This window comes from Leptosomus discolor, chromosome 1 (genome assembly GCF_034619465.1).
Source record: "Leptosomus discolor isolate bLepDis1 chromosome 1, bLepDis1.hap2, whole genome shotgun sequence".
NCBI classification, from domain to species: domain Eukaryota; kingdom Metazoa; phylum Chordata; class Aves; order Leptosomiformes; family Leptosomidae; genus Leptosomus; species Leptosomus discolor.
This window is the reverse complement of record NC_141391.1, coordinates 53,493,094-53,565,182: the sequence shown is the minus strand read 5'-3', so window position 1 is coordinate 53,565,182 and position 72,089 is coordinate 53,493,094. Positions and strand designations below refer to the sequence as shown.

Genomic DNA, 72,089 nt, shown 5'->3' with positions numbered 1-72,089 from the left:
ATATACTGTTACAGTGTTACTTGATGATGCACGTATGAGTGAACAGTGAATAGACCAGCCTTTGCAACGACAGGAAGAGAGTCTGTGTGGAACAGTTAAGGTCTACCCACGGGTATGTCTATACTCAAAAGCCATGAATACGTTAGTGATCTAAATAATATCCAATGATCGTTACATTTTAATTTCCTAATGCAAAAGGGGAAGACATGCAAGAAATCAAGAGGAGGAAATACTTGGTAAAAAGAAAGGTCAATTAACACCTACTTTCATTTTCTTTCATGTATATATGAAATCTCTTTAATAAAGCATAAATCTATTCCTCTGTGTGATTTATTTCCTTTTCATACATTATTTTATGAAGATTTTACTCTAAATATGACCTCAGTATCAATAAGAAGCAGCACATTTCTTCCTTTAATATGTTTATTCATTCAACATACCTGATAATCATATTTCACTTTTCCTCTGATTATCATTAATTGAACAGATTGTTCCTTTATGAAGTACTATTACACACCATTTTGTTTGAAATTAAGTATATATCCTAGTATTATTTGTCTTTTTATCACTCTATTCTTTTTTTAATGCCATTCTGACACGTGGTTATTTCAAGTTTTCAAATACCTAAAATTACAGTGCTAAGATAAATTTAAATTCCAATACCCTTATAATGTTATATAAAATCACAAATATGACATGTTATAGATATTTATAAAATTTATAAATTGCACCAAGATACTTACCTGAGACCAAAATAATATATTACATGAAACAGTATTTTAAAATTAAAAGCGATGTATTACAAAAGCAGCATTTTGGTCTTTCCAAAATTCCATCCAATCCCTGAGCATTAACCACATTTCTATAGAATCATAGAATCATAGAAGCATTTAGGTTGGAAAAGATCTTTAAGATCATTGAGTCCAACCGTTAATCTAGCACTGCCAAGTCCACAACTAAACCATGTACCTAAGTGCCACATCTACACGTCTTTTAAACACGTCCAGGGATGGTGACTCCACCACTTCCCTGGGCAATCTGTTTCGATGACTGACAACCCTTTTGGTGAAGAAATTTTTTCTAATATCCGATCTAAACCTCCCCTGGTGCAACTTGAGGCCGTTTCCCCTTTTCCTATCACTTGTTACTTGGGAGACGAGACCGAGACCCACTTCACTACAACCTCCTTTCAGGTAGTTGTAGAGAGCAATAAGGTCTCCCCTGAGGCTTCTTTTCTCCAGACTAAATCCCAGTTTGCTCAGTCGCTCCTCATAAGACCTGTTCTCCAGGCCCTTCACCAGCTTCATTGCCCTTCTCTGGACACTCCAGCACCTCAATGTCTTCCTTGTAGTGAGGGGCCCAAAACTGCACACGGTATTTGAGGTGCAGCTTCACCAGTGCCGAGTACAGGGGGACAATCACTTCCCTCCTTCTGCTGGCCACACTAGTTCTGATACAAATTGGGGTGCTATTGGCTTTTTTGGCCACCTGGGCACACTGCTGTCTCATGTTCAGCCGGCTGTCAACCAGCACCCCTAGGTCCTTTTCTGCCTGGTAACTTTCCAGACACACTTCTCCAAGCCTGTAACGTTGCATGGAGTTGTTGTGACCCAAGTGCACTTGGCCTTGTAGAATGTCATACCGCCTCACACAACTGGCCTCAGCCCATCAATCCAGCTTGTCCAGATTCCTCTGTAGAGCCTTCCTATCTTGGAGCAGATCAACATTCCCACCCAACTAGGTGTTGTCTGCAAACTTACTGAGGGTGCATGCAGTCTCTTCGTCCAGATCATTGGTAAAGGTATTAAACAGAACTGTCCCCTGTACTGAGCCCTGGAGAACACTACTTGTGACGAGCTGCTAACTGGATTGAACTCCATTCACCTACATTCAACTCTTTGGGCTCAGCTGTCCAGCCAATTTTTTACCCAGTCAAGAGTACACCCATCCAAGCCATAAGCAGACAGTTTCTCCAGGAGAACGCTGTATGAGACTGTGTCCAGGTAGACATCCACAGCCTTTCCCTCATCCACTAAGCGGGTCAGCTTATTACAGAAGGAGATCAGGTTAGTTGAGCAGTTACTTATATGAATATACACATATATTTATGTGTGTAAACATATATACAGAGAGAGAGAGATATGCATATTTATGGGAGATTGCTAACTTTCAGCAATGCTAAAGTGCGTTGAAGTTTGAGAAAAGCTGGCCAGTGATTTCAGCAGTTAACAAGATAAGGACTAATACCTGACTTTTTTCTGGTAGTAAAAGAAACTAACTGCTGGACTGATGGACTTCTCTGAAGAACAGCTGTTTGACACACAGAAGAGGTAAATTTTCTTAATCTTTCTGAGCCATTTTCTTAACCTTCTGAGGCTCCTGGAAAAGCCAACAGATCCTTAGAAATCTGGGACTCTGAGTTTATGACCATGTACATTAGAGTGTATATTTAAATAAAACCCGACTGTTTTCCTTTTAGCTGATCAGTTAAGTAATCTTAGATGACAATGCAGGTTATAAAGGAACAAAAAGCTAATGCAAACGTACAAAACCAGCAGCATATGCCAGACACTATTAAGAAAATATCACAGAACTGCCACTGGAGCATTTATTATCAAAGCTAAAGAAAACTGAGTGCAAGAGAATAACTACTGAAAGTGCATGATCCATGCTTTTAAGAGCACCTGACAGTACTAAACTAGAAATGCATTGCTAACACATTCTATTATTAATGAGCATGCAGCCCAGAAAAAGCTTCCTATTGTTGTTCATAAATATGGAGTTTTTTAAATGTGTAACAGACACTTTTGCACTTTGGTATCTGCAGGAGAACGTTACTCTAGGGAGTTATACATGGGATGGATGTACTTATCCACAAGGAAAGGATGATCCTCTTAGCTGCTAACATAACTGTCAGAAACAGTTTCTTCTCATATACAGCAAAATCCTTTAATGACAAATATCTCTGAAACCTGCTGTCTCAAGCTTAAATGCCTGATTCAACACTAAATTTATTCACTCAAAACCTCCCCTCTTCTTCCTGTTGGTAACCCAACTTTTATCCTTACACTAAACGACAGGAGCTGTTTTCCTGAAAACTGAGAGGAAATAAGACTCTTCTTCTTTCAAAGCATCTGTAAATAACATTTAATGGAGCCACTAGTAATATAATTATTACGACTGTTTAATAATAATTGACATTTCTTAATGAGGGAGGGGCACAAGAATTTTAAAAATAAAAATGCTGAGTACCTTTGAGAATTGTCAGGAAATATCGCCGTTCTAGAAAACATTTGCTTGGAAAACATGTCAAGTTATAAAGTCAGTATTTATAACTGAGTTAATATAAAGTGACTCAGACCCAGTTCTTCTCCTACTTCTATCAGTTAGCTTGGTTTGAGTAATGGTAAGAAAGTTATTCCTGATTTGTACCAGAGTGAGAAAATAGCCTTTATATTTCATATCATTTATATTTGTTCATATTCCAACACAGTAGGTAAATCATATTGTACTTTAAGAGAATTAAGTACTTTTGCTGACACATACTTGAGTGCCCCTTCCTACAAAAATCAGCTTCTATGAATTTTTAATGTTAAAATCAGAATCAAATTGAGAATACAAGTAGAATACAACATCTACTGATGAAAGACTGATTATGGCAGCTCTGATTCCTTCAAATGGCTTTTTGTAACTGCCTGGTCTCTGATCGCCTTCTGGCAAAGATGATTGCACCAAGCAGTCTTATTAGCCTTAGTAAATTAGAATTCTTTCTGAAGTACTACTACAAATAGAATCAGTGGGACTACTAGCAGGGTAATGTATCAGCCTGTAGGGGTCAGGTGGCAGAATCTTATCCATAAGACTCTATTTATTTTTCTCCTTTGAATGTCTGATCGTTGTTGGGTGCCATCACATTTATTCAAAGTGTGACTAGAGTTGCATGCTTTTTATTTCAAAAAAGTATGAGGTAAAAAGCAAGTGAAAATAAAAAATCTACAGATTCTAGCTACAGATACAGTAATTTATATAATATACTGGGTTTGCCTTTTGGCATCAAGCTACTCTTTTGCTGAAGATGTTTACTATGATGCTACAAAATAAAATTGTAAGTTTCTTTGTGGTCTTTTGCAGGTCCTGCAGGAGAGAAATTTGCTAAGTTAATTCTTTCCTTCTAAAAAAAGGAAACTGCAAAATACCAACAAATATGATTTAACTATTATGGTCTGAAGCAAGACTTTTTAAAATTAAAAAAAGGGAGTTAATCTATAAGGTGATTTCAAATAAGCATGGGCTAGTGATCATACAGCCACAGCCACTAGAAACACAATGTATTTACTCCATCTATGTTATTTATACATGTAGATGATTGTAATATTAATGATGTAGATTTTACAACACATTAGAAATTTATGTCAAGTCCAGGTTTCCTTTACCATGAAAGTTCTTCTGAATGTTGATAATGTATCTTGCAAAACCAATTGCCTAAAGACAAGTTGAATAAGCACTTGGACAGGGAAAAACTGTCAAACTAATTCAAACTTTCTTTTTTAGTGGAGTTACATATTTAAGTATTTTTTTTAGAAGTGAGAAAACAAATTCTTTTAATCCCTCACTTCCAAGAATGCTATGTTTTTTGCTAATTTAAGAGAACAAAGATAGTATGGGAGACTAGGGTACAAAGGTGAATATTATTTAGAAAATTATTATCAGAATTCAGAAGCATATTTTTTAAAAGAGTGATGTAATAAATGCTTCATGAAGTAAAAGACGCTTTAAGTTTTTTAAAACCTTCCTACAGAAATAGTGATGGCTAATATAGAAACCTCTAAATGCACAGATTAAATGCAGTTCCACTGCTGCTAAAATTCAGGTTCACAGTACATAAAATGCTGATAAGCATGATAGGCTTTATGGATTAAAGTATTTGGTTATGTAGTTTGTCAACAATGTAAGTATTACAGGCATAAACTACTGTAAAAGATGCTTGAAATACTATAAGTATTGTTCAAAGGTAGATTATTAGGCTGCATATCTACTTACGTTTCTTTATAGATTTTACCCTTCTCATGCTGTTGCACATAATTATATAAAGAGCACACACATACGTACTTGCATATACTTTAGCAAACATTGCTGTATACCTTTTCTTCTGTGTCTTTTTTTTTTCAAAGATAAATTCTCAGGATTTATGACATATGTATCACCTGTACTGTGTAGTGCTTGGAGGCTTCATAGCTTTGGAAGTAACAGTTTTGTCGTTTCTGATTACTTCACAATTATATCAGGAAAAAGTAGTATAAAAGCTTCAAAAATCAGCTGTATTTTAGCTATTGATTTTTACTACAAACAATCAGTCAACAATTAATCATAGAATCATAGAACGGTTTGGCTTGGAAGGGACCTTTAAACGTCATCTTGTCCAATGCCCCTGCAGTAAGCAGCGACATCTTTAGCTAGGTCAGGTTGCTCAGAGCACCTTCCAACCTGATCTTGAATGTTTCCAGGGGTGGGGCATCTACCATCTCTCTGAGCACCTGTTCCAGTGTTTTACCACCGCCTTCCTTATTTCTTCCTTGTATCTAGTCTAAATCTATCATCTTTCACTTTAAAACAGTTGCCCCTTTTCCTATCAATACAGGTCCCATTAAAAGATCTGTCCCCATCATTCTTATAAGCCCCCTTTAAGTATTGAAAGGCTGCAATAAGGTCTCCCTGGAGCCTTCTCTTTTTCAGCCTTTCCTCATAGGAGAGGTGTGCCACCCCTCCGATCATTTTCGTGCCCTTCCTCTGGACCTGCTCCAACAAGTCCATGTCTTTCTTGTACTGAGGACTCCAGATCTGGATGCAGTACTTCAGGTGGGGTCTCACCAGAGCAGAGTAGAGGGGCAGAATCACTTCTGTCAAACCGCTGGCCACGGTTCTTTTGATGCAGCCCAGGATACGGTTGGTCTTCTGGGCTGCAAATGCACATTGTCTGCTCATGTCCAGCTTTTCATCCAACAGTACCTCCAAGTCCTTCTGCACAGGTCTGCTTTCAATCCCTTCATTCCTAAGCCTGTATTGCTATCAGGAGTCGCCCCAACCCTGCACTTGGCCTTGTTGAACCTCATGAAGTTCACATGGGCCCACTTCTTGAGCTTTTCGAGGTCTCTCTGGATGCATCTTGTCCCTCAGGCATGTCAGCCATACCACTCAGCTTGGTGTTATCTGCAAACTTGCTGAGGGTGCACTTGATCCCACTGTCTATGTCACTGATGAAGATATTAATCATATTGGTGCCAGTATGGATCCCTTAGGACACCGTTCATAACTGATCTCCATCCTGACATTGAGCCATTGACCACTACTCTCTGGATGCGACCATCCAGCCAATTCCTTATCCACCAAATAGTCCATCCATCTAATCCATATCTTTCCAATTTAGAGAGAAGGGTGTTGTGGGGGACTGTGTAAAAGGCCTTTCAGAAATCCAAATAGATGATGTCCACAGCTCTTCCATTGCCACCGATGTAGTCACTCCATTAAAGCAAGCCACTAGGTTGGTCAGGCAGGACTTGCCCTGGGAGAAGACATGTTGTCTTCATCGTGAATCACCTCCCTGTCCTCCATGTGCCTTAGGACAGCTTCGAAGAGAATCTGTTCCAATGATCTTTCCAGGCACAGAGGGGAGGCTGATGGGTCAGTAATTCCCAGGGTCCTCCTTTCTACCCTTTTAAAAAATGGGTGCAATGTATCCATTTTTCCAGTCATCAGGGACTTCACCTGACTGCCATGGTTTTTCAAATATGATGGTGAGTGTCTTGGCAACTATATCAGCCAGTTCCCTCAGGACTTTGGGATGCATCTCATCAGCTCCCATCGACTTATATATGTTCAGGTTCCTCAGGTGGTCACAAACCAGATCTTCTCTTAGAGTAGGAGGGATTTTGCTCCCCAGTGCCCATCTTGTGGCTCATCCACTCAAGAAGTGTGGGAAGAAAGGTTGCTAGTGAAGACCAAGGCAAAAATTATTTCAGTAACTCAGCCTTGTTACCAGCTTGCCAATCTTGTTCATCACCGGGGGTATGCTTTCTCTGACCTTTGTTTTCTGGCTGACATACCTGTAGAAGCCCTTCTTGTTTTTCTTTGCATCCCTTGCCAAGTTCAGCTCCAGCCATGCCTTGGCCTTCCTGACACCATTCCCCCACAACCAGACAGGGTCCCTATACTCTTCCCAGGGTACCCGTCCCTGCTTCCACTGCCTATGCATTTCCTTCTTGCCCTTTAGTTTGACCAGCAGGTTTTGACTCAGCCATGGCAGTCTCTTGCCTTGCTTCCCTGATTTCTTACATCTCGGGATCAAGAGCTCTTGCACTCTATGGAAAGTGTTCTTAAAGATCTGCCAGCTCTGTTCTGCTCCCTTGTCCCTGAGTGTGGTTTCCCAAGGGATCCCATTGACTAACTCCTTGAACTGCTGAAAGTTTTCTTTCCTAAAATTGAGGGTCCTAACTTTAGTCTTCATCTGCCCCATAACCCTTAGTACTGGAACTCCACCAGTGCATAATCACTGCAACCCAGTCTGCCTCTAATAATCAGTAGCTAAAATACAACTGATTGATTGTTTGTTCATAGTAAAAATTAAACCTATTTTTTGTCCAAAAGAGGATAAATACTGAGCTCCAGTTTCACAATTACTTTTGGTCTGCCTAAGATTGGGTGCTGAACCTACACAACTGTGTCTAATCTGGTTACCACTGTTCTCTGACATAATGAAATCTTCTTATAAAGCTTCACAAGAAGCCACTGGAAATATTCACTACTTGTTATATTCTGGGTTTTTCCTTCTGGGACCTTTCAGCTTAATAATTTGGCACTCTACCTATCAATGGAGACAGACAATTCCAACTAAAATCTTTCTACTTTATCCTACCTCATACTTTGACCATGGATGAAAGGTACTTGCTGCAATATATGATATGGCTTACACAGAGACACCTTTGATAATGTTTATTAAGGTATTTATATTTTTTCCTATTGATTAATATAAAAATTATGAAAATATTTCAGATATTGGAGAGCTTTCTAGAGTGGTATTATCTACCTCCTTAAGGTTTTCTGAAGAAATCAGTCATGTGGCAATTATTCTGTTATTTTATTACTTCAAAAAAATTAAGCACTGATTTTGTATATATTTTGATATTACAATATTAGCATTGATAGAATTGCTTTTGAAAGAGTAGAACAAGATGAATAAAGTCACAGGAAATGGTCTGTTATGTGATACTTCCTGCAAGATACTTCCTCTGTTGTACTGAGGACCCCAGAGCAGGATGCAGTATTCCAGGTGGGGTCTCAAGACAGCGGAGTAGAGGGGGAGAATCACCTCCCTCAACCTGCTAGCCATGCTTCTTTTGATGCAGATCAGGATGTGATTGGCTTTCTGGGTTGCAAGCCCATGTTGACACGCATTATACATAGAGTGTGATTGCAAGGCTTTTGGATTGTGCAATGGCAGTCAGATACATAAAAGATAGTTACTTTGGTATCGAACGTTGAAATATTTAGGAGAAATATGTCTATACATCTAAATAGTAGCTCTACCTGAGTGATGTAGTGGATGAGTAATATGTTTAAAAACAGGTTGTATGAGGATCAGCATACTGAATTGCTCACATTGAACGAAAAGAAACGCTGAGATCAGGAAGATCCTGAAAATGTCTTTTTGCTGTCAAGATTAAAGTTATATCTACAGTAGCAAAATATTTTTCATAGAAATTCTTATTCTTTGGTAGGAATTGATCAGCAAATCAAAACTGGTTTTATAAGGCCTCTGCATTTACTATGTGTTAGTTGATTGTTTGCTTGTTTTTTCTTTGGAATAGATTTGGTTGATGACCTGGGCTGAGCATCATGCGTGTTGTTCAAAGGTATATGGAAGATCAAGCATTTCTGCATTAGATATTGGAGGGCATTTGATGACCACCTGGAACAGAATTTCCAATTAAGTTTTCTCTATAGGAAGATTTTTTTTCCTGGGGAAAACAAAAAGAAAGCAAAAAAGAATAGTTCACCTTCATCAAACCTCATTAAAACTGCTTCAAAAAAACAACTGATGGGTTGCATGTGATAATCACGAGAATTTCTTCAAAAACATGTTTCTGTTCCAAACTACAGTTTAATGTAGATGTGGCCTAAGGCAACTTAGCTTGGCCTAAACCTTTATGTAACAAAGGCAAGTGTTTTTGAGAAATTATTTTCTGAACCTCAGTTCAAAACTGTTATGAACTAATGTTGCCATGGGACTTGAATTCACAATTACTTTTGTGAGTCTGTCCATAAGAACTGGGTTTTTTTTTTAGATATAATTTATTTTATTAATCTGTTTAAGCAATTAAAAATTCAAGTAGCGAAGGTGCTAAATTCTAGGCATGATTTCTGCATCCACTGATAAACCTGCTCTTGGCTTTCATGTGTCAAGATCAAGCTCAAAAATATGCTATGGCTGATAATGAAAAAAAGAGTACCTGGGTACCAACTACTGCTGTGTTATTTTTTCTGTGTTCAGAAATGATGAATTAAGTCAGTTGCAGCATTTAGAAATTTGCTGTGTTATAGTAGTGTAAGATTGCAAGAAGAATATCTTAATTTAAAAAATCTCATTCCATCTGTTGACAAAAATAAGATATTAAATTAAATCTTAGAGAAATTAGGTTTGTATGTTCAATGACCTACAAGGGTGTAGGGCATCATGTGTTAATATAATAATTGATCAATATTTAAGTAATGAAACGTGAGGTTTTGTTTCATCAGAGTTTTCTTACTTTTTAATATTAATAAATAAATTTAAAATTTTAAAAATTACAAAATAGAAGAATTTTAATTGTCCCTGCAGCAGGGTTTTGACAGGAATGCAATAGAAAACTTACAGGAATGCTATAGAAACTTACATCTTTAAAATGTTCCATACTAACTAAGGCTGTGGGTATGCAATATTAAAATATTCTTTCTTTACTTGGAAATTGTAAATGGAGAAAAATGGTAGTATTTTGTCTTGCCTCCAAGAAGGTGTTTATCTGAATAAATAATGATTTGATGCTATGCATATGCCAAGTACGAGTTTAATCCGAATTCACTTTCAGTTTCTAATTAGACATCTGTTGAAGTTCATAACAGGAAATCTAATAGAGTTGTGTTGTAATTTGTCAAAGTGATTAATGATTCACAGTGTTAAAGAGTCTGTAAATGGAGCTCTTATGTGAATCATTTTACAAGTTGAAATTAAGCTCTTTTGCTTTTATGAAGAATGTTTCAAACTTGTATTATTACCAGCAATTACAACAGCAAAACACTCCAAAAGAGAAAAGATCAAATGATAAAGCTATTTTTTTTTGCCATCATTCCCTAATTGGAAAACTTATGCTCAAAGTAACTGCCAAAACTAATGAAAACCATATTTTCTCTCTTTTTCTCTCTCTCTTTTTGACATTCCAAGATTTTAATGAAAGTATGCGGGGAATTCTTAACAGTACATTTTCCAAGTTGATGGGAAAATCTGTGAAATAACATTCATTATTTTCGGTACTATTTAATGAGTCACACAAAAAATTCTCTTGTATTGAACTTACTCATTTTGACGATTGCAAGTGCAGCACCTGTAATATTTGCTATAGTCATCCACAGTTCTTCAGAAAGTCAGCAGAAAGTCAATATGGCAATTAAGTATCACAGCTGAGTTGAGCAATTTTTTTTATTGCTCTCAAGTTTGAAGTATTTTTCATTGTTTGGTAAATCTGTGTCTTACTTTGCTTCAGGTTTGATCTTTTAAAAACATTCTGGACAATAAGGACAGAACATTTCCTTTGCCAAAATAAATAAGCAATTAAATAAATAAAAATATCTTACATGTCAGAGAAGTTACCATGGGTGTTGTGAGCCCAGTGACTAAACAATAATTTATTGGGTGAAAAAAATTATGGCAATCTGTTTTCACGCTTTGCAGAGGAAGTCACTCATGTTCTGTTATGTGAAATTCCCTTCACACCTCTTAGAAGGCAGATGGCATACAAGATTTTCTCCTGCTGCTCTAGAAAAAAATGTGTTTTTCCAACAGCGTGTAGTTTGTGTGTGGCAATACCTTCTCTTACAAAGTAGATGGATGGTACAAAGTACTACAATTCTGCCCACGGTTCTTGTGTACCTTCAAAGCGTTTTTAAGAGGCAGTGACCTTTAGAACTTGCAGTATTGCATCTTTTTCTATAATGGGAATTGTTCCTTATTAGCAAAAGAACAGAACAATTCACAATTGGAAACAATTGTAAAAGTACATGGTGAATCAGAGAGAACACAATGTACAAGGTCAAAATTCCATCTGGTTTGTTGAAGTAAGCTCAGTGGTGTTCAGCATGAGATCAACAAGTTCCATTCCCTATTGATTGTGCTTTGAAAGGTGTCATATTTAAAATATTTTGTAAAACTATATGGCCTTGTGAAGGTTCATATATGCTTTCCAACATACTTGACTTAAAATAAGCTAGAAAACATGATGTTTAGAGACTACAGATACGTTTTTTTTTTTTTTTTTTTAATGGAAAGGAAAATAAAAAAAGATTAATCCAATGCCAAAAGAAAAAAAAATAATTGTACTTTATTAACACTAAGGAACATCTGAAATCCTCTACCTGCCTGCAAATCATAAAGAATTATTTGAAAGCATTGTATGAAAATTGCAATACTTCCACAGTTAATAAATATAATTATGTGCAATATAGGAAAAAATTCTATATAATGTCTTAAAATTCACTCCAGAGAATAACAATATATTTGAGCACTTAAATACATGGAAATTTCATTTTGGAAAAAAATATAGACATCCTACTTGGTAGAATATTTCAAACTTTAATTTATTGCCAAAAAAAATCCCAACTTTAATTCTTATTTTTAATTATTTAAACCCTGATTCTGATACTACTCTGAACACCTGCTATCTCTCCCTAAGTTATATTTTTAGCATGAAACAGATGTTGAGAAATTTTCTTTACCTTTACAAATTATTGGAAACTTAATCTACCAGTAAGCACGGAAATTTTAATTATTTTCTTCACAGCAGATCTCTGAGTTAAACCACAATTTTTTCTATTCAGTTAGCAAAATCACATACTTTAAAACATTTTAAGAATTAAAAACAAACAAGACAAACTAACAAAATCCACCGCTTACAACTCAAAGCAAACCTGAAGTAGATAGTTGAAACTGTTCTGAGAAAACAAAAAAGAAAGACATTCCTGCACTTTGGACATTGTGAATAGAATTCCGTAATCCAGCAAGTAGAATTAAGGTGGTACCTAACCTGCACACTTTAGCATACTTAGTTATCAACAATGCTTTCTGATATAACCAGACTCGACAGTAGTATTAATATATTGACTTTATTTTTGTACAATACGTACTTCTTGCATACTGTATTACAGGTGGTTATGTACTTATACAGTTAAACTTGTGCAACAGCTCATAGGTACTTAAGTGAAATCAAACAACTTAAAAGATTTAATTGCATGAATGGATTCATTAACTGACAAATCTCATGTTAACCATGACCAAGTAATCCCGCTGAACATTTACCCCTGAAAAGGGAATGTGAAACTTAATTTGGATGTACTAAACTAACTAGCACTGTTATTCCCTGGATAAATTCAGGATGAATTGCCAAGGCTCTCTGGAATGCAACTATACTAAGCTGAAAGGGCAAAACTAAACTGTTTGCATGATTTGTGACATCAGGGGAAAGTAATCCCCCTTTGAAAATAGTATCTGGAAAATTTTGACAAAACTAACTTATGGATCATATTCTCACAGGAATATTTACCACTTTATTTAGAAAATGAGCAAATCAGAGTTGAAGCTACTACAGGTAGCCCATGATGAAGTAGTAGCAATTTGTTATATCTTATTCTTTTACAAAGAGAGCTGTGTCTACTGTACCTGTGTCTAGACTGTCAAATTGTGGTGGTTTGGTCCTGGCCAGATGCCAGGTACCCACCAAAGCCACTCTATCACTCTCACCCCCTCAGCTGGACAGGGGAGAGAAAGTATAACAACAGGCACGTGGGTCAGATAAAGACAGTTTAATGAAGCAAAAGCCGCACGCGCAGAAGCAAAAGAAAAACAAAAGATCTTATTCTCTACTTCCCATCAGTAGGCGATGTCCAGCCACTTTCTGGGAAGTAAGGCTCTGGTATGCGTAGCGGTTGCTCTAGACAACAAAGGCAAAATGAATGTCCCCCCCTTCTTCCTGTTTTCCCCAGCTTATGTTGCTAAGCAGACGTCATGTGGTATGGAATATTCCTTTAGTCAGTCTGGGTCAGCTGTCCTGGCTATATCCCCTCCCAAGTTTTTACCCACCCCCAGCCTACTGGGGAAATGTTGGGGAAACAGCCTTGATGCTGTGTGAGCCCTACTCAGTAGTAGTCAAAACACTGGTGTGTTATGTAGCTACCACTGCACAGCACGGTGAGGGCTGCATCTCAGGCAGACCCATTACACAAATTTTTATCTGAGGGGCTGATAGCCACAAGCCACTGCTGTGTTTTCTGCAGAAATTCCTTATTAGGTCGAGCACACTGCCTTTCCATCAGACACAGATGATGTCCAAGTATTTTTAGGGCTATTAAAAGTGTGTGGCTCTTTTTTAAGCAAATACACTTCCAGATCTGCATGTGGTTCTTGAATCTAATATTAATTTTCTGTAACATTAGTCAAGTTATATTGTCTCTTTCTATCTGCAGGTTAGTATAATCCTACTTTCTTTTTCCATGTGAAAAGTATAAGCCATTCAAGTAAGGGATGGTCTTCTGATTTTTATGGATGACCTGTTAGATTGTACTGAGATAAAAATTAATAACAACTACTTTAAAAATTATCAGAATAAAGTCACATGTTAGAAAGACCTGGACTTGAGGATGGAAGGTGTCCTGGGTTACAGTGTAAAATGTGCCAAAAGGAAAAAAAAAATATTCTATTACCATCTTCAGGAGCTGTTGAGACCAGGTGGGGCGGTGCTCCCTGCCTCCCCACTCTGGACTATCTCCTGTTAATAGGCACAACAATGCCTTATCGCCTGACCCATCGATAACTCGCTCCTGGGCTATCTCCTGTTAGTGGCCCATCAAGGAACTGCCTCACGACTCCCCATCCCATTGTGAGATGCTCCGCCCGGGGAGGGGCGGGGGGAAGGAGCCAAGCAGTCCATGCCAAATAAAAACAGAGATTTTGAACACCCTAGCAGCCTTCTTCCACTGGATTCCCAGAGGAGCTTTTCCCCCCACTGGAGTTCCAGAGGACAAGAGCTACCTACCTACCACTGGACCTTTGGAGGAAGACCAGACTCTTTTACCTGATTGCTGCTTCCACAGAACTACATCCATCACTTCAGGAGGACTGCAGCCAGCATCTTATCGGACTGCTACTGCCACCCTAACAGGGTGTCAGGTTGTGTTCCTGACTCTATCCGTGTAAACCAGTGGGTTGTTTGTTTTTTTTCCCTGCCTTGTGTTATATATATATATATATATATATTAGTAAAGAACTGTTATTCCTATTCCCCATATCTTTGCCTGAAGGCCTGTTAATTTCAAAATTATAATAATTTGGAGGGAAGGGGGTTGCAATTTCCATTTCAAGGAAGGCTCCTGCCTTCCTCCACAGACACCTGTCTTTCAAACCAAGACAGAAGGCTAGCATTAACTATAACAAATTTATAGTTAATGTATAACTATGCTTATATAACTATATATGCTATCAACTATACCAAGACCAACTGAGCATTGATTCCTAGATCAGATGGACTGATATTCACTCCTTATGTCCAGCTCTTGCATCCTGCAAAGCAGTCTGGTGACTTATCATTTAGGATGTCTGGCAGGATATCTGCTCTACAGTTCTTTGACTCTATAGACCTCTTTAGCTCCCAATAGCTACTGTGCTAAATATTTTTTCATTCTGGAAGAAGAAATTTGAGAAAAACAAAGAGGTCTCAGGTCTGTTGCCAAGGAAAGGAACCCTGAGCTCTGAGATGTGAACCTTTAACATGATATCACTAAATACCATGGTGGCGATAGAGCTGTTACACAAAAATGGGCCTCAATATAATTTTGCTTTGTCTGTGCGAATATTATTTGGCATTATTTTCAGTATGAATAGCAACCAAATCACTGATTTATCATAGCTAAATACTTGTAAACCACAACAGAATTGTTGAAATAACAAACTTATAACACAATAAATACACAGGAAACAGAATAAAACATAAGAAAGGAAATAACAGTGCAGTTAAGAAAGCTGCAGAACAAGCAGGAAAGGCAAGATTATCTCCGAGACAGTTTTGGGGAACCAGCTCCTCCAGAGAAAGTTTCAGGCCAAGGACACAGTGACCAGAGGATTTGGGAACTCTGGACTTGGGAACTGACACAGCAGAAACAATTAAAAATCAGTCTGGAAAATATCTGGAGGGGATAAGAGACAACCCGAAAAGTTGCCCAAGCGGAATCAGTAGAAGAGAATCACACTGAAGACCTCAATAGCTAAGAATCAACTACTGCAAAGCATCCTTTCCAGGGCACCTTGACACTCCAGGCAGTACGCCCCTGGATGTTCTGTGCCACAAGCGTGGACTGTCAGGACTAATAGAGGAGTGTTGCAGACAGAAGACTGGGAGAGCTCTGGGATTTGGACATCGCTTATCACAGCCATAACACTAGAAACACTAGACTGCTAGTATTTCTATGACGTTATATTTGTTAGAAGTACCCACTGTCTTTACCATACTTATCTCACAGTTACCTCATTGTTGTAGTGGTCTACTGCTATGATTTATTTAATCATTATAGTTGAATATTGCTAAACGGTAGTTTTATCTACTACAGCTGCGCTTGTTACACAAGCTATTGATAAATTTAAGCTATTAAAAATCATAATATATACCTTCTGCAGTCAAAACTTCTTTTCTTACCAGATAATACTGCTGTAAACTTTTCCCCTGCAAAACTTCTTTCCTTGCTAGATAATACACTGTGAACTCTTCTCCTGCTTACACATTCCATGCACAATACATAAGTGCATCTACATACTTCGTAATACAGAAACATGTTTATGGACACCAATTGCTGTTCATATCTCCTGTGAGAACCTGTTTCTTGATACATGGTCCTATGGTCCTTTGTAAATGTAGGTGACTGAATGTGGAGATGAATCTTACATGTAACTCTTGATCCAGGGGTTGACCCACCTGTTGTGATTGAAGACCTAGTGTCTCTCTATGTGGTAAAAGATGTCTGAAAAAAAGTCACAAGAGGGGGAGGATCACATTACTCACTATAACCCTCCCTTTGAGTCTTTCTGTTTACAAAACTTGAACGGTGTAAAAGTACTCTGCAAACAGGATGTACACCATTTAAGAGCAAAAGCACTGGCGATAAGTCCACCTAGGACTAACCAGCTATTATGCAAAGCATTACTACACTTACCATGCAAGTGTCGCTCCTAATACATCTTTGCTGACCAATGACTTCAATCAGCAGGGTGAGACTGTATTACTGCTTGAAATGGTCTGATCTTCATTGCTCTTTAGTTGTTACTTTCTGATTTTCTGTTCTAATGTAGTTTTTTTCTCATTAGGGTTTTATACCTTTCCATGGCTGTGATTTTTATCTTGAATACTGGAGCTGCTATTACTATCTGAACAGTTATATTTCTGTCTGTGTTTTTGCTTATCCTGAAAGGCTTGACTCACTTATGCTCCCACATATTAACAATTAATTTTCTTATTAAAATTAGCCATGGTCACACAACGGTGCTGCATCAGGTGACTCCATGAATCACAGATGGATGAAATTCCTTGGATGAGAGTTAAATGATGGAGCTTAATGTAGTTGCCAAAATATAGCTCTCTAGTATCATTTGAAGATGGGTAAATTTAGATGCATGCCTGGACACTATCTGCAGTAGAGGTGTCTCATAAATCATGTGTCACATTTGGCAATGACATGTGGATATCTAGGATGCCTTAGAATATTTTAAGAGTTACTAGGCATCTGTGTTTAAGCAATTGAGTTGTGTTCATGATGTCAGATGTTTGCTGTAGGATTTGGCCAGTCCACTGTTAGGAGGTCACAATGAGTCTGTAGTGGAAGCTACTTGTGGAATGTAATTTTTGCTTTATAGAAGGTTTTATACACATGTACTTAGTGTTGCAGCTGTTGCAAATCTGCAGTGGTAAAAAAAACTTATCTACACAATGTTAGATAAGTAGACGTCCTTTATTAACAATGCACACCGTCTGCATCGGGGACATGGGATCCTTCCCAAAGATGTCCGTCTGCACATTGCATCAACAAATATTTATATATTACATTCATACATATTCAGTCTATACAATGCATATTCATTTTCATCCTCTCGATGATTGGTTCTTCTTCTCTTGCTTCTGATGCAAATGAGCGCGCAGCCTCTGTCGTAGTCTTCTATTGTTCCCTTTTCAGTAGGTGGTATAATTTGGGTAAGCGGTCCATGAGTCGGAGGTCTCGACCGCTCCTCAAATTGACCGTGTATGGTCAAGGAACATGTCCTTGGCTCGTAGGCTCTCGGCTCCTACCTACTTTGGTCGTGATTCAAAGATTATACACAATGGGTACCATAATAAATCCTGTCTAGCAGATATCTTGAACTACAACATACTGTCCTTGTTTCTAACCACTAACAGATCATTGGTTAATGAATATCTTAGGTCTGGGACTTCACAGGGGTATGCTAGTAGCATTGGCAATACAGATTTTATTTTATATTTGATCATTTATTCCATTTGAGACTTATTTTCCCAATATGATCATTAGTTTCTCCTATTAATATTCACTAAATAGAATTCTTGATCTGCAAATCAAGATGGGAAAAGTAAGGGGATTTCTAAGCAGTATCCTAAAATCCTAAATCTGGTGATTTCTGCAACACAGCCACTTACTTCAGGGCCCCGGACTCCATGGTTTTCACAGAAAAGAGATTCCAGGACAAGGAAACTTAACTCCTAAAACTCTTTTGTCCCATGTGTTCCTCCAGAAATTTTAGCATATGGTGGACCACATTTGAAGTCCTCTATTGGAAGCTCAGTGAGCTTACTATGTTTTAGGAATCCACTCTTTTAGTGAGAGTATCTGTGACAGTCCTGTGGCAATTTTGGACTCCTACTAGGAAGTAAGAAATCATTTGGTGTTGGGAACTCCACTAGAGGCATACTGGATCTGGAAGCCTGTAATGCCCTCTCCCAGAGTAATTCCTTAGTCCTGTAAAGACATTTATTTGGTTGGCTCTGAACATACCATCTTCCATGGGTTTACTGTCTCATTGCTTGGAAGAGGCTTTATCTTTTGGGTTTGCTCTCTCCCCTGGGAGTAGGCTAGCACTGGGAATAGGATGGAAGATTCTACTTCTGTCACAGTCTTCAAGGGATCAGCATCCAGAACCACAGAATCATGGAATGGTAGGAGTTGGAGGGGACCTCTGGAGATCATCTGGTCCAACCCCCCTGCCAAAGCATATTCATCTAGAGCAGGTTACACACGACTGTATCTAGGCAGGTTTTTAATATCTCCAGGTAAGGAGACTCCACAACGTCCCTGGGCAGCCTCTTCCAGTGCTCTGTCATCCTTAGTGTAAAGAAGTTTTTTCTTCATGGTGAGGCAGAACTTCCTGTGCTCCTGTTTGTGCCTGTTGCCCTTGTCCTGTCACTGGGCGTCACTGAAAAGAGCCTGGCCCCATCCTCTTGACACCTGCCCTTTAGATATTTGTGTTGAAAAGATCCCCTCTCAGTCTTCTCCAAGCTAAAGAGCCCCAGGTCTCTCAGCCTTTCCTCATAGCAGAGATGCTCCAGTCCCCTAATCCTCTTTGTAGCCCTTTGCTGGGCTCTCTCCAGTAGTTCCCTGTCTCTCTTGAACTGGGGGGCCCAGAGCTGGACACAGTACTCCAGATGTGGCCTCATCAGGGCAGAGTAGAGGGGAAGGATAACCTCCCTCAGTCGGCTGGCCACACTCTTCTTAATGCATCCCAGGATACCATTTGCCGTCTTGGCCACAAGGGCACATAGCTGCCTCATGGTACACTTGTCTACCACAACTCCCAGGTCCTTCTCCACAGAGCTGCTCTCCAGCAGGTTGACACCCAGTCTGTACTGGTGCCTGGGATTATTCCTCCCCAGGTGCAGGACCCTACACATCCCCTTGTTGAACCTCATCAGGTTCCTCTCTGCCCAGCTCTCCAGCCTGTCCAGGTCTCACTGAATGGCAGCACAGCCTTCTGGTGTGTCAGCGACTTCTCCCAGTTTAGTATCATCTGCAAACTTGCTGAGGGTGCACTCTGTCCCTTCATCCAGGTTGTTGATGAATATGTTGAATAAGACTGGACCCAGTACTGGCCTCTGGGGAACACTAATAGTTACAGGTGTCCAACTAGACTCAACACCACTGATCATAACTCTCTGAGCTCTGTCCTTCAGCCAGTTCTCAATCCACCTCACTCTCCAGGGTGAGAGTGTCTGTATGTACCCTGAACTATCCTATGTTTCACTTGCATGCAGACTTAAGTGGATGAGTATCACATTTTTTTCAAATAGACCCTAAACTTTTGAAGGTTAAAGTTGAGTGCTAATTTCAGCCAGGCTGTTGAACAGGATAAACTCCAAAATTAAGATGATGACATTAGTCTCCATGTTTCGCTGTTAACAGGAACAGTTTGTTTGATGAGTCTAACTTGCTATTCTATCCAAATTAGTTTCAGCAAGGCAGGATTACTCAGGTCCTAAGCATCAGGTCCCAGCTTGCCACCATTGTGATTAACAGCTCCAGAGAGGGAGCTAAGTGCATAATGTTGTTAGCAGTCATTTAGTTCAAAGCAAGCAACAACAGAGCATGACACACAACATCTGAATCCTCATGGTCAGAGAATGAGGTCTCTGAATGACAAGAATCATATCTAGATGTTCATAAACCTCCTTTTTACACTTTTCCCCCAAATAAACAAAGCAGAAATACTAACCAAGCCCTTTCTAAATTCTGGTAACAGAATCCCTTCCATACTCACCCACAGTAAAACAAGTACTCTCAACCCCTTCTCATTATAGATTAGCCATTTGGCTTTATTTCTGCAGTTCCATTAACACAACATAATTGTATGTGTATTTTCCTTCACCAATTAATTCCAGAATGTAGTGGTTTGGCCCTGGCTGGCAGCTAAGCCCTACACAGCCACTCACTAACTCTACCTGCTCCCAAGCAGAATGGGGGCATAGAACAGGAAAAACAAAAGATACCAAAATTTTGGGTCAAGATAAAGATAGCCTAATGAGTGAAGGAAAGAGGAAGAGGAAAGAAAGGAGAAAACCAAATAAAACAAGTGATACAAAGGAAATCACTCATCTTTTCCCACAGTAGACCAATGCCCAGCCAGTCCCTAAGCAATGGCTACCTACCCAAATCCCTCCTCCCTTCTGTTTTTTACAGCTGGAGATGACTCTATATGGCATGGAGTATCCCTTTGGTCATTTTGTGTCAGTTGTCCTGGTATGTCCCCTTCCCACTTCTTGTGCACCCTCAGCCTTCCCATTGGGGTGCAGTGTGAGAAGCAGAGAAAACTTAATGCTGTGTAAAAACTGCTTAGCCATAGCTAAAACAAGGGTGTGTTATCAACGCTGTTTTGATCTCATACTCAAAATGTTGCACCATAAAGGGCTGCTATGAAGAAGAGTAACTCCATCCCAGCCAGACCCAGCACAAAGAAGAAAAGGTATATGATGCCTTCTTTGTACAATTGGCAGAAGCCTCCCTTTTGCAGGTCCTGGTCCTCATGGGTGACTTGACACAGGAATCTGCTGAAAGGCCAAGACAGCAGGCTGTAAGCAAAGCAGGGTGTTTGTGGAGCACATTTTTGACAACTTCTTGACACAAAAGATTAAGGAACTGACAAAGGGAGAAATTCTGCTGGAACTGATTCTTACAAAGAATTGGTCAGGAAAATTAAGATTGGAGGCAGCTTTGGCTAAAGTGAACATGGAATGGTAGAGTTCAGGATCCTGAGAGAGGGAAAACAAGGCAAATAACAGGTTCACAACCCTGGCCTTCAGGAGGGCAGACTTTGGTCTGTTTAGGGACCTGCTTGGAAGAATCTCAGGGAAGAGGGTCTTGGAGGAAAGAGAGGTCAGGAGAGCTGGTTGATTTTCAAGAATCACGTTCTCCAAGCTCAGTAACAGTCCATCCCAATAAGCAGGAAAGCATCTGTTCAACATTGTCATTAATGATCTGGATGAAGGGACAGAATACACCCTCAGCAGTTCTGCAGATGATACAAAGCTAGGAGGAACATCTGATAGACCAAATTATTATTCTGTCCTTCAGGAGGACCTCAACAGGCTTGAGAAATGGGTCAAGATGAACCGCAGGAAATTCAGCAATTGTAAATGTGAAGTCCTGGCCCTGGGAAAGAATAAACCTGTGCACTAGTACAAGTTGGGGGCTGACTGACTGGAAAGCAGGTGGGAGAAAAGGACCTGGGTTTATAGTGGACAGCAAGTTGAACATGAGCCAGCAATGGGCCTTTGCAGCAAAGAAGAGCAACAGCTCTTCTTCCTTGGCCATACTAGAAGGAATGCCAGCAAGTCGAGGAAGGGGCTTCTTCCCCTCTGCTCAGCCCTGATGAGATATGTTTGGAGTACTGTGTCCAATTCTGGGCTCCCCAGTACATGACACACATGGACATGCTGAAACAAGTCCAGCAAAGGACAGCAAAGATGATAAAATATTGGAGCATCTGTCATATGTTGAGAGACTGAGACAGCTGGGACTGTTCAGCCTGGAGAAGAGAAGAATCAGGGAGGAATTAGTCAATGTGTATAAAATGCTTGATGGAGTCAAGTAAAGAAGACAACTTCAATCTCTTTTCAGAGGTATTCAGTGACAAGACAAGAGGCAATAGTCATAAATTGATCTACAGGAAATTTTGATTAAATGTGAAAAAAAATCACAGTGGCATTAAAAAACCCCTGGAACAGGTTGCTCAGAGAGGTGGTGGAATCTTCATCCCTGGAGCCAGTCAGAACCAGCCTGGACACAGCTGGTGTCCAGAAGCCTGAGCAACCTATCCTATCTAACCCTTCTCTGACCAGGGCAGTTGGAGTAGATGATCTCCAGAAGTCCCTTCTGACCTCAGTAATTTTATGACTCTAATTACTTTACTACAGAGTCAGGAATGTACAATGGAAGACTGTTCTTAAGTCTAAGAACCAAATTTCCTTGAAATAAATTGTTATTTTCTTGCATCTGATGTCCTCCTACATGTTCTTGAGTCTTCTGTTTCTTCAGACTTGAGTCATTCAGGCAGCTTTCAGTCCTCAGCCATCTATCTTGAGAAGACGACCCATACTTCTCCCCAGGGGAGGGAAAAATATGCAAAGGGGCCCATGAATACCTACAGAGAAAAGGAAGTATACAATTTAAAATATAAATATATTTATTTATACAAAACACACTCAAAAATACAGGCCAGTATTTCTTCCCTCTCCCTACAAGACCTAGTGCAAAGAATAAAAACACACTGAGACAAAGTAAGTGGGATTTATCCATAGATTCTAACAGCCAAATTTAGCCAAGTTTAGCATATCTGCCGAAACAAGGGTCCACATGTTGAATCAGGTGCCCAAACTTCTAGAAGACAGCACAGCCCAAATAAGTATATGAATGCATGCTGAGATGCATCAGAAAAACACATTTTATTGTAAGCCTTCATATGCCCCACTTAGGGATTTTTAAAAGTTGAATAAACATTTTTTTTTGCCACTGGCTTCTGGCTGTGGTCCAAGCACATAAAAGTGAACAACCTTCTTTTCTCAGAGTCCTAGTCATGTCTCTGGACTTTTCAGTCATTATTACATTTTATAGATGTTAACAACAGATCACAAACTAACCAGCTAGCTCAATAAGTAGGATGCTCTGCAGCCTGCAGGAATAGCGTTTTTACAAAATGCATACAGACATATTCACAGATTCAGTGTGTGAGGTGTGTTCATGGGGGTGTTGTATGAGAGAAAGGAAGTGTCCTGTGATGCCTTATACTGTTGGAAGTGAAATAGTTTCAAAAATTGAGTGGGAAGTGTTAAACTAGCTCTTTCACTGTCCATATTGTTTGTAGGGAACAAACAATTTTCATAGTTGCTTTTTGATTTTCTCCTGAAGGAAGCTTTCTGATTTACTAAAAATGAACATACAGGAACAAACTAGCATAAGCCCAGTGCAAAGGACCTAGGGACCAGAGCTCTAGGGTGAAACATAGAGTGACTAGATCGACAGTACAAATATGCCTAAAATCTGTCGTCAGTCATTTTCATTACTCTCTTGTCATGAATCAAGTCTATTGAAAAGAATACATGACTGCACTAGTAGCTTTTGTATCTCTCCCTTTTCTATCCTATCACTGAACATATTGAAAAAAACCCATAATTACGAAGAAAAAATATATTGCACAGATGTCATGGCAACAACCAAAGAAAACTAGAGAATAGGCCCCTCAGGGCAATTTTGACTTACACAGGTGAACAAACAAGGGAATAGGGATGAGGGAAAAATGGTACACCAATATACATGAAAGAAAATATAGTTGTTATCTATTTAGGAGACAGATAGTTCTTGTTAGTTCATTTTCTGGTAAAACATTGTTTCACTTTGTGAGTAAGCATTCTCAAGCTAAGTGTAACAGCTGCCTAAGTCCTGCTGTCCCTCATCAAACCATCACTGACTGTGAGAGGAAATATTCACATGAAGGAAAAGGGCTGTTGTGGAGGCACCCATGTACACCACCATTGTCAAATGGCCCACTTAACAGCAGCTGCCAAGTATGCAAGTGTAACCAGGGGCATGTGCACTTATGGGACACACAAAACTGTCTGAAAGGGTTTGTTCCTGACAGTATAGCATTAGAGAGGAAGACGACCACCAGCAGGATTAAACAGCAACCAGGAAATGACAGACACTTCTGAAGAGGTCAGTCTTAAAAGAAATATAAAGGAAGCACTGACATTGGTTTCATAGGGTGAGACAGTAGACAGGAAGCAGCAGCCGTCAGAGGGGTTCTGTGCCTGCCGACATTGTCCCCGGGACACCCTGACCCCTTCCCAGGCTGGGCAGCGCAGCCTCCCTGCAGGGTGCCAGGACCAGCCAGCACCCAGCAGTGGGCTGGCAGAGCGGGGCAGCACACAGACACTCCACCTCGGGGTGCAGGAACACCTCCCAGGAAGCCTGCTCATCATCAGGTGCATCAGGAATGGCAGAGGGGAATGGAAAAGTGGGGAAGGGGTGATGGCAACCCCAACATCCAGGGCTGTATGTGTGTATGTGTGCGTGTATGTGCCAGGGCTAGACATTCATAGGATTAACTCTACAGAGCTGTTTATAAATTTGTGTTTATTAGCATCTCCTAATTTATCTGTAATTGTGATTTATGTGTTGTATTAAGGATGTTGATTCTGAATGTTAATGGATTGCCAGTTAGTTACATGTCATTAATAAATCAATAAACTGCTTCAATCTTGATTTCATTTAAACCACAAAAGTTAAGCAGTTTTTCCTTGCGAAAGGATAATAAAAATAATTATCCCCAGTCTCAAAAGGACATGCTCTTTTAAACAACTTCTGATAAAAAGAGCGACTTGTTGGTGACACTTGGAAACCGCATCAATAAAACATGTGATAGCATGCTTTGCTTTTAAAACTTCCAGATGAAGCTTTATAGCCTTATTGTCTTCAAATCCTTAACTCAGAATGTACAAAAGCACGTAGAGTCACTTAATTTTTATCAGGCTTCCTGCAGTTTTTGGAGCTTAATGAGGTTCTAGAAATTACAAGTTCTCAGAAATAATTTCTACCCATCTTAACACTGCTTGAAAAAAGTCTTCTTTGTTTTTAGCTTCCTAGCTTTCTGCCCTTCATTTTAGGATATAGTACTACAGTAGAAGGTACGTGTCTGCTGTATGCCTGTTCCCTTGTTTTCCCTGTCTTCTCCAAAGTGGGTCACTGTAGATGGATGTAATGTACTTCTTTTGGACATCCTGAGGGTAGGAAGGCTCTACAGAGGCAACTGGACAGGCTGGATTGAGGAGCTGAGGCCAGTTGTATGAGGTGGTATGAGGTTTAACAAGGCCAAGTGCATTTGGGTCACAACACCCCCATACAACTCTACAGGCTTGGGGAAGAGGGGCTGGAAAAGGAGCTGGGGGTGTTGGTCAACAGCTGGCTGAACATGAGACAGCAGTGTGTCCAGGTGGCCAAGAAGGCCAACAGCATCCTGACCTGTATCAGAAATAGTATGGCCACCAGAAGTAAGGAAGTGATCATACCCCTGTATTCGGTAGTGGTGAGGCTGCACCTTGAATACTGTGTGCAGTTTTAGGCCTCTCACTACAAGAAAGACTTTGAGGTGCTGAAGCGTGTCCAGAGAAGGGCAACGAAGCTCGTGAAGGGCCTGGAGAACAGGTCTTATGAGGAGCAGCTGAGGGAACTGGGATTGTTTAGTCAGGAGAAGAGGAGGCTGAGGGGAGAGCTTATCACTCTACAACTACCTGAAAAGAGGCTATAATGAAGTGGGTGTTGGACTATTCTCCCTAGTAACAAGTGATAGAACAAGAGGAAATGGCATCAAGTTGAAGCAGGGGAGGTTTAGATTATATATTATGAAAAATTTCTTTGCTGAAAGAGTGGTTAAACATTGGAACAGGCTGCCCAGAGAAGTAGTTGAGTCACCATCCCTGAAGGTTTTTAAAAAACATGTAGTTGTGTCGCTTTGGGACATGGTTTAGTGGACATGGTGGTGTTGTGTTGTGTTGATGGGCTTGATGGTCTTTGAGGTCTTTTCCAACCCAATGATTCTATGATTCTGTGCTTTGTATAGAGCAATATGTGCATTGTAACAAATGACATGCACCTCAAGTATACTTGCAAGCTCAAAGGTTGTTTTCCACCTTGAGCCCTCTGAGCTCTGCAATACTTGGGAAAGGTTACAAAAAGCTAAATCTAGAGGATGATTTTCTTTAAAGGACTGGGATACCTGGAATGAAGGATGCAGCCGATAACAGAAAAATCATTGTTTGCTGGAAATAAAGTATTTAAAAAAAGCAATGTGGAGATGACATTCAGAAGAACAAGATTTGAGACAACAATATGTGGGTCCTGAAATTCTGGGGCTGTTAAAAAATACACCTTTCCCTATACAAAATGTTTATGTTGTGGTTACCCATAGTCTAGGTATGGAGTTCTTTTTACACCATGGCTGGATAAACAACAGCACAAAAAGTGCTTTACAGCATGACATGGTCTTTGTGTAATGCAAATTGGCACTTAAATTGTGTTATCTGCTGCAGTGACTTGTAGGTATATCACGCTTGCTATCCTAATGGAATATTTCCACTGTCCTCACCTGCTATGTAACATCTTCAATTACATGGGGAAAAAATAGCAAGGTCTCATTTCAAGAGACAAAAATATCCCTATATTAAGACCCCAGATGTGCCTCAGAATCCATTCTTATTTCTTTTTCTCGTGCAGAAGTGAACACCCCATACCAGCATTGTTTGTAGGTGGAATTCATATCAAATATCCTTAAAAACAGCAGAAGAAGAAAACCCCCATGGACTATCTCCCACTGAGCCAGTTTGATGCTTGCCAAACCTTTCATCTTTAAGGGGTTGGTTAACTCATCTGCTTTTTGAATTGCCTTTTGGAGGTGCCGGTTACTTTATTTTGATTGAAATGAAGCTTAGACTAATAAGCTCCTGCCTTGGTTGCCTCTTTTAAGTGGCTAAAGTGAGATGGAGTCTAGGCTAAGGATTTGAGTAATATAATTTTATTTATGGGTAATCTATAAGCTGGTCAAATAGATAAATCAATTAATTTTTTACCTTCACATTTTAATTCCACCTGAAGTACTTGTATTTAATGCTTTCATTACAAATTATTTACATATTTAAACAATACACCATAAAAAAGTTATCATTAGAATTTGTTTTCAAATGCAAAACATTGTCCCTCTTCCTAGAATTTAAAATAACCTACATTCTTCATAGCCACTTAGCATGGTTATATATAGCTTTAAATCCAGAGACTTGCCAATCTGTGTCACAAATTCTTCTGGGGGCTACCACAAGTCAAATGAAACATGTGACTGGGAAAAGCCAGCACAGATTCACCAAGGGTAATCGTGCTTGACTAACCTGATGGCCTTCTACGACAAAGTAATTTGCTTGGTTCATGTGGGGTAAGAGGTGGACGCTGTTTACCTGGATTTCTCCAAGGCTTTTGACAGAGTTCCCCACAGCCTCCTCCTAGAGAAACTGATGTATTATGTTCTAGGGAAGTGGCGAGTGGGGAACTGGCTGACAGGCCACACTCAGAGGGTGATGGTAAATAGCTCTTTTTCAAACTGGCAACCTGTCACAAGTGAGGTCCCTCAGGGATCGATATTGGGCCCAATGCTGTTTAATATTTTCATAAGTGATCTGGATGATGGGATCAATTATACCCTGATGAAGTTTGCTAATGATATCAAAATGAGTAGGGGAGCGGACACTTTGGAGGAGAGAGCTACCCTGCAGAAAGACATGGATAGGCTGGAAGAGTGAACTAATAAGAACCTTATGAAGTTCAAGAAGGACAAGTGTAAGGTCTTGCACTTGGGGAAACATAATCCAGGAGTGCAGCACAGACTGGGGTCTACCTGGCTGGAAAGCAGCTCTGTGGAAAGGGACCTGGGGTTACTGGTGGACAACAAGCTCAATATAAGTGAACAGTGTGCTGCTGCTGTGGCAAAGCAAGCCAACAAGATGCTGGGTTGCATCAATAAGTGCATCACCAGCACAGACAAAGAAGTTACTATTCCACTCTACTCAGTGCTTGTCAAGCCACATCTGGAATACTGTTTTGGTCCCTGCTATACAGAGGGAGGTGGACAGATTGTAGAAATGGTCTGAGCAACCTTGTGAAATTCTATAATGACAAAGACAAACACCTAAACCAAGGTCAGAATAACCCCCTGCAACAGTGCTGGCTGGGAGCTAAGTGACTAGAAATGAGTTTTGCAGAAAAGCACTTGGGGTCTTGGTTGACATAGAAGTGAACATGAGCCAGTAATGTACCCTTATAGCAAAGAAAGCCAATGATGTTCTGATTTGTAATAGAAAGAGGGTAGCAGGTCAAGGGAGGTGATCATTCCTGGCATCTAGAGTGAATACATCAGGAATTCTGTGTCCAGTTCTGGTCTTTTCAATGTAAGAAGACATGAATATATTAGAGTGAGTCCAGTGGAGGGCCATTGAGATGGTCAGAGGGCTGGAGTACATGAGAGGAGAACAAGGAGAGGCTGAGAGAACTGAGTTTGTTGAGCCTGCAGAAAAGAAGGCACCAGGGAGAACTTTTTTGCTGTCTACAACTACTTAGTGTTTGGGAGAGGTATAAAGAAAAAGAAAAGTCAGACTTTTCCAAAGATGCACAGTGGAAAGACAAGAGGCAAATGACCCAAGTTGGAACATGGGAGAATTTGACTCTATAAGGAAACAGTTATTCTGCATGTGGGTAGTTAAATGCTTATGCAGGTTTCCTAGAGAGGCTGTGGAGTATCGATCCCTGTAGATATTCAAAACTTGACTGTTCAGGGTCCTGATCAATCTCAGTGGCTGACTCTCGTTTCAATGGGAGGTTGGACTAGGAAACTAAAGAATCCCTTCCAATGTGGATTACCATATGATTTTGTGATCAGAATTAGTGTAAAGTCTGCTTACCTGAATGTATGACATGCCCTACTCATGCAGCTTCCATAATGCTTTGACAAAGTGATATATAGATTATATAATTACCTCATTAGAAAACAAATAAAGAATTGAGCAGCAGTGCAGTAGTAGTTTGGTTCCATTTTCAGACTGAAATTTAAGACCTGCTTTTCACTCTTGGGATCATGATCACACACTTGAGCTGTGTCATTTCCATGGAAATCTTTATGGTCAGGATTTTGTGCCCCTGTAGGTAGTGTCTTCTCCACATAGAGGGAAGATGTAGGTGAACTGGGTAGTCTTTTCAGATATTCAACAAGATTGTTTTTTCTCTTTTTTGTTGTTTTGGTTTTAAAATGTATTTTCATATATGAAAACATATAGATGTTTTCAAAACACTGTCCTGACAGAGTTTTGCAAGGGAATATAATCACCATTTCAAAATTCAATTAATAGTCTGACTGGTGTTGAAATCATAGAATCATAGAATGGTTTGGGTTTGAAGGGACCTCAAAGATCATCTAGTTCCAACCCTCCTGTCATGGCAGGAATACCTCCCACTAGACCAGGTTGGTCAAGGATCCATCCATCCTGATCTTGAACACTTCCAGAGATGTAGCATCCACAAAATCCTCAGGCAACCTGTTCCAGTGTCTCACCACCCTCAGGGAGAAGAACTTCCTTGTATCTAGCCTAAACCTGCCCTCTCCCAGCTTCCAACCATTACCCCTCATTGTATCACTGCAGGCCTTTGTAAAAAGTCCCTCCCCAGTCTTCTTGTAGGCCCCCTTCAGGTACTGGAAGGCCGCTATAAGGTCTCCCTGGAGCCTTCTCTTTTCCAGTCTGAACAAGCCAAATTGTCTCAGCCTGTCTTTGTAGAAAAAGTGTTCCAACCCCCTGACCATCTTGGTAGCCCTCCTCTGGGCTCACTCCAACAGCTCCATGTCTTTTTTGTGTTGGGGGCTTCAGAAATGAACGCAGTATTCCACGTGGGATCTCATGAGGGGAGAGCAGAGGGGCAGAATCACCTCCCTTGACCAGCTGACCACACATCTTTTGATGTAGCCCAGCATACGGTTGTCTTTCTGGGCTGCAAGCACATGCTGTGGATTCTGGCCACTGTGAGGACAATTTCTGACAAAACCAGATTTCAGTGGGATACATCTTCAAACATAGAGCAAATTGGACCCTTGCAGTGGTAGGTGGGTGTAGGTATTTTCCATCAGATGTAATCAGCCTTTTCCATAAATGTGTTGCTTATTTAATGAAGAGTACCTCCTTTTCTTCGATATGAAACCCTAATCTAATGAGATTAATTTGGCACTATCCCAGTTCTTGTATAAGAAGGAATAGTATTAATCAATTCCAATTCATCCTCTCAATCCACTAATTATTTTTCTGATTTCAGTCTTATTTGTCTTTTCTAGGTTTCAGAGTTACAGCTTAATTAATCATACCTCACAAGGCAGCCTTCATACTTTCTTTCATAAAAATACCTAATAATTTTTCTGTTTTAAACCTCTACTGGACACTGAGCTCATACTTCCTTAGACCTATCTGTCATAACTATCACAAACCTTTTCAGAACAAAAATTATCAGTTTAGATCTCATAACTTTATGTGAAAAAGATGGATTTATTCCCCTTATTTATATAATTTTGCATTTGCCTGTAGTGAATTTCATTTTCTTTGTTGTTACTCAATCAATTTCACAAGATCCTTTTTCAGTTCCCCACAGTGGTTTGTTTCTACTGGCCTGAAAAACCTCATCTCACACTTTTCCAAGCTGTTTATGAATATGTTGAAAATCACAGGTATTATCACAAATCTCTATGCAGCTCCGCTGGTCACTTCCACACATGATAAGAAATTTTTGTTTATTTCTATAATCTCTTTCTTATCTTGTCAGTCTCTCTGCAAGAAATTTCTTTCTCATACTGCTCAGTTTCCTCTAAAGTCTTCAATAAGAGACATTGTTAAAAGCCTTTTGGAAATCTACGTGCACGATAGAGAACATATCACTTTACCAAGTACCTAATCAGTTATGTTTGGCAGTATGTAAAGGCAGCATGGAGTCATCTTTTGTTATAAGCCTTTCAGTCTGGGTTGACTAATATTTTATTTTCTTTTTTTCCCTTTTTTTTTTCTTTTTTCTAGGACTTCTCTTGGTTTGTAGTAGCTCCTACTAGGACCAATGCATTTTTTGGAGACAGAGGCTACAATTTTTAGGGCCTTGTATTGGGCGTAGGTGGCAAGGTTTTGGTAGCTGGGAAGATGCAGGGGCAGATTCTGTGAGAAGAGGCCAGGGGTTGCCCTGTGCCAGGCACACCAGCTCTGCAATGGACTCACCACGGGACACAGTTGAGCCCATCAGTGAAGCTGGTGGTGTGTCTGTGTAAACATATTTAAGAAAGGGCAAAATTCCACACAGCAGTGTGTGAGGAGTAAGCAAAAAAAAAAAAAAAAAAAAGTGAGAAACTGTTTTGTGAACAAGAAGGTCAGAGAAGAGAGAGGGACAGGCAGTTTTCAAGCATATATTTCTCTGCAGCCTGTGGAAGTTTTGGAAGAGATCAAGGTGAAGCAGGTATTTCCCTGCAGCCCATGGAGAGAACACATCTGAGCAGATGTCTACACTGTAGCCTGTGGAAAGCCCATGCTGGAGTTTTATACTGGAGGACTGCAGCCCATGGGAAGGCCCCTCATCGGAGCAGGGATGTGGTCCAAAGAATAATGGAGTCTGACAACACCTTATAAACCAAACTTTATTGAGGCAGTAAGAAAGATGAGCAACAACACACCCACACAGCGACTCACCCAACCACCAACAGTAAACACAAGACTCTAAGTGATATCATGGCTCCAGCAGGTGGAATGGGACAACTGTGCATGGCCAACTCTATGTGGGGACAAATCTACACAGATTGGCAGATTCTGACAGTCTTTCCTGCTACACGTAAGCTCCACAAAGCCCTTGATCATCTGCATGGGCTCTGCGCAGCACCGTGGGGAGGCCCAACCACCTGTCAGTGAGCAGTCTCTCACAGGAGGTGGAGGGGAGACCACCTGCAAGCTCATTCCTGCCATGCCTGCAATATGCGTTACATTAGGGGAAGGAGGCACGAAGGCAGGGGGACAAGTGGCGGGGGAGGCGGCGGGGGAAGCGGCAGAGGGAGCAGCTCCACGTGCAGCTTCAGGCACGGTGAGGGGGCAGAAGTCAGCCACCTGAGCACTGCCTGGCAGGAGATCCTGTCATTTTGTTGGCCTCTGTTTTTTTTCACTTTTTTTGGGGGGTTGGTGGTGATGTTGTTTTTTAAATTGAGGGACTTACGGGCATGATGTCCCACCACCCCAACATCCTCCTCAGTCCCATGCAACCGGGAACATGGGGAGCAAGCAGTCCCTGCCCCCACAATGCTACTTCATCATCTGGACAATGCGCACGGCAGTACCAGCACCACATATACAGGGGCAGAAATGCGTCTAGGACAGCTCAGCTTGGTAGTGCTCAGGTCACCAGCTTCCCCCACCGCATATCCAGAGCTGTGCCTGGGTCTGCTTCCTCTGCTGCTTTACCCACTCAGCTTTCCTGCTGCTCCCGCCCCCCTCCACCCGTCTCCTCTGCTGCTCAGGCCTGTGCGCCTCCTTCCCCTAATGTAATGCATACTGCAAGCATGGCAGGAACAAGCTCATGGGCAGTGCCCCTGCAGCCTCCTGTGAGATACTGCTCGCTACCAGGTGCTTGGGGCTCCCTGTGGTAAGTTGCAGAGCCTCCACCCATGTTCAAGGGCTTTGTGGAGCTTGCCATGTGCTGTAGAATCTGCCAACCCGTGAAGAGTTGTCCCTGTCCAGAGCTGGTCACGCAGAGTTGGTCCATTCTGACCTGCCTATGTGGCAATGCTGGCCTAGGAGCAGGATGTCAAGGGGAAAAGTGTAGTAAGGAAGGAATAACAGAGAGGAACTGTTATGGACTGATGGTAAAACCATTTCCTACTCCCCCGTGCTGCTTGGGGTGGGTGGGCAAGGAGAAGATTGGAGATGGGAATGAGGGAATTAAGTTGAACATGGGAAAAAGCAGGTAGGGAAAAGGTGTATTAGTTTATTCTCTTTATTTATCCTCATCCTACTCTATTTTTAATTAACAATAAATTAAATTAATTTTCTCCAAGGCAGGTTTATTTTGCCCATGATGGTAACTGGTAAGTCATCTCCCCATCGTCATCCCAGCCCATAAGCTTTTTTCCAACTTATTTTCTCCCTTGTCCTGCTGGAGGAAAGGGGGTGAGAGACCAGTTGGGTGGGGGTCTGACAGCTGGCCAAGGTTAAACCACCACAGTCCTTTAGCATTCTTTGGCCATATTTTGTATTCAAAAAACATCTAAAATAAGCTTCAGTAGCTCTTTTAAATGTTCAGCAGTATTGCAACAAAAAACCTCCATCTGTATCAACTGTAAGAGAATCCTGTCCCTTCATGCCACATTAAGTACAAACTTTCTAGAATAATTATTCTGCAATTTTAAACCTGATTTCTTACATAAATCTAAAACATGTTAAGACCTGGGCCTTTTCACTGTGAAAAAAATCTGGAGTTTATGTGGAAAACAATATGCAATCATGTAACTGCTTGAGGAATGGGCCCATAGGAACCTCCTGAATTTGAACAAAGGGAAGGCCAAAGCCCTACACCTGGGGAGGAACAACCTCATGCAAAAGTACATTCTGGGGGCTATAATTTTTCCAAACCAGCTGGAAAGCAGCTTGGCAGAAAGTAACCTGGAGGTCCTGGTGGACGTCAAGTTGAACATGAAACAATAATATGTCCTTTCCACAAAGAAGGGTAATGGTATCCTGGGCTGCATTAGAAGGGTTATTGCCAGCAGGTCAAGGGAGGTGATCCTTCCCCTCTACTCAGAACTGGTGAGGCCACACCTGGGGTCCTGTGTCCAGTCCTGGGCTTTCCAGTATGGGAAACATGGACATACTAGAGAGAGCCCAAAAGAGGGCCACTAAGGTGACTAAGGGTCTGAAGCATCTCTCCTATGAGGAAAGGCTGAGATATCTGGGACTGGTTGGCCTAGAGAAGTGAAGACTCGAGGAAATCTCATTAATGTATACATATACCTGAAGCTGGGTGCAAAGAACATGGACCCAGGCTCTTTTCTGTGGTCTCCAGTGACGGGACCAGAGGCAATGGACACAAATTGAAGTATTGGAGGTTCTATCTGAGTTTCAGGAAGCACTTTTTGACTGTGAGGTACCAAGAACTGGCACAGGTTGCCCAGGGAGGTTGTGGATTTTCCATCCTTGGAGATATTCAATGGACATCTGGATGTAGTCCTGGGGAGCCTGTTCTATGTGGCCATAAACAGGAGGTGGGGGACAGGCTCTGCATAAGCAGGGGGGATTGGTCTAAGTGACCTCCAGAAGTCCCTTCCAACCTCAGCCATTCTTATTCTGTAATTAATGCTGCTTTCAAGCGACATCTAAACATAAGGCAAGACAGAGGCAATTACTTTTGAGAGGGGAAACTTAATTTTGAAATGTATGGTCTTTGAGTTTATGATCTGAAACTCTAGACTTTTTACTATAGTCCATTTACTATTATATTCTTATGTTAAATGCAAAATAAAAACAAAGAATTTGTAATCCCGCCTTCCAAGTTGCATCGTCTGAAAATTTTAGACATTTGAATTCATAATACAGGCTTGTACTACTGCTTAAGCTGATCATCTAAGTGATAAAAGCCACAGGCTGCAGCTTTTGTGTGGAACACATACAAAGAGAGGTCAATAACATACTGTACAAATTGCTAAATCTAGCTCCAGGTTCTGGAAGACAATGTTACTGAATAACTACATGACTTCTCCCAGTTCAACCATTCCAAGTATCTCCAGTATTGTTCCTCAGCTTCCAGCCTCCAATTTTCTTCCCTCTCCATCCCCAGGTTTTGCCATAATTTCTTCTGTTTTGATGATTCTGCAATGTAGTAAACGTTGATTGTTGAAAAATGCCCTCCCAGGTCTTCATGTCTATGCCAACCTGCTTTTGCTTGTCCCTTAGTGCTTTTAACTATGGGCAAGTCAATCTTCTTTCCCCTTCCTGCTTCTTGCATGTGAGTGATGAGACCACTGAGAAAAGCTAACCTCACCTTCTTACGCTCAGTTCCTGCACTTACCTGGAAAGTTGTCTCTCTTAACAGTATTTCAAGTCTATAAATATTGCTCCACAAAATGGGTGCAAAAATGTTTTGTGGTAGGAAAAGGAAAAAAATTCTTAAAACTGTTTGAGCTGAATACTGTCAAGTGAAACTTTCTAGAAAAGTATGAGGCAGATGAAATGTAAATGTTCAAAATCCTAGCAAACCAAAAGAGATTGTTCTCTTTTATGAAGAAGTTTTGAAGTCTGGGAAAACTCAGTTATACATAGCTACACTAGAGCTGTCCTATGTTGTGTGTAATACAAATATATAGAATCTTTTACAACAAGGAAAATTAAGGCACTAATTTTTCTTCTTTCAAGGTATTATTGCTGTTATGAATATTGCTGTACCAAGAGTTCTGCAGCTGTCTGGGGGCCTAGCACTGAATACAACTTAAGCAGACTATGAAAATATTTGGTAACGGAATTATTTACTTAATGTAACCACAATATCTTACTGTTGTGTCTGCCACTACACAACTTGTTTTCATAGAAAACGAAAGACGATAGTCTGTGCCTATGATATTATCGAATGTTAAAAGATGATAATTATGAATATAATTTGTCCAATGGAACTAACTAATTTTCTGGTTTTGAGGAATAAGTAAGGCATTGTAAGTGAGGAATTATTAACATTTTTGCATAAAAAGAACACTGTAGAATTCTGGTTTTGATGTTGTTCTTAATTGGTTTAATTCTGTTTTCAAAATACTCAAATAAATTATCATAGCAAGTAACACAGTTATTCCTGAATATCTAAAAGAGCGGCTGTCTTCATGTTTTCTATCATATGTTTTACTGCCAAAAGAGACAAGAATATTCTCGATTTACTCATTGGTGATTTTGCAAAGACTCGTAAAAAATAGCATTTTTTCTGACCTAAAATAAATGTACCCAGCCTTTCTCTTCCCCTTCCCTCCACTTCTTGGCTGTGGCCTTTCGCTGTAGATCCTGGAATTCCTCTACCTGAAGGCACGAAGTCACTAATTCATTATTATTACAATAGTGAAATGCCATGCCCTAAGTCTGGTTGGTTTTGTCTCTGTGTTTGTTTTTATCTGAGAGAAATCTTTCTCATCTTTGAGGTCATGATTGAAAAAGCTGAGAATACAATTAACAGCTTAATCAAGTTGTTAATCATCATAATCAAAAGGGATTTGTAGGTAAATAGCATCAGAACATTTAACACAGAACTGGAAAACAAAAAGACAGACAGGGTTATTTATTTGTTTGGTTTTTTAATATATGCTTTTAAAAGGCTGTTAAAGGCTTAAAGCTGACTCAAACTTTTGCAAATACAAATATCTATGGACAGAACAGGACAGAGTCAAAACAGGGTCTCAAGTCAGAAAGAGTGTAAATGGTACATAGAACTCATTTACCATTTTTGAAAAAATAAAAAGTTCAAAATGTTACATAGCATAGCTTAGAGATTAACAGTTTAAAAATAAAATTCCTACTACTAATTCTCAAATCAATCTATTACCAGTATGTAATACTAATGTTGCAATTGGACTAGATCATTCACACTGCATAAGGTGGTGCCTACCTTTCTAACACATAGCTCACTTTGTAGAACAGGGAAGACTAATTGTCTTTTTCTTCCTTTTATGTTTTGCTGAGTCCATATCTTCAAGAAAACAGAAGAAATGGTATCTCAGGGTCAAACTTTAAAATGCTTGTATCAATAATGAGATGCTTCATAGAGATAATTAATACCATTAATGGCTTTTAAGTCCATAAAACGAATCTCTGGAGCTGCTTGGCTCTTTGTCAAATTAACACTATGATAATACTTATATCAACACTTCTTGTCAATTGAATGTACCATTATCACATAGTAAGATTATGGAAGCCATTTGAGCTTTCCTTTATACTAAGTCCACATTTACCCCTGTTGATCTTATTTTTTCTCCAGACTATTTGCTTACTTGTTTATACTAGGATATTTAATAAAGTCAATAATTTTATGTTCATTTGGATTCACTGTGGCAAAATTAATTACCATAACATCAAAAACTCCAAAGGAGATATTCTTGGCAATCAGAATCCTCAGAAAACTCTACAATTTTCTTATAACATACGGTTTCCATTCTCATTCGTGTTCTAATCCAATTTGGAGAGTAGCAGGCTGTTCCATTTAGAAAATCCTACCTGGGCAGAGGCAGGATCTGACAAATATAGTATTATAATTTTCTTTACCAGGCTTCATTGGTGGTTCAGACTAAGCTGCTCTTTCGTGATCGCAGGATTCTTCAGGATCCTCCATCTAAAATGACTACATCCCCCATGAAAACAATCACACCAAAAACTTAAATTCTTTTTGAGTGCTTAATCAAAGCATGTGTATTGACAAGTTCATCCAACAGCAAAACAACTGTGGATGGTGATTTGGTCAGTATAAAGATTCCTTGCTGGGGGTCCCCTTCTTGATTGACCGTAGAGGGAACTTTGGTCAACAGAATTCAAAACATAGTCAACTTAGTTTATTTCCTGAAATAAGGTGACATAAATGTGAAATGAAGTGTTCAGAATTTTATTTTCTCAGGATATTTGTTTCAAAATATTTTTTCCCAGCTACCTTAAATGAAGGGCAGCAATTATATTTATCTACTTTTTAACCCAAGAAACCCCAAAGATCTTTAATGCAAAAGCACAATACTTTCAACAAAGCTGAAAAGTTAGTGAGCTAAGATATGCAGTAGTTATTTTTTGTATATTATTCCTAAGCATAAGAAAGAAGGAAAAGAAGGAAAAAAACCCAAACACAAAAAGCAAAGACACGCACACATAAAACTGAACTGCTCCGTATTTCTCTATAAGAGATCAGTGGAAGAGGAGAGAGTAGACTTCTGTCCTCTAAAGCAACAGCTTCTGCAGTCACAAGACTAAATTGTTCTGCTACTGCTCCTTTTTTTTCAACTTTTGACATCTACAACTATTCTACTAACAATAACTGATTTAAAACATAGTTGGTCTTCTCTAGAAATCCGATTACACACTTTTACTCGTTGGTCTACTGGTATGGGCTAAAGATGCTACAGTAAAAATTATATAACTAAAGGCTGTATTGTAACAGCATTTGTACAAGAAAGCTAACGTAATACTGTTGAGAAGATCAGATCTGGGCATTTTCTACCTTTTGATTTTGCAACTGTAACATGTTTTAATATATATTTAGACTGTAATTATTAAATACTTAATTTGAATTATGAAAGCATTATTGCACTAATAGAATATATTATTGTCCTCTCTTGTATGTTTTACTAACCTACTGAAGAGGAAAATAACTGCAAGTTTTAGTTGTTGTTATAGCATTATTAATACAAGGAAATGTTTTGCTTTAAGGTGCTTTGCAAAGTCTGAAGTTTAATCTTTTGCATGTCAGTACAGTAAAAGTCTTCCAAAAATACCTATTTGAAATTGATCATACGAAGTTCTCCTAGCTTTGCTGCCTTCCACTCTGCAAATTGAAACACTATACCATTACTTCAGTGTGATATTATAAAGTGGTAGATATGAGAGGGAGAGGAGTGGTGTTGTAAACTATTTCTTGTATTTTACTACTTTTGTTGTTGTTGTTGTAGTTTAGTTTTTAATGTTTACACTATGAGAAGAGAATGAGTTTCTGAATCTCTCTTGTTGCCCACTGAAGTGGGGATGGGGCCAAGCCAAGGCCAGTCTGGGATGTCAGTCCATCAGTGGGGTCAGGTTCAGACTCGATGAGGGGAAACAGGGTCAGACACAGCACCAGGACAGCACGGCCATGGTGACAGGATGGGGTCGGGCTGGTATTTCAACATCTAGGTCAGACCCTGCTCTGGTCAGACCCCTCCATGTCTGGGCAAGGAAGAGCTGCGGTGGAGCTGGAGATCAGAACTGCTGCTGTGTTACTGGTGTGGGAACTGACAGCCCCGATCTGGACTGAAACAGGATCCTAGGCCCATGGGCATTTTCAGCTGTAAAAAGCCACTAAAAAAAAGTAAGAAATGAAAATGCAGTTATTGATTTATATTTAACAGATCCTTTCTTTGCTGCCTTGTTGTCTTCGCACAAAATGTGAGCCTCTTAGCCAAGCCATCTCCCCTTGTAATTGATATTGATCTCACCACAGGGCTAGTCCCTGAACTTGTAACCCTCTTGTTTTTATTTTCTAAAAGCTTTTCTGTGGTTTTGTTTCTCCCTAGGCTTGCAACCAGTTTGTTTCTTGACTTGTTTGGTATGATCTATTTCTGTTTATTGATTTTTCACAAGTGCATGCTTTATTGCTCTCCAGAATTGAGCCAGAAGGACATTTATGCTGAGGCAGGAGAATGAGGTTCTTCCTCTTTGTCCTTGTTAACATTTTTCAATTTATATGACCGCCTTATTTGCATGTCTTTTCCTGGTAGGCTGTTACGGCTAATTGTTTTCTTATGACATTGATAGACTTCAGTAATGATGTGTCATGATTTGTACAGAGAAATCACTAGATTAATAGCTTGTATTTCAGACTGTATAGCTTGTACATTTCAGATGTACAGCATCCATGATTGTAAGTTAATAACATAGCTAATAGCTTCAAAATTCACTTTCTAGTAATCAGTTCTAAGAGTTATGTCAATATGTTACTGTGGTAGAAGAAAATAAAAAATATTTCTATAAATACATTAGCAACAAAAGGAGGGCTAAGGGGAATCTCCATCATTTATTTGGTGTGGGTTGAAACATAGTGGCAAAAGATGAGGAAAAGACTGAGGTACTTAATGTCTTCTTTGCCTCAGTCTTTAATACTAAGACCAATTGTTGTCCTGACTGTCAGGACAGTCTGATGGAGACTGAGCATGAGAAGGCCATGTACTGAGAGGCACGTCATGACTCTGTGAGCACCACTGGAATCTAAAGATCCAAACATAATGAAATGGCATACATGTTTTTGTGACAAAATATTATATTCCACATCAAATAGTGTCTTCATTTTCTTGTACATCACACTATAAATATATAAGAGAATTTACAGGAAGCTTTAATTTTTCAGAATGTTTTTGACAGATGTAACCTAACTCATTCTCTTAGCAGGGAACACATATTTTCTGTTAATTTTACTCAGCTTAAGGTTTCATAGTTGATGGCAACTGTGATACTCACTTTCCTGTGAAGTATATCTCACTCTGCATCTAATTGTACTTTTCTCAATATGGGAATATTCCACATTTACTCTGGAGTTTAAAATGGATGATTCATTTAGCAGACACATCATACTAAGTAAAATGAATATGTAAAAAGCCTTTTTGAATAGTAAACAAATCAAAACCAACCAACTATCCCCAAATAAAATCTAGCCTCTCACTATGTGAGAAAACCTAACAAAGTTAAAAATTGTAGGACAATGAAACCTATATAAATGAATTTTTTTCTGAAAACGATGTAGAAACTGCTAGGAAAGAATGTTCTGCTTACTGATAAGAATGAAAATCATATGAACTTTGTAAACAGAAGATTATTTCTACAGTAGCAAATTAAACAGGACAACAACCAGACAGTAGGACTGGAAAACTCTTAAAAAGATCAGTATACTATCTTTGACCAGTGCCAACTAACAGTCTCATAGGCAATAGTAGAACATGATTCAAAGAATAACGCAGACCAGAAACTTTACCTAGTAGACAACACAACCAAGGTCACCATATTAGGGAAGGGCAGGGAAGGAAAATTTAGTTCTACAGGCAAGACCTATGGCATATCATCTGTCTGCAGTGCCAAAGGATCAGCCTGTTTTATTTAAGAATACAGAGCCAGCCACAAGGAGCCACTAATTGAATTTCTGTTCTTCACTAAGTTCTTATGCAAAACATTCAGGATTTAATTCATACTTGTGAACTCCTTCAGGATGAGAAAGCCTCCCACTCATGGTGCTTCCAGGAGTGGGAGCTTCAAAATGCAGGGAAGTGTGTGCTCTGAGACCCTGTCGGGAGGAGCACTCAAGAGCTTTCCTCAGTGGAGCGGAAGGGAAGTAGCTCTGTTATAGCTCAAGTCACAGCTAATTAACATAGTACATGTTTGAATCTGGCAAGCTAATTCATTTATGTTTCCCTCACATATCTACGTGTATGAGTAAGTATGAATCCAGGCAGGTTTATTGGTAGTTTGTCCTTTGGAAGATATATTATGTCCCCTTGGCCTCTTCTCTTCGAGGAACTACTCTTCAGCAGCCCCCTGCCACCCACCCCTCCTCACCAATTTACCTAGGTCATGTTTTCCAGACCTCATAGTATTTCTCTTACTGCCCTCTAGATTGTGTCCAATTCCTGCCTCCCCCCCCCCCCCCCCCCACTTCCTATAAGTGGCAATCATTATTGTGTAGTGTTCCCTCAGGGTCTTCAGCAATGCTGTGTAGAAGGGAGAAACTGCTTTTTAGTAGCACTTACTGTATTACCTCCCCAAATACTGTTCCATGTTTTTTCTTTGTTTTCACGCATTGTTGTCTAATATTCATCCCTTCATCAGTCAAATCCCCAAATCCTTTTTGCATGCATTGTTCTCAAGGCAGTTTTTCTGTATTTAGTAAATTGGCATTTAATTTGTTCACTTTAAGCCTATCACTTGCCTTTATTTTATTTTATTACTTCCCTTCTGGATGGTGCCTTCAGTTTTGATATAATTTTTCAGCTTGATAGCCTTAAAAATTTTTAAACATGAGTCTCTGGCATCATTCAACTTGAAAAATCCACAGAAACGTAATATGGGGAAGGCCCCGCTGGAACTCCCCTTGAAATGCTCTTAAAGTTACAAAGGAAGATTTGGTGATATTTCAAAGACTATGCACCCATACAGTGGTGATTACACACCTTCCTTTTAAATTACCTGTTTATGAGATCTTGATTTAGAAAAGATAAAAAATTTAAAGTCAGCATACAGAAGGGATTATAAGCTTCTTACTGGTTTGTTATGAACCAAAATTAGGAAGTATGTTTTGTAAACTAAGCATTCTGGTCAGAAAAGTGGAACTAAGAGAGTAAGTAGAAGTAACAGGTAATGAATAATTTCAAAAATAGACTGTTTCTATTGAAATAAAATAGGAAAATTATAATTTTCTTTTTCTCCTGAATCAGACAAATGAGAAAATTAAGATTTTATAAACACCTGTAATGTGCCTTTAAATATAATTCCCAAGTTTAGTATTTGCCACATCTGAGCTGTGAAACTATGTTAATGAAAGCTTAGTTCTACAGCAAGCATTTAATGTGGATTTTTTGTTTTTTGATTATTTGTTGTAAATTTCACCTTTTTTAAGGAATTTGCCAAAACAGGACTTTAAAATATCAAGTTCACGTTTTTCCACTCATCCGAAGCAAAAAATATGTTTATCCTCAGAGCCAAATAATCGTCATTTAAATAAGTATTTGGGGAGACGGGAAGGCAAGCTGTATTTATGCTTGATTTCTTTGTAAGATAGAATCTAACTCCAGGACTATGATACAGTTTAAAGGGTAGCAGATACTATAATTGATAAAACTGAGGTGCTTTTTTTCACAGCTTGCAAAAAATGTGATACATTTTCAAGAACATAATAGGAAAGCAAAAGCCATAACTATATCCTCGGACACAAATACTTCACATTTTTGCAAATAACTTCATCTTTGTTCCTGCAAATTCATGCTTACTGAAATTAATATAAGAACTTTAGGCTAAAAATTAGGTAGTTTTACATTAGGTGTACGGCCTTAATATCTTTTAGTTGACAATGATGTGCTTAAAGGTCTGACTGAAAGCAAATATTAAAATAAGACAAATAACAACAACAAATAATTCTAATGTTTAAGAATCAGCCTTTGCAAAAATGACATTTCTCTAAGTAATACATTTGGTTTAATGGAATTACTGTTACATGAATTTTCATATAACAGTAATAATAAAGGTAATATTCGTATGTTGTCGGAGTCATAGAATCATAGAGCAGTTTCGGTTGGAAGAGACCTTCAAGATCATCGAGTCCAACCTTTGTCCTAGCTCTACCAACACCACTAAACCATGTCCCTAAGTACAACATCTGCCTGTCTCTTAAACACCCAGGGTGGAGTCACCATCCCTGGGCAGGCTGTTCCAATGCCTGACAACCCTTTCAGTAAAGACGTTCTTCCTAACATCCAGCCTGAACCTCTCCTGGTGCAGCTTAAGGCCATTTCCCCTTGTTCTATCGCTCATTACTAGGTAGAAAAGACCAACTCCCGCCCCTCTACAACTCCCTTTCAGGTAGCTGTAGAGAGCGATAAGGTCTCCCCTCAGCCTTCTCTTCTCCAGGCTAAACAGCCCCAGATGCCTCAGACGTTCCTCATACAAGACAAGCTCCAAATCCTTTACTAGCTTGGTAGCCTGCCTCTGTACCCTCTCCAGCACCTCAGTGTCCTTCTTGCAGAGAGGGGCCTAAAACTGGACACAGTACTCGAGATGCAGCCTCATCAAAGCCGAGTACAGGGGCACAATTACCTCCCTACTCCTGCTGACAACACTATTCCTGATACAGGCCAGGATGCTGTTGGCCTTCTTGGACACCTGAGCACACTGCTGGCTCATGTTCAGCTGGTTGTCAATCAACACTCCCAGGTCCCTCTCTGCCTGGCAGCTCTCCAGCCACTCCTCCCCAAGCCTGCAGTGCTGCTGGGGGTTGTTGTGGCTGAAGTGCAGGACCCGGCACTTGGCCTTATTGAAACTCACAGAACTGGCCTTGGCCTAGTGATCCAACCTATCGAGATCCCTCTGTAGATCTTCCCTACCCTCAAACAGATCGACACTGCCACCCTGCTTGGTGTCATCTGCAAACTTACTAAGGGTGCACTCTATCCCCTCGTCCAAATCACTGATAAAGATGTTAAACAGGAGTGGCCCCAGTACTGAGTCCAGTATTCTCTGACCAAGTTCATCTAGATATTCCACACAGAGAGAATTTAATGTTTTAACACCAAATTTACTTCTTTAAAGATACTTGATGTTTCAATTGATTTAGTAGAGTAATACAGCAATATAGTGAAACCACAACCAATAAGCACTACATGGCAGTTGCAATATGCAGTTAGATCACAATACAAACATGATTCCCATTACCACTCTCTATATGGTCACTATCAGGACACTGGGCAACCCCAGTCACTGTGAAGGAATACATAGATTCAAGCCTGTTGCTCTCTTTAAAATTAATTTTGTTGAATGCTCATTTTTTTTTATTTTACGTTCAGCTAAGACATGTATGCACTTCTCAATCTGGTCTGGCTTAATCAGGAGGACATTCACAACTTTTCCTGATTAACTCAGGAAAGACATTTACACAATCAGCTGATACACCCAACTGATAAAGAGACAGCTGATGCATTTATTTAAAGCAATGGTCTTCTGGCCACCCTCTGGTCCCCTTTGTATTGAGATAAGTTCATCTTTCTCTACAGCAGCTGTGATCACTCCACATATTTTACCCTGAGCTTCACAAATGCATTACCTATTTTCATCTCCTCTGAGCCTTCTTCCATGGTAGGGGTTTTTTGATCTGTCACATACTTATATATCTGTGTGTGAATAAATTTATGACTTCCTTGGGAACAATGTTTATACTGCTGTTTTGCAGCCATTATGCTTAAGCTTGATGTGCATATGAAAAACTTTTATCTCAGTATTCATACTTGAGAGTTTCCCATTCATACACTTTTTACACATACACATAAAGTAAATATATTTTTGACAGGATTTTAAGAATATGAATTTCAGAGACTTATAAAAATAATTGTTACTATTGAAGAGTGTGAAGACTATGTAAGACTAACATAATAAATTGGGCATTATTGTTATTCAGATGAGGAAAAAAATGGTTTCTATTAACTGGCTATAGGAAATTTCACATTAATTTGTGTGGCAGACTGATGAATCTAAAATAAGAACTATACTGTTTTAGTCACGTCGGTTATTAAAGTTTATGAATTGTATAAATTAATGTGATTGTAAGGTACTTTGATTTTCATCACCCTTTGTATGAGCCTTTCCCTTCCCTCTCTCTAAACTATATGAAGTGACAAAAAGGGTGCCTAAAATTTAATTAGACTCCTAACATGAGTTCCTGATTTAGATACTGTATGTTATGCACAACAAAGAGCTTACTGTTTCATGGGATTTGAGACGTGCTGTCATTAGCTTCTTGGTACAAAACCAAACACTTTGTGCATTTCTTGTAGTCAATTTTTTCTGCAATTTTCTGCATTTGCCTCCATAAAAGCTATCTCATTTAGTGCTGTAAGCCAAAGGGTTTTCTATTCTACTTCTGATAAGATATTAAATGGAAAAGTAATTCTTTCTCATAGATTCAAGGAAGTCACACTTTTTACTGCACTGTTGTAGTTATCTTTGTGTTATCCATTCACTTAAATAAGATGTGAAGAGATTAGTCCTCTGGACAGTGATGATAAGTCTTGCTGGATAGTAGCAGACGAAGGAAATTAAATAGGACGGTATGATGGGTTGACCTTGGCTGGCCACAAGGTGCCCACCGAGCAGATCTATCGCTCCCACTCCTCAACAAGATGGGGAGAAATATGGTCTAACAGCTCACGGGTCAGGAGAAGGACAGGGAGATCACTCATCAATTACTGTCAGAGGCAAAACAGACTCAATTTGGAGAAATTAATGTAATTTACTACCAATTAATAACAGAGTACAATAGTGAGAAATAAAAACAAAACTAAAAAATACCTTCCTCCTCCTACCAGGCTCAACTCCTAACTCTTCCTACCCCCCCAAGCAGTGCAGAAGGAAGTGGTATGGGGGTTGCCATCAGTCCATAATGCATTGTCTCTGCTGCTCCTTCCTTATCACACTGTTCCCCTGCTCCAGCATGGGGTCCATCCTGTGGGATACAGTCCTTCACAAACTGCTCCAGTGTGGGTCCTTCCCATGAGCTGCAGTTCTTCATGAACTGCTCCAGCATGGGTTCTTTTCATGGGTATATTCCTACAGGAACAGTCTGCTTGGGCGTGGGTCCCCCATGTGGTCACAGGTCCTGCCAGAAAACCTGTTCTGGCATGGGCTCATCTCTATGGAGTCACAGGTCCTGCCAGGATTCTTGATCCTGTGTGGGCTTTCCGCAGGCTGCAGCTTCCTTCAGGGCACATCCACTTGCTCTGGAGTGGGGTCCTTCACAGGCTGCAGCGTGGTTATCTTTAACACCATGGACCTCTATGGGCTGCAGAGGGAAAACCTGCCTCACTATGGTCTCCACCACAAGCTGCAGGGGAATCTCTTCTCTGGCTTCTGGAACACCTTCTTCACTGACCTTGGTGTCTGCAGAGCTGTTTCTCTCACATATTTTCATTCCTCTCTCCCAGCTGCTGTTGCCCAGCAGTTTTTAATCTTTCTGAAATATGTTATCACAGAGGCAGTACCAACATTGCTGATGGCTTCATCGTCGGCCAGTACAGGTCCATCCTGGAGCTGCTGGAACTGTCTCTGTCCAATACCAGGTCCTGGTGTCTTCTCACAGAAGCTACCCCTGCAGCATTCCCTGCTACCAAAACCTTGCCATGTAAACTCAAAGACAAGTTGAAGACAAAGGCTTAGGAACAGTAGTAATATAGTAAAGAATTAATTATCGTTATCATAAAGAATTTCTAAACTGCAATGACTTCATTAAAGGTGGAGTTTTTTGTTGGGGTGTTTGTTTTGTTGTGGTTTTTGTTTTTCCTTTTTTTTTTGTATAGGATTTTATTTCTGATAATGCTGTATTTCGTATGATAATCTGAATGGCTAATTCTGTGAGTGTCTCTGCTTTAGTAGTTTCAAATATTTATATTTGATTCTGTAGGCTGAAACAAATATAGACCACTAAGTCAAAATTATTTGAGCCCAAGTTCTAATTGTACCAGATACTCACTTACATCAGATAAAACATGTCTTTTCTGTGGTCATGTAATGTTGCTCATTTCTTATATCTACAGGAACATTAAAAAGCCTGTTAAAGTTTCTGACTGTACTGAATAGATTGAAATACACACTTTTTCATATAAAGTAATAAAATGTTTTATCATGTTGAAGATTAATTTTAGTGGAAGTAAAAGATGATGGTATTTCAGAGCCTGTATTCTTTCACTGCATTTTCAAATAAAGACTTATTTAAAATAGTTAGTATATTTTAGTGATAAACTATGTATTTTATTGATAGTTTTGAAAACAAATGAAGAACTACTGAAAAGCTGAAAGCTGTTCTCATCAGCTAAAGAATAGCTATAAATTTTATACAAATCTTTTAGGACAAAGTTATACCAATGATTCCTGATGTCAAGGGGCTATTTGGACAACTAGAGATTAAAAATCTACAAAATTTAATATCTGCTTTTATTCTGTCATGGTTCATCAGCCCAACTGCTTACAAACATGATGTCTTCCCTAAATTATGCATTGTCTGTTTATAAATGTAAAATATGTTATTGGACAAACAAATACAGGTTGAAATATTAGATGAACTTTTAGTTGCTTGAAAAAGTTACCAGGTTTTTGAAGGCTATCAGGCACAGACAATTCAGGCTAGATGTCTAAGGGCAAGTGAATTGTCCTATAGATTTGTTGCAATATTAGTTTTAAAAAAATTGTTTTGACGTTTCGTGAACTCAGAACTTCTGAGCAGAAATTTCTGTGGAGAATATCCATTGGCTTTTCTGCTGCTTTTGTGCAGCTGAAGTCATACAGCAGATTCCATCATTTGGTGCAGGAAATCTTTGTCACTGCTATGACTGCAGAAGAATCTTCTTTTATGTGTGAAACTGATACAGTATTATTTATGTTAGCATGCTACAAAGCATACTGTAATTTTTTTAACTCAATATTGGAAAATTCTGAGCATTCAGACTCATCAAAGCTTTACTAATATTAGTAAATTAAATCAATGATTTTACTAAATGTTTACTGCTTTAAGTGCATAGGTAGATGATAGCCTTATTTTAATCGTTATAATAATCCCAGTGCAACATGCTTGGTGAAATTACTGAAAGACTTTACTAACCCAGAAACTACCTGTGTTTTGTTCATTCACCAACTTTTGTTCTCTGCTGCAATAAACATATCTGCTACCCTTACTTTACATTTCTGCTTTGGGTTAAACAGGAGGACTTTCTGCAGCTGCATTAGTGAGCTAGCCAATAATGTCAGCTCTGTTCTATCTTCTTCAATGTCTGTGTTTTACCTTCTATGTCAGGACAACCTAGCCCTTCTACAGATAGGCAGTCAAACTGATACATAATGACATTCTTCCCAAAGCCCAGAGACTGAAGAAATATTTTTCATTAATTATAGATTTTTTATAAACAAGAAAGTTAAATAAGTTACAGGTGTCTTTTGTGCTTCTACTGGGTGCCTTCAGTAACAACGAGCCACTGAATCATTTATTATATGTTTTGGTCCATATTCAAATACTTTTTCTAAATGTAGCATAGCATAGTCCTAAAAGCCACATGTATATCAACAAATCTTCAAACTGTCTATGGAATGAAATACTATTCAGTTTGGATAAAGAGATAAATCTTTTATACATAGTCTCCATCCATTCAGTTACATAAAGAAAATGTGTTTCACATGCTGCGCATTTCACATAGTTTTCCTCAGAGTGGTTGTTTTCCTGCTGTAGTTATTAAGACAAATGTTGATTATAGGTAATAATTTGGTACATTAAACTTCTGTTTTATGTAGTCTTGTCTTCTGTTATACCCATTATAAAAATATAAGAGTTGCTTCATTTCCTTCTTTTTTTTTTTGTTTGTTTTGTTTTCCATCTCCTCCTTTCCAAAGTCTGCTCCATCGTATTGTGTGTAGGTATGAAGGTTTTGGTTGCATGGGTTGCAGTGGTGGCCTCTGTGAGAGGAGGTCAGAGGCTGCCCCATGCCAGAAACAGCCAGTTCCAGCCTGCTCCAAAATGGGCAAAACACAGGGCGTAGCTGAGCCCATTAGCCAAGATGGTGATGCCTCTGGGAAGGCGTATTTAGGAAAGGCTGGAAAGCGATAAACAGGCAGAAGGGGGCGGGGGGAGGTGGGGAAGGAAAAGAGTGAGAAACAGCAGAGGTAGCATCAGGTTAAGAGGAGGAGGAAGGAGTGCTCTGTGATGCCAGAGCAGATATTCCCTGTGCAGCCCATGGAAGAGATCAAGTTGGAGGAGATATCCACACCGCAGTTCATGGATGACCACATGCTGGAGCAGCTGGATATATCTGAAAGAAATGTGGCCTGTGGAGAGAACACACTGGAGCAGAGGAAAGATGTGAGAAAAAATGTGCAGCGGAGAGAAACTTTTATGTACTGATCACGCTCACTCCCTGCACCAGCCTCCCTGCACTATTTGTGAGGGAGGTAGAGGAGTCTGGAGTCAAGGAGCAAAGTTGAGCCTGGGAAAGGGTGGAAGAAAGGTGTTGGTTTAATGTTTGTAAACTTTGAGAAAAGTACACATGAAAACAACACATTAACAAATAAGGAATACTTGTTGCAGATTTTATTTTAATAATTTTTTTACTATATCTCCGTTACCATACAGTGAGCAAGCACTCTGGCCTGCGTGCCTGTCTGCCTGCCTCCCTCCCTCTCTTTTACGCAGTCCTTTCCTCTCCCCCCTCTTCCTTTTCTTCCTTCCTTCCATGTAACTGAAGATGAATCTATGTTAGCTTATTCAGGTTAGACATAATGGATAAAAAAGCCAAAGATAACTTCTCTACCTTGGGTTAATTCAGAATATTGGAATGTTGTCTAACTGTAGGGAGAAGTCATTTATATTTCATATTTTAATTTACATTATAATTTGAAACAGAATCATATTGAGAAATATTGCTAACTTGTGCTAAATGTAGTTTTCATTTACTGAACAGTTTCGGTAAATCCCAGCTGGTGCTTATCTTATATGCAGTCAGTGAAATACTTCTGTCAGCGTGGTCCCAAAGCTGAGTTAACCTAAGTTCTCTTTGTAGTTATAGAGGGGGGGAAAGAAAGAGAGAGAGAATAAAGCTGCAGGGTTCCCAAAGTGAATATCTTTCCATCCTGAAATGCCTAGACTACCATCCTAAACTTTTAAGGTCCTAACAATAGGTGAGATTATACTCAAAGACAGGCAATTTAATAGACAAATTTTCTTTGGAGCCTAAATCTGTTCTGAATATAGAATTCAGAACTTTTTAATGCTACCAGTATTCTCTAGCTATCTGAAGAAATATCTCAAAAAAAAAAAAAGCATGCAACAATATATTATGCAGAATGAAATAAAATAATATAATGCAAAATATTATCTTGATATTTATAAAAATAACATTTAAGCTGAATATAAAGAACAATTACCTGGTGTCCTGGTTTTGACTGGGATAGAGTTGTAATAGCTGGTAAAGTGCTGTGTTTTGGATATAGTCTGAGTATCATGTTGATAACACACTGATGTTTAATTGTTGCCAAGTAGTGTTTATACTAAATGAAGGACTTTTCAACTTCTCGTTCCCTGCCCATGAGAAGGCTGGAGGGGCACAAGAAGTTGGGAGGAGACACAGCCAGGACAGCTGACTCAAACCGGCCAGAGGAATATTCCATATCATATGACATCATGCCCAGTATACAAACTGGAGGGAGTTGGTCAGGAGGGGTGGATTGCTGCCCAGGAACAGGCTGAGCATCAGTCAACAGGTGACAAGCAATTGCATTGTGCATCACTTGTCTTTTCTTGTCTTTTATTTCACTCTCTTTTTGTTATCTTCCTTTCCATTATTATTATTATTATTATTATTATTATTATTATTATTATTATTATTATTAATTATTGTATTATTATTTCAATATTAAACTGTTCTTATCTCAACCCATGAACTTTAGTTGGTTTTTATTCTCCTCCCCATTACACTGAGGGGCAGATTGGGGGAGTCAGGGAGGCAGCAACGGAGTAAGTGAGTGGCCACGTGCTGGCTGGGGTTAAACTACAACAGATCCCTGGCCAAGACAGTTATTTGTAGGAGGCGCAATTGCCTCAGATGAAAGCCTTGATACCTAGTTAAATTAAAATCATATTAAAAATGTAGTATTAAAGAAAGGATTTTCTACTAAATTGTTACTAAAACCATAATACCTGAAAGCTCTATCAGTCACAATCACTGTAAAATATGTATAAATTATTTTTATTGTAATAGAGCTTGTGATTTTTATCATAAACCCCTAAAATGGTTGTAATACCCCAAAAGGGGTTAAGAATGAGAGATAATACCCAAGGAAACTGCTAACCTTACATACAAGCCATCTTACTTAAAAATAAAAAAAAAAAAGTTCTACGAGATGGAAGGGAAGAAGGAATTTTTAAAGCATCTTCCAAAGTACTTATTTTTACCATTTTTTGTCATTTAATTCTGTTTTCAAGGTCTGAAAAATCTGCATAAGTAGGAGTAAGGCATGAATTTGCTTTCTGCAGAAAATAATTGCTTTTAGCAATTGTTTTCAAGATTTTTATAAATAATGTAACTGTCTTCAATTGTAATGCAAACAGACTGAAACATTGAAAGACTTTCACTGTATACTACAATTATCATGCATTAAAATAATGTTACTATGCCAGTTAGCATATTAATTAATATTCAGTAATTTATATTCAAATACAATTAAACCCACATCTCTGTCTTGCTAACTGCCCTTCAGGTAGTTGTGGGCCATTGTGCCTTAGCTTCCTTTATGCAAGACTGAAAAAGATCAGCTCTCTCAGTCTCTGTATTTATGTCATCTAGGCTCCAGACCATCTTGGCAGCCTTGTTCAGTTTCTCCACATTACTTTTGATCAGGGGGACCCAAAACTGCACACAGTATTCCAGATGCAGCCTCGTCAGACCTGAGTAGAGAGGAATAATAGCTGTGTTTATTCTGCTATTTGTATTTCCCCTAATGTAACAGGGCAAGATTTGTTTTATTTGAGACAAAAGCACACTATCTGCTCATGCTCAGCCTAGTGTCCACTCTGCCTCCCTTATGCTTTCCATCAGGACTGCTCTTCAGCCAGGTACTTCCCAGATTCCCCTGCTGGTATACGGCCTTATTCCTTTTCAGGTGCAGATCTTTGCATTCCTGCTCATTGAACACCATGAGGTTTCTCTTGGCCCAGTGCTCAAGTTTATCACATAGATGACAGTCTACTATTTGGCATGTCAAGCCTTTTCATTCCCTCACATATCTTGTTGTTCTCAAATCTACTGAAGGTGCATTCTGTCTCCTCATGTTGATGAAGATGAGGTAGTCTGCTATCTACTGCTTGTGTATGGATAGCTAAGCCATTGATTATTAGTGTCTGATACTCCAAGCAGACATAAGCCCTCAGCCTCTGGAGGCGACTCCTGTCAGGTGTGAAGGAAAGGTACCCTTCAAGGAAGATGTTACATGTCACCCAGGTAAATGGACCACTATGGAGAGAGGTATCCAATACCTGAGGGAACTAGCTGTGCTGGAGGTGATTTATAATGATCTGGATAACAAACAGTCACCTCTAGATCCAAATGAAGTCTGATGCACACAACCCATGTGGTGGAAGTTTCTACAAAGTGCACCACCATCGTATGCCAACTCATTGGCAGTAATGTCCTGGAAAGAAGGCAAGGGACAAACGGTGGACAAATTGGCTAGCCAGCTCCAGCAATATGAAGGAAGTCTCTCGTCTTCCCTACAAGCCTGTGTCTCAGCCATGGAGGAACTGTCCCAGGAGTTCCAGCAATTCAAAAGGATATGTCCTACTCCCCACCTCTACAGGCCCGTATCTCAGCTATTACTAGTAGACACTCCTCCACTCAAGAGAGGGAATATAGATGCTAAACACCACAGGCTAGTCTGTGGTTTTACCTGCGTGACCACAGAGAGGACATGAGGAAGTGGGATGCAAAACCCACTTCAGTCCTAGCTGCATGGGTACATGAGTTGCGGGGAAAAAACACCACAAAAGGGGATTCTTCCTGGAAAGATGCAACTCTGGTTTCCAGTGGGAATTTCCCCAGACAGGGTAGAAGGGCTGATCTTACATCTGATCCTCTTGAAGGTACTTCTAAGTCATTTTCACAAGGAGTGATTCTGATCAGGATTAGAGGGTCCCTGCCTCCAGACAGGTGAAGGAAAGGGACAACTGGGTTTATTGGACTGTGTGGGGCCAAAGGCCTGGCACCTCAGACCTGCAGGAGCATAAGGCTCTAGTAGACACTGGTGCACAATATACCCTAACGACATCAAACTATAGAGGGGCAGAACCCATCTGTATTTCTAGAGTGACAGGGGGATCCCAACAGCTAACCATACTGGAAGCTGAGATAAGTCTAACTGGGAATGAGTGGCATTCTAACTGGGAATGAGAGGCATAAACACCCGGTTGTGACTGGCCCAGAGGCTCCATGCGTCCTTGGCATAGACTGCCTCAGAAAAGGGGTATTTCAAGGACCCAAGAGGGTACTGGTGGGCCTTTGGTATAGCTGCCTTGGAGACGGAGGAAGCTGAACAGTTGTCCACCTTGCCTGGTTCTTCGGAGGACCCTTCTGTGGTGGGGTTGCTGAAGGCTGAAGAACAACAGGTGCCAATTGCTGCCACAATGGTACATCGGTGGCAATATTGCACCAACTGAGACTCTCTGATTCCCATCCGTAAGCTGATTCATCATCTGGAGAGTCAAGGGGTGATCAGCAAAATTTGCTTACCATTTAACAGCCACATATGGCCAGTGCAAAAATCTAATGGAGAGTGGAGACTAACAGTAGACTATCATGGCCTGAATGCAGTGATGCTGCTGCTGAGTGCTGCCATGCCAGACATGCTAGAACATCAATACAAACTGAAGTCAAAGCCAGACAAGTGGTACACCACAACAGATACTGCTAATGCATTTTTCTCAATTCCTTTGGCAGCAGAGTGCAGGCCATAATTTGCTTTCAGTTGGAGGGGCATCCAGTACACCTACAATCCACTGCCCCAGCGGTGGAAACACAGTCCCACCATTTGCTATGGACTAATTCAGACTACACTGGAACAGGGTGAAGCTCTGGAATACCTGCAGTACATTGATGACATCATCATATGGGGCAACACAGCAGAGGAGATTTTTGAGAAAGGAAGGAAAATAGTTCAAATTCTTCTGAAGACAGGTTTTGCCATAAAACAGACTAAGGTTAAGGGACCTGCACAGGAGATCCAGTTTTTAGGAATAAAATGGCAAGATGGGTGTTACTAGATCCCAATGGATGTGATCAACAAGATAGCAGCCGTGTCTCCACCAACTAGTAAAAAGGAAACACAAGCTTTCTTAGGTGTTGTGGGTTTTTGGAGGATGCATATCCCAGACTACAGTCTGATTGTAAGCCCTCTCTATCAAGTGACACGGAAGAAGAATGATTTCAGATGGGGCCCTGAAGAATGACAAGTCTTTGAAAAAATTAAACGGGAGATTGTTCATGCAGTAGCCCTTGAGCCAGTCCAGACAGGACAAGATGTTAAAAATGTGCTCTACACTGCAGCTGGGGAGAATGGCCCTACCTGGAGTCTCTGGCAGAGAACATCCAGGGAGACCCAAGGCTGACCCCTAGGGTTTTGCAGTCAAGGACACAGAGGATCCAAGGCCTGCTATACTCCAGCTGAAAAAGAGATACTGGCAGCAGATGAAGGAGTTCGAGTTGCTTTGGAAGTGGTTGGAAATGAAGCACACCTCCTTTTACCACCCCGACTGCCAGTGCTGGGGTGGGTGTTCAAAGGGAGAGTCTCCTCAACACACCGTGCAACTGGTGCCACATGGAGTAAGTGGGTCGCACTGAAAACGCAACAGGCTTGAATAGGGAGCCCTAGCTGCCCAGGAGTTTTGGAAGTGATCACAAACTGGCCAGAAGGCAAAGATTTTGGAATGTTGGAGGAGGAGGAGATGACACATGCTGAGGAGGCCCCACCCTATAATAAACTACCAGATAATGAGAAGCGATATGCCCTGTTTACCGACCGGTCCTGTCGCATTGCTGGAAAACGTTGGAGGTGGAAGACTGCTGTGTGGAGTCCCACACGATGAGTCACTGAAGCTGCTGAAGGAAAAGGTGAATTGAGTCAATTTGCAGAGGTGAAAGCCACCCAACTGGCTTTAAATATTGCTGAGCGAGAAAGGTGGCCAGTGCATTATCTCTATATTGACTCATGAATGGTGGCAAATGCTCTGCGGAGGTGGTTATCGCAGTGGAAGCAGAGCAACTGGCAGCGCAGAGGTGAACCTATCTGGACTGCTGGATTATGGTAAGATATTGCTGCTCAGGTAGAGAACCTGGTTGTGAAAGTACGTCACGTGGATGTCCATGTACTCGAGAGTAGGGCCACTGAAGAACATCAGAACAATCAGCAGGTAGATCAGGATGCTAAGATTAAAGTGGCTCAGGTGAATTTGGACTGGCAGCATAAGGGTGAATTATTCATAGCTCAGTGGACCCATGACAGCTCAGGCTAACAAGGAACGGTTGCAACAAACAGATGGGCTCGTGACCAAGGGGTGGACTTGACGGTGAACACTATCCCACAGATTATCCATGAGTGTGAAATGTGCTGCGATTAAGCAAGCCAAGCAGTTGAAGTCCCTATGGTATGGAGGGTGATGGCTGAAATACAAATACGGGGAGGTCTGGCAGATTGACTATATCACACTTCCACAGACTCTCCAAGGCAAGTGCCATGTGCTTACAATGGTGGAAGCAACCACCAGATGGCTGGAAAGATATGCCGTGCCCCAGTCCACTGCCTGAAACACCATCCTGGGCCTTGAAAAGCAAATGTTATGGTGACACGGCACCCTAGAAAGGATGGAGTCAGACAATGGGACTCATTTCCAAAACAATCTCATAGACACCTGAGCCAAAGAGCATGGCATTCAGTGGGTATATCACATCCCCTGTCATGCACCAGACTCTGGCAAGATTGACTAATACAATGGTCTGCTAAAAACCACACTGAGAGCAATGAGGGGTGGGACCTTCAAACATTGGGATACACATTTAGCAGAAGCCGCCTGGTTAGTAAACAGTAGAGGATCTACCAATCGAGCTGGACCTGCCCAATCAAACCTCCTGCGTACTGTAGACAGGAATAAAGTCCCAGTAGTGCACATGAAAAATATGTTAGGAAAGACAGTTTGGGTCAGTCCTGCAGCAGGCAAAGGCAAACCCATCTGTGGGAATGCTTTTGCTCAAGCACCTGAGTGCACTTGTTGGGTGATGTGGAAGGATGGGGAATTTCAATGCATACCTCAAGGGGATTTAATTTTGGGAGAGAATAGACAGTGAATTAAACTGTATGGTGTTAATTGCTAAATAACCCTGCCATTGTATGTTATCACTACCACAGTTGCTTTATGTCATATCAGTGGTGTCCAGTGAGAATCACTCAAATCAATGAAGGATGGACTTTGATGAAACAGAGTGAGAATCAGGGGTGATGGAACTTGAACTGGCCTCAGCAACTGGCACCCAGCAACTTCCTTAAGATCAACATCCTCAACTTGAAGACTGTAAGCATAGACCATGCAAAACACACCAGCTGCGGGCTCCGGATGCATGTGCAGCAATCTCACAGCACCTCCGAGAGATGGAACTCCAAAGTATAGGATCTAGGCATGACGTAGATAGTATAGAATAAGATATGGATAGTGTCCTGGGTTTGGCTAGGATAGGGTTGGTTTTCACAAGAAGCTGGGAGAGGAACAGCCGGGACAGCCAAACCTAAGTAGCTAAGGGATATTCGATACCATGCTTAGTATATAAGGGGGAGAGGCAGGAAGGCACGTGGTGCGCTGCATGGTGTGGCAGGCAATCCAGGCCGTGAGCCGTTGCATTCCATGTCACTCACTGTATATATGATTTCATTAGTGGTGGTGTTGTTACCATTGTTTCTTCTCTGCTTGTGTTGTTCCATTAAACGGTTCTTAACTCACAGGGTTTTGCCCTTTTCTCCCGATTCTCCTCCCCACCTTGTTGCGCGGGGAGGGGTGAGTGAGCGGCCACGTCGTGCCCTACTCCTGCCAGGGCCTAAACTGGAACACTAAGCCATTACCCTTTGGGGTGTGTGTGTGTGCATGAGACCAACTATCCGAGCCTGCCTATGTGGCCCCTCCTGAACAGGGAAGTTGGTCTGCAGGTGGCACCCTGCTGCCGCAGGTTCCACGACTGTTCCCTCTTCATCAAGATGGACGTTTGTGACAATCTTCTGTTCTCCCTCTCAATCGGTCAGTACCTGGAACCCCACACCCATGAATTTTGAGGACAGTGAGGAGGGTGCACAGTAAGCTCACTAGCCTGGACTCCAGGTGAGCTGACTTTGATCTTTTCAGTGACCTGCTTGGTATAGTACTAACGGATACAGCTCTGGAGGGAAGAGGGTCTAAGAAAGCTGGTTAATATTCAAGGATCACCTCCTCCAAGCTCAAGAGTGATGCATCCCAATGCCAGGATGGCTGCATGGATGAAGAAGGAGCTCCTGAACAAACTCAAACACAAAAAGGAAGCCTACAGAAGGTAGAAGCAAGGACAGGTAGCCTGGGAGCAACACAGAGAAATTGTTCAAGTAGCCAGGGATCAGGTCAGGAAAGCCAAGGCCCAGATAGAATTAAATCTGGCCAGGAACATCAGGGGCAACAAGAAAAACTTCTATAGCTACGTTGGTGATAAAAGGAGGACAGGGAAAATGTGAGCCCTCCCTGGAAGGAACCAGGAGATCTGGTTACCTGGGATATGGAAAAGGCTGAGGTACTCAACAACTTTTTTGCCTCAGTCTTCAACAGCAAGCGCTCCAGCCATACTACTCAATTCAAAGAATCCAAAGGCAGGGTCTGGGAGAATGAAGAACTGCCTACTGCAGGAGAAAATCAGGTTTGAGACCATCTAAGGAGCCTGAAGGTGCACAAGTCTCATGGGACCTGACCTGGAGTATTGCATCTAGCCCTGGGGTCCCCAGCACAGGAAAGACATGGACCTGCTTGAATGGGTCCAGAGGAGAGCCATGAAGATGATCAGGAGGCTGGAGCACCTCCCCTATGAGGACAGACCAAGAGAGTTGGGGTTGTTCAGCCTGGAGAAGAGAAGGGTCCTGGGAGACCTTATACTAGATTTTCAGTACTTAAACAGGACCTACAGGAAAGATGGGGAGGGACTCTTTATCCGAGAGTGTAGTGATAGGATGAGAAGTAACAGTTTCAGACTGAAAAAGGGTAGATTCAGATTAGATTTAAGGAAGAAATCCTTTACTGTGAAGGTGATGAGATGCTGGAGCAGGTTGCCCAGAGAAGTTGTGGCTGCCTCCTCCCTGGAAGTGATCAAGGCCAGGTTGGATGGGGGCTTTGAGCAATCTAGTGTAGTGGAAGGTGTCCCTGCCCATGGCAGGGGGGTTGGAACTAGATAATCTTTAATCTCCCTTCCAACCCAAACCATTCTGTGATTCTGTGAGTCAGCTCTTGCTTTCCCAATTCTCTCCCATCCCACTGCTGGGGGAGTGAGTGAGCGATTGCGTGGGTGTTTAGCTTCTGGCCAGAGTCAACTCACCACAGTGGTTCAGGAAGATATTTTCTTTAAAATGTGCTATATTTAAATGCATTTAATTATGCATATTATAATAATGAAAAAAAAATCTGATACTATATATCAGGATAGATTAAATACGTAGGTTTAGAATTTTTTTTTTTTATGTAGAATTCAGTGGAAGCACTGCTGAAGAAACATTCTAATAATTCTTGAAAACAGACTTCCATATATCCAATATAAAATTTAAATGCTTTAGGGTATATATTTCAAGGTTGAAATTAAGGAGTGTATAAAGTCATTATACCTGTCTTTAAGAGGTATTCAGGTTAACTATTTATGAATTATTTTTTTAGACTGAAAGTTGGCTATTTTCTTTTTTATAATCTCAATTTACTCGTTATAATTCATTAACTGATGTGCATGCTTTCTGTCTGTAATTTTTTTATATGATTTAAATATTTTCTTTTTATTATGCCTCTCTTCTATCCATTCTATTTACTGTCTCTATTCATTGAAATATAAATGTTTCCCACCATTAAATTTTCTCCTTTTGTTTCATTGCCTTCGTATTAAATCCTAACCACTGCTAGTTAACAAAAACAATAGCATCCAAAATAAGCATCAAATCATCAATAAGAAACTTCAGGCATTGAAAATTAAATCAAGACAGGATCAAAAGCAAAATACATAACCACTTATGGCAATGTGAAAAAAACAGATTAGTTGCAATGACATTATTAAACACTGTTTCCAGATTAATATGATACCAATGGTAAGGCAAGATATAATGCAGAGCAACATGTGCAATTACAGTATTTACAGACTGGATTATGAAATGGATTACATGACGGATTATGAGACATCATGGGGACGGGCAAATGTCTTTATTCAAACATGAGTTATGATTACTTGTAGAGGGCCATTGTGTGTCCCATTGTTCTTCAGATGTAAAGTGTAATCACAGTTGAAAAGATTAACAACCTAATGTCCCTAATGCTGAAACCAGGAACCATTGCCTCAGAGAAGCAATAAATACTTGCCAAACTTTTTAAAAAGTCATAAAGAGTATCCTTCTATCCCTCTAACTGATAAGGCTTTGTTTAGATATTTATTAGTTTCTTTTGGAAATTGCACATTTGGGTTTGGGTGGATGGAATTATTTACCTTTTGTTTAGCACAGTACAATGTAACAGGGACAAATTTTCAGTCTTTTCTCACTGAACTCCAGACCTATCAGTTTCTAGTTCTAATAAAGCTGAAATTCTCAGAAACAGACCATTAGTTGGTCTACCTACTGGTTTCAACCCCTGCTTTCCCAGAGAAAATTAAATCACAAATTAATGAGATTCATTAATATTGTACTCATCCAGTGTGCCCAAAGATACTTCTAAATATCGGAATTTTCTCTGTTACCCCACTTCCTCTGCCTGTCCTCTCTCCTGATGCCTCACTATTGAGGCATTTCCACACCTTTTGGAAGAATGAGACTCATAGGTCTTAGCTTTACTTGGCTGCATTGATTTACATGATTCACCATGATTTGGGAAGTCTATCCCCAGCCCCAGTTTTTGTCTCAGACTGCTGCTTCTCATTTATAAGAAGTCTGCTTCTATACACGTGTAAATATGGGTGTGCATGTGTGTGCACATGCACAAGAGTACACACATGCATGTAACCATAATTCAGCTTCTATCTTGATAAAGACATGTCTGGGTAGTCCCAATAACATTTGAGATAACATTTATCTGTTTAATCTTTTTGTGTCCTCAGATTTCCACACCTGAGGTAATTACTTGTGGCTCCTTAATTGACAACAGAGAGAAAACGACACTTTAGAGAGGTTGTTCACTATATCATATTATATCATATTATATTACATCATATTATATTATATTATATTATAACATATCATATCATATCATATCACATTATATAATATAATATTATATTACATTGCAGTATATTATATTATATTAATTATATTACATAATATAACATATTTCTATTTTGGAATGTGATTATTCTCTTCCTAAACCGGCCTACCTCCTCCATTGACTAAAAAGGGTGTTTGAATTTCATACATACATCTACATTCATTGAACTGAATCTGACTCTGGAACAAGAACCCTGTATGTATACTGGATGTACACTTTAATTGGCTAGGTTTCCCCCTAACCCTGTACCCTGACCTGCAGATCAAATGTTTTGCTCTCAGGTGTCTAGAAAGGACAACACAAGAATATCTTGTACAACAATAAAAGTTGTAACTTTTTTAATATAAGATACAGGTGCTCTGCAGGATACATCCAGTTTAAAGTAATTGCTTATGATTAGATATGACAGCTCTACTAGATACTGTCTAGAATAAACCTTTTTTATTCCCCAGGAGTATTGCAGCATATTTTGATCTTCCTCCAAGATTTAAGAATATCGCTAGCAAGATGACACGTACCTATCATTGCAGGAGAGTTAGCAGACAGTTCTACCGTGACAAAGGTGTTAAATAGTACTATGAAACTGAGCTTCAGGAGGGATTCACATCAAGATTAAAACAGCTCAAATCAGGTTTTTGTTGCAGGAGTTTACAAATGAGCAAGGTCTCTAAGCTTCCATTGCAGGCAATAGCGGGGATGGTATATTTTCCAAGATATAGGTGGTTTTTAATATCAAGTGGGACTTGTGTCATACTGCCTGGCCTCCAGGTGCCTCTCCAGAAAGTTAGGTTTCCCATAGATCATCTTATTCCCCGTGCCCTGCAGTTTTTGTAGCATCTCAAATGATGCCAGATGGACATGTTTAAGCAACTGAACTGAGCCCTAACTCTGTACTTCAGTGTGTTGAGTCACTCTCTAAGCAACTTTGAATGAACATAATCTTAAGGGCTTTTTCTGTTTTTGAATCTGAGCTGTTTTGCTGTTCTGTATGAAGCAACATACAGTAAACATGTTAATGTTTGTAACATGTAGTAACATGTAAATCAATGCAATTATTAACAGTGCAATTATTAACATAAGGAAAATTTTTTTCACTGTAAGGGTGACAGGGCACTGGAACGAGCTGCCCAGAGAGGTTGTGGAGTCTCCTTCTCTGGAGACACTCAAAACCCTCCTGGATGCACTCCTACTCTAGATGGTCCTGCTCTGTCAGGGGGCTTGGGCTAGATGATCTTTCAAGGTCCCTTCCAACCCCTAACATTCTGTGATTCTGTGATTATCACTAGTATTTATTCTGATTTTAACTGCATCAGTAAATGCTCTAGGAAAACTAGTGTTCCTAATGGTCATTGTTAGTATATATGAAAAAGCCAAGAGTTTACCTTTCTGCTTTCCTATTGGCCTTAAATCTATCTATCTACCTTAAATTTTGAAAAATTACATAACAGTACCAACTCTAACAAAGTAGGAAGGCATCAGCTGCCCTGACATTGCTTCAAAGGCACAAGGATGATATCTCTTTGGAGGAAAATTTGCAAATGGGCAAGTTCCTTTTCCTATTCAGAGATTACTAAACTAGTTTAGGTGTTTTGTTTCATGGCATGGCTGAAAAATTGTCAATTATGTAGAATATAGGAACAATAAATGATCTTATAAGGTGCAAATTTCATTAATAGCAGTTATAAATACTTTAAAAGAAAAATAGGAAACAAAATCAAATTAAAATAGTTGAGCTCATAGCATTAATATCTTATCTCAAAACACATCATACAACCAAAGAAACAAGATTCTGGTTTATGAATATTCTAGCAGTGAAAAAATGTATTGTCTTTTATTTAGTATTAGTACTACATATGGATTGAAAATATAGCCTGTGTTTTTGATGACTCTAGACTCAATACCTTCCTGTTACTCCTCTCTGCTGGCAAACCAACAGGCTGCTTCTGTTACAAGTCACTCTAAACCAATCTAATATTAGTGCAGATACAATATGAAAGACTCTAATAAATGCTTGTCTTGTCATCAGATATCTTTGCCACAAGCAGGCTTACAAAGCTTGTTTACTAATTTGAATGAAGAGACTGTTGGGGCAATGATAAATGAAGCAGCCTGTTGCAGTGAAGGACATTATTAAACCAACTAAAAGTATGACTTTAAAAGTTAGTGGAAATAGGTCAACATTCATATATAGAAACAACTGAAAACAGATTGGTAAAATATTTTATCTTAAAGTTATATCATCTTAGAAACAATATCCATCCAATAAGCAATAGCGATATCACATTAAATGAACTAGTATAAATATAGTATATTAAAATAATTGTTGAAGCAGTCTGTGGTATATGCTTCTAGTGTAGAAAATGAGGAAAAATATGCAGTAGTGTGTGAAAGAGTTTTTTATTGAAGATTTTTCTCAACAGTGAAGTGGGTGTGGATGTAACTGTGGCTATGGGATGGTATGAGAATGGGAGAGGATGACAGTGAATTAAATTCGTGAAGAATTAAGGCAGCAAATCATGTCTCTGAGAAGTGAATAATGCAACAGCAACCTTAAATAAATATTTTGTAACTGTTACTGACATACATTTTATCAGACAAAAGTTATTTTCTATGTATAATTTTTTATTGTTTTATACAAGAACTTTAAAATTTTTTGATCTGTTTGTTTGTTTGTTTAGTTGGTTTTATTTGGGGTTTTTGAACATGGTCTAGGCACTTGCAGTAACCTTTAAGGAACCCTATGGCCTTAAACAGGTTATTTTTATCTTTTATATCTCAATAAAAATATGGACATTCAAATACCTATATTAAGTGCACAATCATTAAAAAAAAATAAACTTAACTGGCAGAGGAGTATTATTCTAATAAATTAGCAAGTTGGGAAGAAAAATAATAATTTCCAAGTTAGCATTTTTATGAAGACTTAATTTTCCAGAAATATAACAAATCAGATCACTGTATGTTCAAATAAATCAGTATCAATTTTGTATGTAAAAAATATAATTATTTCACATATGTATTGAAAGGCTCTTTATTTTATAGGAGTTACAAACTAAATCTATGCTACTATCTCCAAAACATACATTTCGCAGCTTTGCTCTATCTAACATTCTAACTACCAATATAGTCACTAATGCTATTAAACTATCAACAATTCCTAATAGCTAATGGTTTTCATAGCATGAAACAGCTTAAATACCGTTTTAAAACAGTTAAATATGCTCATCTTTTTTTTTTTTTCCCTCAAAATTTTCACTTCCAAAGCATAGGTAATGTTCTATGAAACTGTTCTGATAACATGTTACCGATTATTCAAATAATCACAACACATTACCTTTTGAATTACAATTATTATTTTTCAGCATACATCTGTCATAAATTGTATCAGTATCTGCTTCAGAGTCATAAAGATTATTATGCACACATAAGAATAGATGAGATTCTCACATAGTTAGTTATTATACGTCTTTCTGGAAATACCATGTCCAGGTTTAAACACAAAGCAGATTAAAGAAAATCGAGGAGAGAGCAATAAAAATTTTACAAAATATGAACTATTAAGAATTATCTGTTTGCCTTTTTTAGTTCATAGGTGTCATGGGTTGAAGCTGGACTGACCACTAATGAATGACAGATAGTCTCTTACTTCTCTCCCAGAAGGGAAAAGCAGAGAGAATAAGGGAGAGAGACTTAGGGGCTGGAAAAGAAAACTAGAATAGCTTTAATGAAACAATAGCAATAAAAGGTAATAATACATGTAAGAAAATAATGAAATGTATAAAAATATATATAAACTAAATATCGACCCCCGTGCCCCTGATGACAATACTGTCACCACTGATGCTGCAGGGCTGGCACTGGGGAATTCCCAGGCTGGACTCGGCAGCAGACAGGAACTAGATCCAGGAACTGGATCCAGGGATATGTGGATCGGGATCACAGTGAGAATGGATGGAGCTCTCCTCCAATATCAGCCATCCACCAAAGAAGAGGGCTTAACCCTTGTGATCCCTCAGCTTTATACTGAGTATGACATATATGGGATGGAATACTCAGTTGATCAGTTTTGGATCACCTGTCCAGTTCACTCTTCTCCACAGGTGCAACGTTTTTATCTACTTACGACCCTTTCACTTATAGCACTTCAACATCAGGTGCAAGATTCAGCAGTGACCTTGATTGTTACAGCAGCAAGTATAAGCAAGAGCCTTTCTGCATACCATTCCAACTATAAACATCAAGGGCTATCACTACTAGAAGTAGTCACTGTCTGGAAAAATATGCCGTTGATTTCTGAAAGTGCAGTTATTTAGAAGAGACTTAGCTAACAATTAAAATCAATGAACTGAATTAGTTCTGTTTTAGCTCAAACTAGGACAATAGATAAGAAAAATTAATGAAGTAGTATATATAAAAGTGAAAATTTTAGTTACTTTCCAAGTCCAGAGACAGCACTGTCAGACTCTATTGATCCAGCTATAACCCATGAAATTTAAATAACACCTTTTTCAGTGGCTTTTGGCTGTGCCAAAATGGCCACGTGGTTGTTTATTATACCTTTGTCTTGACTATTGCAATAATCAAAGTGATATATTGCACTCATTGCTATCTCACATCTACATCTCCTTTTCAATAAGTTGCTCATAACATATTCTTCAGCAACATGTACTTAATAGAATAAACCCTGTAATTCTTACTGCATACCAGTAAATATTAAGAAATTTGGATATTCTACAGAGAGGTTTTAAAAGAGGTCAAGATTTGCAACATCTCCAAAGTGTTTTGTATAACTGACTACCTATTAGTCTTGGTGGAGATGAGAGCATTTCATAAGAAGCAGATAAAAATAAAATTACAAACATGTAATTTTTAAATTGCATGAGTAGGATCAATAGTTTTTGATTTGTAGTACAAAATCATTCAGAATCATGAAGACTTTGTGGTATGTAAACTATTACTGGTCCATTCATCTCATTTAATGCAGATCACCTAAAAGAGGCACTAAAGTTAGGAGCCTTATTGCCTTGTATTCCTTTCACAGTCAATGGAGATACAGAATACAGATGTGGGAGATCTTGGCAAGGTATTTACTATCAAGTGGAATTAGTCTCCTTAAAATGGCTTTTACAGTCAGTAATTAGATTAATCTCAAACATGACTGGAAAAATAGTCTAAATGTGAGTCAGCCATTCACAATTACAACCTTGTGAATACTATTTTACATTGTAAATAACTCCTGTAATTAGAAGCAATATGAATTTATTTAGCCTGATATTAATAATGCAGTATGTCTTCCTTCTTGTTGGATACCTAAGGGAAAATTTGGGGTTTGAAGACAGAAAAAGTGAACCCAACTGACCTCACTTGTCAATAAGATAGTGAGGCCTCACATACCAGTGCTTTAAAGCTCTGAAGCAGCTTGCTTCAGGAGTAAATATGTAGTACAAAAATTTACAGGTAAAACAATGCCAAAGTGTACAAGCTTTGTCTTCCTTCCCTTGACTGAAATAACAGGGGAGAAATAAAGTCCTCATAAAATGAAATGAGTTCATTGGCAACTTTTCCTGAAAATATGTTGTATGGTAGCAATATGCAATACTTTTCCAGTGGTGAAGTTAAAACATCAACAACAAAAAGCCTCAGTTACTCAGTAATCTATGAGGTAATTGGTGTTATGTTGCTTAAAATTAATGTAATATCAAACATTCATGTATGTATTATCTCTGTGTATTTTTTGTTTATTTAAAGTTATAATGAGAAAAAAATAACTAGTGGAAAGAACACAGACACTCGGCTGTACAAAGGGAACTCCTGCAGACCTCAATATATTTGCGTTGTTACACTGCTTGCACTGAACACAAAGACACACATGAATGCCAGTCTGCTTTTATTATACTCATAAAGAACAATCCACGCTCATAAAAACTGTAGCTGGCAACTTTGTAAAAACATAACAGCTTGTTTGTAGTGGTTCCTTCATCACTGTCTAACAAAACAGTGCTTTCCCAAAAACAACTGGCAGCTATTTATGTTACAACTGACTTATTTGTCACTGTGAAGTGAGTATTCTCACTGTATTCTAGTTCATAAAAAGGGGAACTGTCCTCTCCTACCTACAGTTCAAAATCAAATGCAAAAAACCCCCATGTTCAACGTATTCTAAACGTTAGGGGTTAGAACTGTCTGAATAATACAGAAGTCACCTTTAGACAGATGCATTCAAATTCCACTATGACATGTTTCTACATTTTATTGTTCATTTTCTAAATGATCCTATATAAGCACTATGTTCTAACAAGTATTTGGGGAATTAATACTCATTAAAAATATTAATTTTTTGTGTGAACATTTGCATTGTTTTTCATTTGTTGCTCATCATTCATTTACTTATTTTCCCATTTGAAGAGTTTTAGTTACGCAATCACGAAAAAAATTATGTGTCACCTAGGTGAGTTGTCCTGCACTGAAATGAAAAATGTCAATAGGGAATAACCACAGAAGTCTAAGTGACAGACTGCATTTTATTTCATTTTTCCATGGCAACAATTCACAGCTAAACAATACATTTGTAGAAACCTGTACTGGTTCACAAATAATGTTATCATAAAAATTACTTACTTTGTCAAATAGCTTATTCACAAAACAGCTTGACAGTTTCTTGCTTGATTAAGCCTTCAATCATGAAAAAGCTCCAATGACTGACTGACTGTAAGAATTTACTCTACTTTTACTATATAGAATATTATGTATTTCAAATGTCTTGGAGGGGGGGGCGGGGCGCAGGAAAAAAAAAAAAAAGAAAAGAAAAAAAAAGGCAAATCCAAACTTATATCTACTAGTTTTACTTTCTCTCTGACCCGGGATAAATTCTGATAGAATTATTTATAGTCAGATTCTGTTAAAATTAAAATTGGATCACCAGCTTCTGTCATCATTTGCAAAAGTATTCTTTTTCTAGCATGGAATTCTTCCCCATTACCATTAAGAAATTAAATAAGAGACTAGATGACGCAAATGTCAGAGGTAAATTTTATCATTTCATTTCCCATATAAGTCTAATGTCCTGATTTAGGCCTTAGTACAGCACGAAGAGAAAAAAAAAAAAAAAAAGAAAAAAAGTCACCTTTTGGGGGCTTTCTGTACTGGGAAATTTTGGAAACAACTCCTGGTTATGTCAAAGAGGTTTGATTTCCAAAAGAGTGAACTCAGTTAATGGAATTTCTGTCACAGATGGTGGTATGCATTAGGTATGGTTGTTGAAGAGATAAATCATCTTGCCTGATTGTCTTTTATCCAGAAGTTGAAAAAGTCTGAGGACATTTTTGGCACACACAACCCAACTAAACATGGCCATTTCAAGTGTTATCCTTCTTCTACAATTCTCCACTGAAGTGCTACCTTCAAAATTCTCAAGTGGCAAATCATCATTAGCTTTAGCACCCTGATGGATTTATGGAACAGTTCTTTGTAAAGCTAAAACAAAATATTCAAAGCTTGCACCTGTTCAGAAAGGTTATTTTCTGCTCCTGAAATACAAGTGGATATAACAGGACTGGTTGCTGACGTTAGTTAGGTCCTATCTACACTAAAGAACCTCTGGCATTATAAATATGAACCCCTCAGTACAGACATAACTTTTGCTGGCTGAAGGAGTTAATCTGCTTGTTTAGCTGTATTACTTCACTAAAACATGCAAAACGGATTAACCAAAACTTTTTTTTTTTTTTTTTTTTTTTTGTAAGGAAAGCAACCTTCAGCCCTGGAGATTTGCCAGTAATTGCTGCCCTTTAATTTGGCCAATTCAGCTGCCTTCACAGTTTGCTCTTCATGACTCTGCACTAGGAGTCCATCTTAAAAGCTTTGGTAAATTCAAGGTATATATTGCACCTACTGCTCTCAGCTCATCTAACAGAGGCAGTCAGTTCATCATCAGAGGCATTGAGCTTGGTCAAGCATGATCTTGCCTTGGTGAATTCATGCTGCTTCTTCCTGATGACTTTCTTGTTCCTTCCATATTTGAAAGCATATTCCAAGAGGACTTGCTCCATGTTCTTTCCAGGAACCAAGAAGAGCTTTCATAGCTTATAGCATCCTGGGTCTTCCTTTAGCCTTTCTGAAAGATGTGCTTTATATGTCTTTTTTTTCAGTCTCCAAGGGTCTCTCCTTATGTCCAGAATTTTTTATGTACAGGAGGGAAGGGGAGGGGATATAGTTATGAAAAACTGATGGGGAACAGATGGGATACCTGTTCCTACACAACAGATACTTAGAAGAGAAAAAAATACATAACGATGGCTATGAGAATTATTACTAGGATTTAGTATCAGTCGTATATGAAAAAAAAGTATGTTTGTTCTACAAAATTTGCAAAGTCAAAAAGGAGAAAATATTTGAATGGACAGATACAGATCTATGTATAGATCATGAGTTGGAACAAAATAATAATCCTAACCATGCAGAATCAAAGATGGGAATCTGTCCTTGTTTGACTGGGTCAGAATCACAAGCCAGCCATGCTAGGCAGAGTGTTAGCAGTTTCAAGTCAGCCAGGGCAGCTGACCTGAGTTAACTACAGGTGTAGCCCATACCATAATGTCGTCCTCATTATAAAGGAGGAAGGTTTATTAAGGAAGGGGAGCTCCTGTGGGTGTTCATGCTGAGGTTTTTCCTGTGCTTTCTCTGACTTCTCTCAAGGATTGCTCTCTTCTTGATTGTGGTAACTGGCTATTTGTTTGTTGGTATTGCTAGTGTTTTCATTAAATCTGTTTCATATCTACCTGTGGATTTGCTCCCCTTATTCCCTCTGGCTGGTGAGGGTTTGTTGGGTGATAGAGTGACTGTTACAGTTTAGCCCTGGGTACAAGCTAAACACAGGCAGTCTATTTGGTGCCCAATATTTGTTTGAGACCGAACTTGAATAACTCACCTGGGAGTTGTAAACATTTAACAGTCTCCAGGGGCTTGAAGTGTCAATAAATTTTGACGGAGTCACTCACTATGCTGGTGAATGCACTCGGTGAAATTTTTGGCTGTTTGGTTGTAGACTTGCTTTTGCAGCTATGTGCAGGTTTACCAATGCTTGTAATTGGTTTTCTGTGACTGATCATGTTTGGGCATAGGGGTAGAGGTGCTGCTTTGCTGACTGCTCTGCAGTTGGATATGTTGTTATAAATTCTTTTGTAGTTGCACCACTTTCTGATTTCTGTGAAATGAAAATGGGCAAAGACAAGTGGCAATACCCATGGGATGTTTCCACCACCATGTTCATATTATAAAGTCCTTTTGAATATCTTTCCACTTAGAGGAAAATACTAGTATAAAAGAGGGTGCTGTGCATCTATCTCAGCCCTTGTGGGAAACACTGAGGCTACCTTAGCCCCTGTGGAAAGTGTTGCAACTACTCAGCCCCTAGTGATGCAGCAGACCTAGTGATTCAATTGGTATCAGTTGCCCCAGCAGAGAAGAAAAAAATACAAGAAAAACAGCAGGTCCTGCAGGAACATCTCAGACAGATGAAGAGGTGACAATATTTTCTCTATGCTTGGGTGAATTGTGAGATGTCTGTAAGGATTATGGCTGGCATGAAGGAGAGACACTAGTTAGCTGGCTGCTCTTATGCTGGGGTAATGGAGACAATGTTGTGGACTTGAGTGGTAAAGAAGCCAAACAACTGGGACCGATAGCAAGAGAAACGGGTATTGGAAGAGTGGTACAACCTCTTGCTCTCTGGAGGTGACTCCTGTTAAGTGTACAGAACAACTACCCCTTTAGAGATGATGTTGTATACCGTTCAAGCGAGTGGATGGCCACTGAGAAAGGTATGAGCTACTTGAGAGAAATAGCTGTGAGAACTGATCTTCTTGGATCTGGACAACATGCAGTCACTGGAGACCCATATGAACTTAAGCACACTGGACACATGTGGCACAAGCGGGCCCTGAATGCACCACCCTCGTATGCCGGCACATTGACGTTATTTAGCTGGAGGCATGATGAGGCACAATGGTGGGTGAAATGGATGACTGGCTGTGGCAATATGCTGATAACCTCAGTGCCTCCCTGCAGTCTGGTATTTTTACCATAGAACAGACATCTGATATATCCGTGGAATTGCTTGGTAAAGTGTTGGAAAGATTGTCCTGCTTAGAGGATAATGTCCACTCTCTACCTGAACAGACACCTGTCTGTGCTGTCAGGAGGAGTCTTCCTGTGAGGCCTGCTCAGGAGAAATGACACACCTTACAAGGCACCCAGTGGTTCTTCCTGCAGAATCATGAGGAGGATATGAGAAGGTGGGATGGAAAAACTACTGCAATCCTACAAGCATATGTCAATGAGTTAAAAGGTAAAATGACCACAAAAAAGGTGCCCTGTCAGGAGAAGTGCTGTGTCAGTTTCCAGAGAGCAGCCCCGCAGATGGTATAGATGGGCCTCAGATCCTAATTAGAGATGTGTGAGTAATGGTGACAAAAGAGTAGTTCCCACAAGCTGCTCATGTGCAGATGTTAATGGTGGATGCCCTGCTCAAAAGTAGGGGGCCCTGCCTCCAGCCAGGGGGAGGATGGATAACCATGTATACTGGACTGTGTGGGTTTGGCCTGGTAAATCAAAGAAACAAAACCATAAAGCTTTAGTTGATACTGTCAATTTTTTGAGGAACAGAATCTATTTATATCTCTGGAGTAATGGGAGGATCAGAGGAATTGACAATAGTAGAGGCAGAGATAAGTCTGACTGGAACAGGCATCCTATTGTGACTGGCCCCATGTATTCTGTGAGTAGTATTCTGTGAGTAGATTACCTCAAGAGAGGGTACTTCAAGGACCTGAGGGTATACTGATGGGTGTTTTGTGTAGCGGGGGTGGAGACAGAGGAAATTACACTGTTGCCTGGTTTATTGGAGGACATATTCTGTTGTAGGGCTGCTGAGGATTGAGAAACAGAAAGTGCCCATCACCACTGCAACAGTTCACTGGCAACAGTACCATACTAACAGGGACACCCTGATCCCCATCCATGAGCTGATCTATCAACTGGAGAACCAACTGGGTGATCAGCAAGGCATGCTCACCTTTTTCCAGTGCAGCTCAATGGCAAGTGGAGACTGACAATGGACTGACTGAAGTCACACCATTGAGTGCTGCCGTGCCAGATATGTTGGAACTTCAGTACGAATTGGAGTCAAAGGCAGCCAAGTGGTATGCCACTATTGACATTGCTAATGCATTTTTCTCTATTCCTGTGGCAGTGAAGTGCAGGCTGCTGTTTGCTTTCACCTGGGGGTGTGTCCAGTACATCTGGAATCAAATGCCCCGGGGTGGAATCACAGTCCTACAATTTGCCATGGACTGATTCAGTCTGCACTGGAAAAGGGTGGAGCTCCTGAGCAGCTGCAATACATTGATGACAATATTGTATGGGGTAACACTGCAGAAGAATTTTTTGAGAAAGGGGAGAAAATAATTCACATTCTTCTGGAAGCCGGTTGTGCTATCAAAAGAGGCAAGGTCAAGGGACCTGCAAGGAAGATCCAGTTTCTGGGAATCAAGTGGCAAGATGGACATCACCAGATCCCGATGGACATGATTAACAAAATAACAGCTATGTCCCCACTAAAGAACAAGAAGGAA

The 72,089-nt window shown here is 39.7% G+C and overlaps 1 pseudogene; it reads left to right on the top strand.

Moving 5' to 3' along the window:
* The first annotated feature begins 52,419 nt into the window (after positions 1 to 52,419).
* Positions 52,420 to 53,114, top strand: LOC147416221 (uncharacterized; annotated as a pseudogene).
* Positions 53,115 to 72,089: the final 18,975 nt, after the last annotated feature.